The following is a 72,089-nucleotide window of genomic DNA, read 5'->3' as shown; positions in this document are numbered from 1 at the left end:
CTGTCTGCTTTATCTGGCTAATAAGCATAAGTATAAGTACTTATCTGATAGGAATACATACAAGATATTTCTTCAATATCGATTGGCTATTGCTGAGTATAGTAATATAGCAAAGATAAGTTACAATTTTGCTAGCTTTTAGTAAAGTTAATTCTTAAGATAGCTTAATATACAAAAGGAACTAAAGAATTGCGTTTTGAAAGAAATGCTTCCTCTTACTCTTACTCAAGAAGCCGCGGAGTATTGCATAGCAGAGATTGTAACACAGGGAAACGAATTGGAGTAACAGTACTAGCTTGTCCTAACTCAGATAAAAGCAAAGCTTTCGGTAGCTCGCGAGCGATTGGGTACGACTGAGCACTAGCTCGGTCTTGTTGTCGCATGTGCTGCAATTAAGGGTTGTCTTGTTTTTTGGCTTGTGGTTGTTCTGTATATGCTTGTCGTTATTGTTGGCTAGGGATTCAACTAGTATTTTGGTTTTAAACTATCCAGTTTTTGCTGTCGTGCCTTATTCGATTGTAATTGTTGATATTTGTAGGGGCTTTCTTTTTGATTTGGTTTTAAATCTGTCAGGTAGGGGAAAAGACTTTCTTTGTTAACATTTCATCTTTGTTTGGTTGTTTTCAGTTTTTCGTATGATTAGGATTTTCTTTATTATAATAATAAATTAAAGAAGTTCTTTCTATCTTTTTCATTATATATTGATTGTTATCTATAAATCGTAATTATCCTTTTCATTTTTGTAAAAACGAATCCATTCTGATAGGTGCACAGAGGGTTTAATAAAATGAGATTTTATAGATAAAAGTCACAGAAATAATGTAGAGCAGTTTTAAGTTAGAGACAGGGTATCAGATAAGATTGTTATTGGCATTCAGTCACGATATTTTGTATTTAAGCTATCGACATACTTTCTTTATAGTTAGAATATACTTTACTTTCTATTTGGTATCATTAGTGATATTTATTGGGAGCAGTGGTTCGAGGATTTGTTCGAGAAATGAGTCGTCTGCTGCTTTGTGGAGTTTGTTAGATGGAAATACAAGGTGGACTTTTATAGTAGGCGATAAGTTCAATTGAAAGGAATCTCCGATCCGATTAATAATCTTGAATCTATTTTGAATAGGGTAATCCAGTTTTTTGGATAGTCGTTATATCAGAAAGTCCCTTATACTAAGCCATACGTAATCTCCCACATCGAAATCAACTAAACAACAATACGAATTAACCGATCGAGACATCTTTTCTTGTATACACAAAATATTTTCTTTTGCTCAATCGAATACTAGTTTATTGTATTTAGCATACTCTCTAGTATCGATTATATTCAAATCGTTGATAGACACAGTGGAATCGGGTTTCCAATCCCAGGGATTGCAGGGTAAATAGCTATACAAGGTCTTGTACAAGGTTTGATCACCTAGTGATTCATAGAGAAGCGTGAATTGAGCATAATCCATTATTGATAGGAATTCAAACCAATCATTTTAATAATAGCTTATAAAGGATCATAAGTATTATTGGAAATATTGATTATAAATCTCAGTTTGACCATCAGTTTGCAAATAATAAGCAATAGATAACTTGATTTGTATTTCTAAGATATTATTGAATTCTTACTAGAATTTGGATATAAATTGAAAACTACAATCAGAGATTATAATCTCCAGGGTATTATAGTATCTGTATATATAATATAAGTATAAGCAGGCCTAATCTCTCGAATCGATTGATTTATAATAGGGTATCGAAATAGCTTGTTTGGTCAATTAGTTGATAATGATGAATACATTGTTATAACCGTATTTATTCTTATTGAAACTGCAGTAATCCATAGTGACGTGTTGCTATGCTTGTGTAGGGATCGGGAGCGGATGGAGGAGATCGGGAATGCGATCTCTTGGTACGGAGCTGCGTTTGCATTTGTAGCAATTCCATATATATTAATCGATTATATCGTTCATATTCTTCCAATAATATTGATTAGCCAAGAAAGTGTAGGTCTTTTTGACACCAAGGTATACAGTGGAGATTGAATCGTGAACTTCACGAATCAAATAGGTTTACAGATTTTCGATGTTTGGTATATAAAGTCGATCGTTGTAAAGCAAAAGTCCTTTCTCGAGTATGAGATGCTTATATAATTTAGTAGTCTGAATGCGTAGAGCTTCTAAAACTTGGATAGAATCTATTTGCTTCAATAATACGATTTACAATATCGAAAAGCAATGTGATTATATGTATATCGATGTTTGCAATTATATCCAGATCTTGCTACAGAAATTCGCGTATAATCTTTATATCCATCTGATTATTTTTTATAAGCTACTGAAAACGATTCTTTTTTTTAATATTGTTCTGTTGATTCAATTTGTTAGTATAATGTGTAAGCGTATTTGCGAGTGGATTGTTCTTTCCAGTACAATATATAATAATGAAGTTATAATCAGCGAGTAGTTCTGCCCAACACACTTATCAAGCATTTAGCTGTTTGATAAATATAAAATACTCAAGTGTTTTATAATCAATATATATTTTGATCTGGTATGGGGATCCAATAAGTTCGGCTTTCTAGTAGCCTAGGGATTTGATGATCACAAGCATTTCTTTATCATGAACTTTATAGTTCAGCTTGACAGCAACCATTGTTTTCGAAAAGTAGACAATTGATAACCATTCATCGCCATACTTCTGAGATAGTATGCTAATGACTATACTATTGGATACATCGATTTCCAGTATATAGAATAATATATAATCGTAATACTATAGAAGAGAAGTGAAGATAAATCTGTCTTTGAGTATATCAATGCGATTTGACAGATTTCGTCGAAATGAAATTTGATATTTGCTTTTATAAGTTCGTAAAGAGGTTTTACTATTATATTATAATTCTTAATGAATCGGCAATAAAAGTTACAAAAACCTAAAAACAATTGAATACCCTTTACAGTAATAGGGTAAGTTTAAGTAGCAATCACTTCAATCTTTTCTGAATCGATTTGTATACCATCTATAGAGATAATAAAATCTAAATATTTTATACATTTGATATTGAATTCACACTTCTGAGATCTGCCTGGAGGCTAGCAGACTTAAATCGTTTGAGGACACACTTGATGTATTCCTTGTATTTATCTTCGTTTTCAGAATATATAAGAATATTATCGAGATAAGCAATACAGAAATTATCTAAATAGTCAAATAGGATATCGTTTATATATCGTTAATAAAATCACAGAGTTGTTTGTTAATCCAAAAGGTAAAACTTTGTATTGTAGGAATTATATCAAGTGCGGAAGGTAGTATATTCTTCGAAAGCTGAATCCATACGGATACAATGAAACACTTGTCGAATATCTAATTTGATATACACCTTTGTACTAGCGAATCGTGTGAGTATCTCATCAATAAGAGATAAAGGGTATCTATCTTTGTATATTAAAGAATTGAATAGTCGGAAATCTATATAGAACCTTAAGCTTTCATTCGGCTTTTTTACAAAGAGAATCAACACTGCGAATAATGCTTAACTGGATTCTATAAATTCTTTGGTAAGGTTCTTTATAATATATTCTTTAACAATCTCAAAACTATTCAAGCGATATCTTATATAGAGGATTGTATTTGAGAGCTTTTTTATCTTCTCCTTCAAATATAATCTTGTAATTATATAACCAAAAAAAAGATAAAATATCGGATTTGCGCTTGGAGAATGCTCAATAATATTACTAATAAACTTTGGGGATCAGAAATTCCATCTCGATATCTGCAATAACACAATTAAGAGTAGCAATAGTTTCTGATTTAGAATTGTTTAAAACAACAATTACAATTGAGATTCAATAGTTATTATCTTAATTAGATTTGTAAATCGAGATAACATTGTTAATCTCTATATATATAACTATAAAGATCTCATAATCCTTACTTCTCTTATAAATAAATTGAAATTGAATCGGCTTGAATATATAGATATCGAATATATTGAAGATACAAAGCAGAAAGGATTTATAAACAAACTAAATAGAAATTGGATCGAGAATAGGTTTCTTCTTCAGATTAACTGGAACCTAAGCTTCGATCGTATTTGAGATTATTATATTAGTCTTTTAGAGAGAGATAATAAATATCTCAGATATAATTAGTACTATAATTGATTATCCATTATCAAGTCGGTAATATATCTCTTCCAATCGGGTGTTCCGATTATCAGTATCTTTCTGTCTCAAGTAACTGATTCTAGATTGTTGAAGACTATCTTTAATTAAAAGTATATTTTTTAATAAGAAAACAATAGAAGAATACTCGAAAGGCTATTCAAAGCGTTGATTAAAACAATCGACTTTAACTCGGGTCTCTGCCAACCATTTGCAATTTAGGATTACATTATATAAACCCAAATCGATAATAAGAAATAGCAAATAAGACTATTATCAAGTATCAATTGTGAAATTAAAAAATATGAAATAAGTAATAGCTTCATTTTGTACATCATTATAGCTTTTGACTTCAATCGATAGTTCGAGTAGTATAAAACAGGGTTTGAATATAAGGAATAATAATGAAAGAAGTGTCTTGTTGATAAAAACAAAGCTATTCGCTCCAGAATCTATAAGAGATTGAGTATTATATAAATATCCGTTTTTCGAAAGTATACATAATAGATTTATGGAATCACTTTTCATTAGTTTTATCAAATCAAGGAATCTCATATCCCGGATTATACTTAGGAGGGAACTTCTACCTAAACATATTGATTTAAATGTTGGTCTTCAGCAGTGTAAGCAAACTCGATAACTTCTGCTTGCACTTCTTGATTTATATTCTCCTCAGCATTCTCTTCTACATTATAAAACTCTTTATCTTTTCCAATCTTTTAGATCTCGATTATAGTGTTTATATTATTTGTATAGCGTGAAACTGCAATTCACTCCCGATATGGGGGCGGTAATACTACAATTGAAATTGTTTTCTGAAAATAAAGTGTTGTTTGGTTTGAAGGTTTCTATATAGCCAATAGAAATGCGAGGAGAATATTAGATATAAAACTGAATAGATGAATTCGAATTACTTAATAAGCGGAGAGTGCTTTTAGAGGTAATCAACGAATCGATACTACTAAATGGCTTTCTAAGAGATATCTCTTTAGTTGTTCTATAACGATTACATTCTCGAAGTATAACTTCGAGTTTGTCGATCTCAATAAGCTTGGTAACCAGGTTCTTAATAATATAGCATTTGTTAATATAGAGGCTAATAGCTTGTTAAAGGAAATCGGATATTTTTTTTTCCAGATCGCGAAGGAGAATTGTCGGATCGGTGATTTCCGCCTATATAACTAATAATCTAAACCTGTAATACTATACTAGGAAGTTTCCTTGTTGAATGTTATTAAGCATGACCTAGTGTTCATACTCAATTCATGTATAATCGACTTCAACCGGGTTCTTGTAAATAACTACAAGCTAATCGATCAATTACTATCCTATCAAGCAGGGGACTTGAGTGTACAGCGAGAATACATATTCTTGTGCCTTTCCTTCCGTCTAATCTACTACATAAGATTGCCATTGTGCTTTTGAGATAAGCGAATTTTCGTAAAGTTCAAGTCGCTCAATAACCAATAATTGCTAGAAGCTTGCTTTCGATTCCACATTATCTTTGAGTTTAGATAAAAGATTGATAGGCTTCGGAATGTACAGACACTCTACTGCAATGATAAGTGAACAAGAATGAGATGTTCAGTAAATTTATAGATTGTTCAACAAGGCGACTGGATTTGAGAAAGGTTTGCTATCAGTATTTGGAAAGGATTATCGTAAAGACTGACTTTGTGAATAAAGGTTTTTCTTGTTTTTCCTTTTTCCCAATAATAAGAGATGTCCTCTCAATAGAATCGATTGGAATATCAAGAGTCCGGACTTTGCGATTTGCAAAGGAATCTGTATAATATTGCTGTCGGTGTTTTGAAGGTTGAGATGAATAAATGATACTAAGATTATATTGTAACAATTCGTTTTGAATCTTATGATTTTGTTTTGCAAATCCTCAAAATCTTTAAGGGTTGGTATTTGTTCTTCCTGTAATAGAAGAGTATACATCAATATGCTATCCTCGAGAGTTAATGCTTCGATCGAGGAGTTGTTTCCAGGCTGTTTACCCTTTCCACGTTTACCAATATTTATATTAGAACCATAAGAACTATAACCATTGCTCTGTTGAAATTAACTGTCATCGGCTAAAAGCGCTCAGCTAATAAAAGGGAAAAAGCGATAAAGTCTCTTTGAAATAAATAGGTTGGATATGATAGTAATACTTGTAACTCTGTATATTGGGGGTTTGTTATCTTTTATTGAATAGATTTATTTGGAATCAGTTCTCTTCCTATAAGTGATATCGAACATTCTCGATATACCTAAGAAGGTATTATGATTATAAGGTATTATTTGATTGGCCACCAGATGGCTGTGTGATTGTATAGTGAGTTGTAGATAATGTAACACTTTGCCTTAGAAGAACTGCGAGAGCAAGGTACAATTTATCCTTAGAATCTACAACTACAGAATCAGGAGCAAAGCGCTTGTAGAGCGCTCCTATATACTAGCTATGTACACGTGATCGTGCACGTGCGCAAGCGCGCACGTGAGCGATCGCAGCTGCGATTGGGTGCGATCCGTGACAATAATCTAATGATTATTACACTCATCAGATCGTAAATATGAATAATCGGAAAATTATCAAAGAAATGGGGGGGATAACAAGGAAATTTCTAAGATAAAGAAAATCTTATTAAATTAGATGGGTTTCGTAGTTTCCCCTATAAACTATATCCAAAGCATTCTCAACTTTAAGGTTTTCTACAGGTAACCCTCAATTATATAAAGTTTAATTGATTCGTAGAGTATTGCCAATTACTTATATTACATCATTACCATCAATATAAAGCTTACAGGAATCAAAAAAAAGAAATCGAAAATAAAACAAGAGAATCTTGCTATAACTAAAATTCTCGAATTGTTAAAAGAAGATAAGAATAGGTGGCAATTATTTACCAGAGCTTTGTCGCCCTTTTCAACCCCATAGATTGAATTACTGTAATACCGTGCACCTGAGTATTTCGTACAATCTCCACCATCTTCAACCCTGTAGGTTGGATTGCTGTGATACCGCGCACCTGAGTATTTCATACAGTCTCCACCATCTTCAACCCCGTAAGTTGGATTGCTGTGGTACCGCGCACCTGAGTATTTCGTACAATCTCCACCATCTTCAACCCTGTAGATTGAATCGCTATGGTACCGCGTACCTGAATATTTATTATGGTTTTCATTATGATAGCGCTGTGTGCTTTACAATACCATACAGGATACCGGAATCTTACAACAACACCGAAACCAGATTCATTTGCTGAGCGGAGCCGCGCTCCCCCAATTACTCAATCGTATTAAACTAGATACCACCTAAATATCTTTAGAATTGAACCATATTTATAAAGATAATAATCTCCAGATTTAATGAAATAACTATTGTCTGTTATAACTTTAATCAAATAATTCTGAAAAACTAATCCTAACACTACACGAATCCGGGCTTATAATCTATTAGAAGATCATATATAAATTAATGAAAAAGCCTTAATATTATTAAGTTCTATATAACGATACGATATATATATATGACTCGATAGTATCACATACGGGCTAATCCCAATATAGCATAGTGTGATATGTGGTATGAGCACCTTTTCTAACATATATTATATATAAATATATTAATATAATATATTTGTTTTCATATAAATCACAAAAAGAATTTCTTTTATAATAAATATCTTGATATTCAAACCTTTAATATTTTTGATATTATATAATTAATTTCGATTTATAGAAGTTTTCTATTTTTATATTATTTCCAATAATATATAATTGCTTTCGAATAACTAATTCTGCTTTTGATTTTGTAACAAAAGTAATAACTATAGCTCCCTCTTATTGATAAACTCTTTTAAAAGTTAATATAAGCCAAAAGGGGATTCTGATTGATTTGAAATCTGGATTAAAGGTTTTGATTTTCTTTAAAATAAAATTCATTCCTTTCGATTCTAAAAATTCTCTTATTAGGATTTTATAAATAATAACTTTATACTATTCTTAATCCTTTTGAATTCTTTTAAATTTAATAATATTATTCTAAATAGTTTTCTTTTCTAAAAGGAATTGTAATATAAAAGGATTATTTATTATAATAATAATATTATTATTAAAAGATAAAATAGCTATTACGATAACTAGTCTTTTAATTCTACTCTTTTGAAAGACTTTATTTATTTTGTTTCGAATATTTAAGGAAAAAAAGAAAATAGGGTTTGAGATTTTTGGTTTGATTAGAATTAAGCGTTTTTGAATGATTTTAATCTTTTATTTATTAGAATAGGCTTAATAGCTTTCCTTTATTGATTAGATTCTATTCTTCTTCTTTTACTATAATTATAAAAATTGATTTAGTTAGTATTATAATAATTGGAATTAGATTTTTAACTAATGTTTTAGCTTGAAATTCGATTTTTCATATAATTGATTCGAGATAAATAATTTAGAATATAATAATATTAAAGACTATAGTAAGCTTTCCTTTTTCAGTATATTTTCTAAAGATCTTTAGAAAATCTAATAGCTTCGATTGCTTATTATATAATTGAGAAAGAGTTGAGGTTAGTATTATAAGATCTCTTGCTTTTAGGATTGCTTCCTTTAATGTAATTGTTTTATTTTGTATTCTAGATTGTTTATTCTGATTGCTAAGGGGTATTATAAGGCATCGTTTCTTATTCTGATTAAATATATAGATAGTATTAATTGTATCTTGAATAATAAAGGAATCACTAAATAAATTAAACTCTTCAACTTTTTTTCTAAAATTAATTAATTAGTTAATTAATAAAATAAAGCTAGAGATTTCGAATTGAGGGTTTTCAGAAAACAAAAAAGGGCTTAAAGATATTAGGGTATTTAAGATAATAATAGGATAAGTATTTAGTATAATAAAGGCTTCAGAAAAAGTCTTTATTATTGTGACGATTGCATCATTTAGAATACTAAGGTGAAGAGCTAGAAGAGCTCTTCGGAAGGAAGTGGTAATATACAGGATTGTAGATCACGTAAGAACCTAGCCGATCCACTAATATTGTCAGAAATAGACAGCAAGTTACGCATAAGGAGTGATATATTGAAATATGTATATCAGATCTATATATCCGGGAAGTCCGAAAAAGGAGTTTTATAGTAGTGTGTATGTGCTATACACGTGCTATATATGTGATTTCCAACATCCCCCCTATAATAGGAATCTACTATCTAAATCACATAAACTCTCTATATATATATATTTGTGAAGAGCCTCATTAACTCCTACAACAATACCAACATTCCAAAATTGTCTGTAGTGTTTATGTTTTTAGTGAAGTTTGATAGCCTTACGATTTAATATCGTATCGTAGTACAAGAGTACTCTTTATCTAAATCCTGTTTTCCCTACTCATATCAAATCAAATCCAATCCATCTAGCAATTCGAATATCAATTTGCTTTTGTAAAATCCTTTTTGTGTGTATATCAATGGATTGCTTCGGATTCGTTATCTTCGGATCGTAGGGTTACCTTTTTAGTATGGTAAACAACCCAAATCCAATCTCATGTGAACAAACCTCCAGCTTATCTATTACCCTACATAATTTTTTTAAAATAATCAATTTGATCAATTTGATTAATTCATAATAAATTGACCAATTCGATCAATTTGGATAATTTTTGATAAATTCGATAAATCTGGTGAATATAGTGAATCTAATAAATCTAATGAAATTGTTGAAATAGGTGTATTTGGTGATTTTTATCAATTTGGTCAATTTGGTTAATTTAATCAATTTGGTTAATTTGATCAATTTGGTCAATTTGGTCAATTTGATCAATTTAGTTTAAATCAATCAAATCAATTAAGGTGACTGATTTGATCAAATGTAATTATTAACTCTCTTTGATGTATTTGTGTTTAATATTCCAGATTCAATCCTAGATCTTTTTTATAAGTTATAAAGTTAGAGTATATAAGCTGTTTTGTAAGGATATCGGCTATTTGTTTAGTTTCTGGAATCTATATGACATGTAGTTTTTTAGTATCAACTATATCTTTTCGAATGTAGTGTTATCGAATATCGATGTGTTTTGTTTTACTATGGAACTTATTCTCTTATATTCATCAATTTCATTAGCATTATTGTAGTATAAAGTTGGAATAAAGGGCTTTTCCTTAAAGTATTCTCTTAAATCTTTTATTAGCTTTTTTATTCAAGCTAATTCTTTTATATTTTTGTTTGTTATTATAATCTCAGTTTTTATTGTATAAAGAAATATCGATTTCTATTTTATTGAAGATTATACTATAGCTTCTTTATATTTGATGAGAGTTACTTTTTAAACAGATTTCCTGTCAACTATAGATTTTCAAATCGAATTTGTATAAGCTCGATATTTGTATGTAAGTATATTTAATTGATTTGAATAGACTATACTCATTGAATATATACTAGCAAGATATTGAAACAAATATTTTACAAACATTAGATGATTTTCCCCTAGTATATATATAACACAAGCAAACTAGCTAATAGTATATACTATATCAGATTGAGTACAGTTTGAGAGATAGATAGTATTATCAATAATCTAAAGATATAATATCGTATTATCTTGACAAAAAAGTTCATTTTCATTTGTATTTCATACAACTATACCAAGAGGTAAAAGCAAATTTTTCGTATCGGTAAAATCAATCCCAAATCTTTACAAAATCTTTTTTGTATAATTCGATTAATATATTTTAAATAATCAATCTCATCGATATCATTCTATTTAAATATCTAGAAATATATTGATTTCACCTAAGTCTTTACATTTCCATCGATTTTCGATTATTTTTTTTATCGAATTTATATTAATACGATTTTCTATTATTAATAGATTATTTATATATAGTAGAACATACACTCCCTTTTCTATAAAAAGATTGGATCCACTATCAATTCTTCAAATCCAATCTCTTTAAAGAATTTTTGAATTACAATTCACCAAACTCTTAACACTTGTTTTAGACTATAAAGTGATTTTTTTAATTTGAAATATAGTTTGCTTTTGAGTTTGATTTTAGGGAAAATTTCTTCGAAAAATTCTAATACTTCTATAAGAATTTCTGTATCCATTAGCTCACTATTAAGAAAACAATATTAACATCCATATTGTCAATCTTTAGATCTTCTACTATAACTTTTGTTAGTAAAGTATACAATATCGAATACCTTATTATATTAACAAAAGTCTTTTAATAATCTATTCTATATTCTTAAAGATACCCCTTAATTATTAATCTTGCTTTTTTTTTTAGTCAACTTGCCGAAACGATTTAATTTATTTCTCAGAACATATCTGCTATTTAATAGCTTTTGGTCTACGGGTACAACTCCATTCATGATTTTGAAGATACCATTATCCTTAAAACTCTGCAATTCATTTTTAATCGCTTTTATTTATACTTAAACATCTCCTTGTATAGCATCTTCAAGCTCTATTGATTTTTCAAATATTAAATTATAATCACCAACTGGAAAATCTTCAAAATATACAGAAGCAGTGTACAGTGCAATTACATACTGAACAATCTGATTACTAAAGATCTTTTTCAACCATTTCTTGTAATTTTTATTCAGAGTATTTCGAACTAAAGTAGCTGTCGGAACAGGCCTAGCTCTTGGAATCTCTACAACTATTTGTACTCTTTGTTTTGAAAATAAAAATACTTACACATTTTATGCTGGGTATTTAGTTCCTTGTAGTTGTTGTTGCTGTAGTATTTGCAAAGGATAAATCCAAGTTTCTTTTTGTTTATTTTGAATCTGAACTTCCTCTTGCTTATTGGTATATACATTTTCTTATACATCTTTTTGTACTATTAATTATATTCTTTTTTTTGTAACCTTTTGTTTATCATATGAATAAGGTTTTCTTTTCTTTTTGTCCCGGGTGGTTTTGGAATACTCTCTTCTTTAAGTTCTTTAAATAGATATCTATATTCATTGAAGTTAGTATCTGTTATTCTAATAATAATTTTGATACAAAGATTGAGAAGGCAATAAATATTATTTCTATTTATTCCAATTATAATATACTCTCCTTTGAATACTTTAAACTCGAATTTCTTAGTTATTAGGTTTAGTTACTAGGGGTTCCTGGCTTATGTTTTACAATCAAATATCCTAAGCTTCTTAAAATCAGACTGTTTGCTGTACATAACCTCATATAGTATTATCGATATAGAAAGTGTTCCTGCCTTTCCAAAAGATAATGCTTTGGTAGGTAATCTGTTTTTTAAATACATAGCATATTTAACAGTGAATTCCCATATACTAGATTTGATACCTGATTTGTTCAACAACAATCTTGCTGTAACATTAATATCTTGAATCTTCTTTCGACTACTCCATTTATAGAATACTTTTTAGAAAATAAGGGTTCGAATATCAGTTCTCTCTTTCCAATCTCTATTTAAAAGGATATCCCAAATTCATTTTTCCTGTTGTTTGCTCTAATAATAGCAACCTTGTAATTGAACTCTTTTTCAATCTGATTAATGAAATTTATTAGTATAGGTACAATAATCTCTGCAGATTTATCTTTTGTGAATTTAAGCCAAATTCTTTTTATTACATTATTAATAACTACAATAAAATATCTATTTCCATTTTCAGAAGATTCTTGAATCCCTAATAAATCTATATACAAACATTGTAGTTTTGTAGGTATACGGATAACTGTATATTTGTTGAAATGCTCATTCATCCTTCCTGCAAAACAAGACTCGTAAGCTTTTCAACCAATACTTTCTTTCTTTTAATATAATGTAACCTATTTGAAGTTTTCTTTAACTTGTTTATCTGGTTATAGTTGAGATAATTTAAGTATCGATATATAATCTCAGCTTTGTTGTTATTCATATCAATCTTTTTTGTTTCTGAATCTGTATTTGCTATATATACTTATTGAATAAATGATTATCGAATAATATAACTACCATTGATACATCTTGTAGCCATTTTTAGCTGACCATTTTTCCAGTATAACGCTGAATCCCCTTCGAAGATAACTTTTCGACCTGTTTCAGCAAGTATTCCAATTGAAATAAATTGATTATTTCGAAAGTCCTTGATATACCAGACATCTCTTAATATAAAGTTTCCAATAGTAGTTGTTCCATATACAATACTTATAGAATATATATTATTCGTAGTTTTGACTTTTCGTAGAATACCCCATTATACGACATTAAAAAGATTTTTAATAGAATTAGTGAAGTGATGAGAGGCTCCCGAATCAAGAATCTATATATCATTTTGAACTTTGGCATACATTGCAATATTAGAATATAGGGAATCAGTATATTTGTCTACTATAGCTACTTACGCAAAACCATTATTCTCAATATTTTTATTTGAATATCAGGCTTCTCTGACTTTATTATACTCCCAACAAGCATCTTGCCAGTGTCCTTTCTTCTTACAGAATTTGTAAGTGTAAAATCCAGCCTTAATAGCTTTGCTAAAACTTGACAAAGTATTGTTGCCTTTCTCAGATGTATATTTTCTTCCATTCCTATAATATTCTCCACATCCTTTTCCGTTTCTTCCTTGAATTCTTTTATTACCTCTTCCTCTTATATTTCCTTGTACAGTATTAACTATTACTAAATGACTTGTTATACCTCGAGGAATTTTTTCAGTTTGTTGTAAGGCATATAATACATCTCGTATATTCATATTTGATGATATAATAAAGTTTCACTATATCTGCCAGACTTCTATATCTGGCAATACACTCAAAAAATAAAAGTAGATCTCTATTTCGAATAGAAATTGTATTATTACAAATAATTTATATTAATAATCGAGAAATCGATTAAAGAAAAATTGAATTGTTTCTGTTTTAGGATCGAATTGCTTGCAGATAAACTATTATCGGAGATTTTGAGTGTATTGAAGATTTGTATTATTATTGAATATTAAGAGTTTCGCTCAGGTTTTTGTAATATCTTTTACATCGATTATATACATAAGTTGAAAATAGTACATAGGAATAATATAGGAATTGATAATAGAGAATGCAATTCCTGTTTTTCTATCCCATTCAGCAATATCAGCTCGACTGCTTGCTAGTTTTATGCTTCTCTTTGTGTACAGGAATAGTACAAATGCTGTTATCATAGCAGTTCGAATAGTTTTATAGAAGTTTATCCAATTATAACCATTAAAAGTGATTAGTATTCTTTATTTTGTTTGAACTGTATCAACAGTAATCTTGCTTGCCATGATATCAAGAGTAGGGATAGCTGTAGAGGAATGAGAACTTGAAACTCAGGGAATATAGAGATATAAAATGAAGTTTATAATAATGCGGCGCTCATAACCTATCAGAAATAGATAGTAAGTTATGTATAAGGAATGATATATTGAAATATATATATCAGATCTATATATCCGGGAAGTCCGAAAAAGGAGTTTTATAGTGGTGTGCACGTGCCACACACGTGCTACACATGTGATTTCCAACAAATATAACAGGATCGTTATACTACCCCTCTTTTCTGAAAAGCTCGCTCTTGAGTGTACTAATAGTATTTTAAATACGATTCTCCAATCTAATTATATTATAATCTATATTCTTTATTATCATTAATATCTAATTTATAATTCCAATATTAATTCTAATATTATCTATAATATAATTTGTAGTGTCATCAATCGCTTTATGGAAATACATGTTTTACAGTTTCATTGCTTTTGCAAAAGAAACTTTGAAATCAATAGGAGAAGGTTTTAAGAATTATGAAAGATAAAATGAGTGAAAAAGAGGAGATCCGTTTGAAATGTATTTCTTATTGGTAATACCAATAAAGTGACAAAAGTGTTAGTGGAATACAGATTGATCTAACAAATCAATTGAATAAACTGCTTTATTGCAGCATCAATCATACAAGCATATTAATACTTCGAATCAATCAGTTTCTACAATTTGTGTGTTAGGTTCAGAATCTTCGAATCCATTATCGATAAAGTAAGGAGACTTTAAATAATATAATAATAAGATATCAGCTTGTTAGTGGGTAAGGTTCGCAAAAGCAAAGCTAGGGAGAGGTTTTGATTGGAGGTTATACGAATGGTTGTATTGAGGAAGCGGGTGTGAAAGGCAATAGGCATTTGACAAGTAGGCTAGTAATAGGAAGCTTTGCAGAAGTAATCAAGAGCTTAAAAAATTTATATGATCTTAGTATAATGTGACGATTGTATTATTTAGAATACTAAAATAAAGAGCTAGAAGAGCTCTTCGAAAAGAAGTGGTAATATACAGGATTGTGGATTACGTGAGGACCTAGCCGATCCACTAATATGACAGGATCGTCACAATTATAGTTATATCCTTAAGTATTGATGAATTATTGAGATAATTCATATTAAGAGTTTTATTTTTATTTTAATAATTTGAAGTAAAAATTTTATACGAATTTTTGTATATGTTTTGTATTTGAAATACTAATAATAATATTACAATAATTACTAATCAGAATCATTTAGGGGCAATTACAATCAATTTGGTTTAATAACTATAATCTTGTCACGGGGTGATACTAAGCCCTTTCTGTCCTGTCCTGTCCTACTATATATATAAGAGTAAGGTAGAACTTTCAATTCTACCTCCTAGTCTTTTGGACATTTAGCTTAGCAATAAAGCTTCTGAATATTCCCAGAAGTGATTCCGTGATATTAGGTAGAATTACCCTTGATTATAAATAAAGCTGTGTGGGGGGCCCACTTATAGCTTATAAGCCTTTATTGGTTTAGGAGCTAGCATATATAGATCCTGTCTGCCTGTCTGAATGCCTGAGGCATTAGAATTCAGAATCCTGAATCCTGAAATCTCCTAGTAGGTGATGGTATGGAAACTATACCTTAAGGAGGGGAATGGTGTCACGGGGTGACACTAAGCCCTTTCTGTCCTGTTCTGTTCTGCTATATATGTGAGAGTAAGGTAGAACTTTCAGTTCTACCTCCTAGTCTTTTGGGCATTTAGCTCAGCGGTAAAGCTTCTGAATACTCCCAGAGGTGATCCCGTGACAAATCTAAATCAATCGCGAAAGGGTTGTATTTCAAAGAAAAAGTTTCCTTCGAAATTTGTTGTATGTATTTGGATAACATCCAATAGGTGTTGGGATTTTTCCTTATCTCGCGATTTCTTTTTCAAGTACTTTCTTGAATTTCATAGTCAATCCAAAATACCTAAACCCCCCAAATAATATATAAAAAAATAAGTTTCCTTATTACACCATAAGTATCCTCTAATAACCCATATGTTTTCAATATATGTCAAGCTCCAAGTGAAATAAATATGCAATTTGAAATAATCAAGATTTATCATCATATTTATTTATTTATTTATTTATAGTGATTAACGTTTTGTAGAGGACCTCCCGAGGGGTATGAAAGACGTGGCTAGATCTAGAGTTACAAATACAGAAGGCGCTGATGCGCACGCTAGTAAAACCTCATAGGGTAAACCCAGTTCCTTCTATATATCCTAAACAAGCCAGTGTAATGATCGCAAATAGGGCCGTTTGATTGGCCCATATTCCTAGCGCTTCCTTCTGCTCATGGAGAGGAGCGCTCTGATTGTACAATTACTTCTGTCATAGAACCATGTTTTATGGACAGGAGCGGTGTGTACAGGTGTACCGCTTCAAAGAAGCGGGTGTGTGTGTGATGGTGCTCCAGAGGAGCGGAGGATTCGGCTATTGGGCCGCTCGAGAGGAGCAGCCGGAACGATGGTTCCGCTGAGTAGCGGAATGGCGCATAGGCGCAGTGGTGGCGGCTGGAGGGGGGATCAGTTCCCCCTCAGCATTCGATCGATCGCTTTTGCGGCCCATAATAGAAAAGCTCTATTAGGGTTAGCGGTAGATTGTCGGAGCTTAGTGGAGCTGTGTCAAGAGGTCCACACTAAGGTGGCCTATGAGGCGGCATATAGGGTGGATCCATGTGGATCAGATCGCTATAGCCTTAAGTCGTAGAACAGTGGGAGAGTGGCCCGATCACTCTACCACTGAACCAGCCGGGCTCCTTGCGGAGGACAATGGTCTTTTTGTCGAAGCGATTAAATAGTTTACTAAGTTTTGTTATTATTATCAAATTTATAGCAAATCGCCTAATAGATTCAAATTCTCTTTACCCGATAAGGATTTTGAATTCAATTATATTATACTTATTGATATACTTTATATCAACAATAATCCGATTCTATATATTATTGATAAAGCTATATATTTTCAAGTTACTTAATAGTTAAACAATATATCTATAAAATATATATAGAATAAATTTTGTAAATACTAGATCGACACATATATTAGTTCACCAGAGTATATTATTTATAATGCTAATATCAATTTTGTTGAAAGAGAGTTTCAATAATATACTATATTAATATCCATTTAGACAAAAATAGTCCTTATGGAGGCGTATTATTTAATTGGTATTGTTAAGAGATTTCATGCATTATTGCAAAGATCTTACGAAATTATTTACAAAGAGATTTATAAACTTGGTATTCGCAAAACAACTATATTCTAGATGGCTATAAAGGTAATTAATAATATTACTGGATCTAATGGTTTAATACCTATTTTACTCGTTTTTGATATTTTTCCCCGTATGGTTGATATTAGCCTTTTAATATCTATTATTCAACAATATATTATCGTAATCTTTAAAGCTATAATAGAGGTTTGCAGATTACATAGTTCTATACAAGTATAAAAGGCCTTGAATATATACAATAAACCCTCTACAACTGTATTTCATAACTTATTATCAAATAATAAGGTTTTGATCTGGAGAGAGGGTAATAGAATAGTTACTGGTAAGTAGAAAGAACCTTTTTTATTCATTAACATAAAAGGGAAGACATATATTTTTGATCTATCTTATAAACTTACGAGATTTAGATCTATATCGGTAAAGCTATATTATAAACATTTAGAAACTAAATGTATTAAGAAGGTTAAAAAAATTGATCATAATATTGATCCCAAAGTAACTTTGCTAAATTCCGGCAAAGTTATATCGCCTTCTTCAGGAACAGTAATTATATGTATAACAAATCCAAAAGAATCTTTTTTAGATTTATTTAAGAACGATTAGATGCCTACACTAATATCTTTTCTGTAAGTAGTTATATTTTAGATTCGAGTTTATATATAAGATTACTATTCCGAATATTTTGCTGCTGATCCCAAGGATTCCATTATATATAAGAAATCCAGGAAGAAAGAGATTGATGGATTGATAGTTAAGAGTATATTCGAGATTGTATCACTTTCGGATGTTCCTTTTGATATATATATTTTTAAATCGCGATTTGTTGATGAGATCAAGAATAAAGGAATGGATATTGAATTCCGCAAGTCGAGGCTAGTTATTCAAGTATATAATAATGCTAATAAGATATCTATATTGATATAATCCCTAACAATTTAATGATTGTATCAATATATTTTAGTCTTACTAATTGTAAATATTCAAAAAACAGGTACAGAAGTATATATTCAAGATATCATTTAGATATATACTCAATTACTTCAAACTTGTATCGCACTTTTTATACCTATACTCCAAAAGAAATGAATTTATCAACCGATATAATTTTACTTATTGTTAAACTATTATATAATATTTCTAAGGTAGGAAATTATTGGTTCTGGATATACCATACTCATCACTGCAAGAAGCTTAAAATATAGCAATCTATATATAACCCTTGTCTTTTGCATACTAATAATAAGGGAATTAGATTTGGTATTATAGAGCTTTAGATAGATGATACACTTATTATTGGGGATAATATGTTTATACAAGTTGAGAATAAGCAACTCAAATAAACTAGCTTTATGGCTAAAGATCGCAAGGAACTTATTTACAATCATTCATTAAAGTTTAATAATATTACTCTTACACTTAAGGGTAATAATATTCATTTTGATTAGAAAAGGCAATACAGTAATCTATAGCTCGTATCTACAAGATCCATAGATATACATAATATACATAGTAAGATTCAGAAGTATACTTCTACACATAAATAGTATATTACACAACAAGCCTGCGAAACATATATTACAACTATATATCAACCCAAGGTATCTTTCGATCTGTTTATAGTAGTACAGACGACTTAATCTAGCAAGGATAATATTACAGTATTAAACAAGTATATCAAATAGCAAAAAAAAAACTTTACCAAAGAACTCAAATACATACCACTTAACTTAGATTCACTTAAAATTATTATCTTTACTGATATTTCTTTTGTAAACAATAAGAACTATTCATTCTAAATAGGTTATATGATTATCATAATGGATAAACACAATAATACTAATATCATTTATTAATTATTTATTAAATGTAAAAGAGTTATATGCAGTGTTTTAACATCCAAACTATATAAATTAATTTAGGGATTTGTTAGAAGATCATATATGAGTTGGTGGAAAAGCCTTAATATTATTAAGTTCTATATAGAGATACGATATATATGTGTGGACTCGATAGAGTCACATGCGGGCTAATCCCGATACAGTATAGCGTGATATGCGGTATAAGCACCTTTTCTAACACTCCCCTATGCTGATATCGTATATCTGAAGCTATATAACTTATCGAAAGCTATGGGGCGTTATATCGTAAATCGGGGCTATAATTGATCTCAATTAAGCTAAGCGGTATGATTTATATTGTATAGATATATGTACAGCGTTTGATTATTCTCATTCAGTGAATCTCGAGGATCGCTAACAAGTATTTTGAAGCTAGCGAGTTGATTCTAACGAATACTAAAAAGCGCTTTGAGATTATAATTATCAAAACCGCTATAGAATTAATGGATCAGATCTCATATACTCTTTTAGGAACTAATATTTTTAATCAATTTTTTAAAGAAAAATCTCTTTTCTAGAATTACCCAATACCTAGTATAAATGTTTTTCTAAGGGTATAGGGATTGTACTGGTGATATAATACCTATTGATTTATAGAGCCTATACCTCTACAGCTCTTTTCTCTTAGTAGAGAAGCTGGGATATAGTCTCCTATATGATTACTCTGATCATATAGGATCCCTTGATCCTTGCTCTTTTCTATAAGGATATAGGAGATATCGTATACCTCTCTTATATAGTGGAATACCAGGGCACTCCCCTATAGAGTGTATTCTATAATTTTTCCTTTCCCTTTTAAATATATCCAAGAGGGAATACAAGATTGACGGTGATACCCTTGATCATCTTGGTCTTGTTAGTCTTTACTATAAGGAGTGTAGGAGATGGTTCCATTATCTTTTATCTAAATATAATAATATGTATTCTCTTATTACTATAATTATTCACTCCTTCTTTATATATGGTTTCGGATCGCTTTCGATTCTCTTTAGGATCTCCAGCTCTCTATACTTAATACCTTTGGATCTCTATAGATCCTCCGGCTCCCTATATATTCTTCCTCCTCCTTGATTGCTAGTATAGCTATTATTGATATAGAAAATCGAAATCAAAATTGTATAAAAACAGTAATCGAAAAGAAAGACAATCGATTTGTGTTTAATAATATATACTAATCTATTAGAATAGAATATATTATACGAACTATAGGTAAATGAAAAAATATCGAAATCGAAAGGAAATGAGATTGAAAGCTGAGATATTGTAAAATAGCGGAACTGGTAAACAAAACAAATTAAATATTATAAAAACTGGTATTAAATAAAACAATAATCCAATAATTATTATATTCATCAGATTATAGATATGGATAATCAGAAAACTATTGAAGAAATGGGGGGGATGGTAAGAAAATTTCTGAGACAAAGAAAATCTTTATTAAATTAGATGGGTTTTTATAGTTCCCCTATAAACTATATCCAAAGTATTCTCAACTTCAAGGTTTTCTATAGGTAACCCTTAATTGTATAAAGTTTAATTGATTTGTAAAACACTATTGGTTGTTTATATTGTATTGTTGTCATCGATATAGAGTTTACAAGGATCGAGACAAAAAAAAGAATCGAAAGATAGGAAATCGAGGGAATTGTATTGTAATTGGGATTTTCGAGTTATCGAAAGAAAATAAAAGTGAGTAACAGTTATCTACCAGAACTTTGTTGCCCTCTTCAACCCCATAGGTTGGATTATTGTAATACCATGTATCTAAGTATTTCATATAGTCTCCACCATCTTCAATCCTATAGATTAGATTGCTATGATACTATACACCTGAGTATTTCGTACAATCTCCACCATCTTCAACCCCATAGATTGAATCGCTATAATACTGTATACCTGAATATTCATTACGATCTCTATTGTCTTTAATCTTGTAGACTGAATCGTTTTAATATCGCACACTTGAATATTCATTATGATCTTTATTATAATAATACTATATGCTTTATAATACTATACAGAATACCGGAATCTTATAACAATACCAAAACCAGATTTATTTACTGAGCAAAACTGTGTTTCCTTAATTATTCAATCGTATTAGACCAGATGCCATCTAGATATCTTTAGGATTGAATTATATTTATAAAGACAATAGTCTTCGGATTTGATAGAGTAGTTATTATCTATCATAGCTTTAATCAAGTAACTCTAGAAGACTAATCCTAGTGCTATACGAATCCGGGCTCATAACCTGTTAGAAGATCATATATAAGTTGGTGGAAAAGCCTTAATATTATTAAGTTCTATATAGAGATACGATATATATGTGTGGACTCGACAGAGTTACATACGGGCTAATCCCGATACAGCATAGCGTGATATACGGTATAAGCACCTTTTCTAACAGGATTCAATATTGATATAGCAATTACTTTTACAATTAATGTTATTCTTGGTAAAAAGATTTTATTAATTTTATACACTAATTCCAAGTCATTATACAATCTACTTACAAAATTGGGAATGATTAGTGAAAAGAGATTAATGATCAACATTATAACACTACATCAATTCTATAAGCAAAAAAAAATCGTTGAAGTGATCTGAATTGATGGTTCGATTAATCCGGTTGATGCAATAACGAAAAGAAAGCTATGTTAAGTTTTTACTAATCTGATTAATACAAATAAGATTGATATCAAGATAATAAAATAGATGGAACAAAATTAAAGGAAGGGATTGGTTCTGTTAATAAAAGGTTAGGGATTTTAGTTAGTAGATAGAGGATTTTTATGATTTTACAAATTTCTTTTCAGCCATTATATTTGAAGTTATAAAAGAGAGTTCCGAGTGTGTAAACAAGGGAATTCACTTCAAAAGAATAATTTCAATATAATGGCTACTGTATCAAAGGTATTTATTTATTTATTTATTTATAGTGATTAACATCTAATATCTAACCTCCCAAGGGGTATTCTAGATATACTAAAGAGCGGGCCTACAGGCCGCTAGCGTTCCAGCCACTCATAGTAGTGTAATATTAGTTAATCAGAGACTTATTGCCTCTAGTATTCCTTTGTTCAGTATTGCTTATAGCGATTCTGTGGCTATTCTATCTAAGGGTTTGTGGTTCTATTTCAGAGGGTCTTGTTTTATATACCATTCAAATATCGGTGGATGATTAGATTGATCACTATCGATCGGAAGAACGCTCGGAGTGCTTATAGTTATTCAATATGAATCTTAGATTAATTAAAGTAAAGAGCTCATTCTCAGGATATTGAAATAGATTAGAATTTATATAGTTTCGCATAGTTTAAGTATATCCTAATATAGAATCTGGATCTAGCGAAAAGGTCAATAAAGTTATATTATATTTGCAGAACGCAGTTGATATATGTTATCACATCCCATTCGGATCAAAGTCGATTTGGTGCAAGCGGCTAGTCATTGTGCGTCTGATTATTGATTGAATATTGAAAGAAGTATAGTAGGCTTTTTTCAATTTTGTATATATAGATGTTTATATTATTTTTATAATTGAATCTGATATAATAAATTGTAAAGTTACTGTATCTAATCCACATCGCTATAAGTCTATATAGTATCTTATAAGAAAACTTAAGGCTTTCCGATTTTGAGGTATTATATGCCGGTTTCCATATATCATACATTTTAAAGATCAGACCTCTTTTTTCCTTTTACCATCTACTCTCGAAGCATCGATATTTGGCATATAGAACAAAGTAGGAGCTACTGACTATAGGAAGGCAGAATGGGTTAGAATTAAGTAGCCCAGCTGTGCCCTGATCAGTAAGGCGATTGGCTGTCTTGTTATCCTCAATCTCAATATGCCTAGGGGACTACTTGATTACAATATTGTAATATTACATTGCTTGATGATACTTGTAATATACCCATTAAGAGGAGATAGCGGCACTTCCTCACATTCCCCAGATTACTGAAGTGCTATCAATATATAACCATATTCGTTCCTAGTAAGAATAATCAATAATACTCAGAAGGCGTTTTAATCCCCACTATGCGCCAATCGCCTCAGCATTAAAAACATACAACTGTTTGTGTATATAATTATAACCACTATCGATCTATTACTTGTTACGATAGATTGTAAAGCCATATTCTATGCAGTAACTGTGTTTGTTGTATTATTCAGACCCATCTGAAAACACAAAGTAATCTTCTTAAAGAATTAAGTTCCACCATTCCTTGAATACTTTCGCGGCATCCTCTTTATTCATACTATTTGTTGGATCGGTATGATACTCAGGAGAGAAGTAAGGCCGTAAAAGTCTGAGGCGCTCGATAACAAAGATCGCCCGTTCTATTCTTTGCAGTTTTGTATTGGAACCTTTCAGAATACCTGTGCCTCATCCTCTCTTCCTGATACACAGCTTTAATCGGTTTACAAGTAGATATTGTGCATCCATTGTCTGAAGCCAAAACGCGAATCTCAGTCTGGCTTGCTCTAATACAACAATTCCAATTGGGAAACCAGTTTCTACAAAGAATGTGATCGTCGGGGTTGTCTTATAAACAGATAAAGCTTCTCATACCGTATTGTGAATCGTCTTGCTGACTAGGTTGATGTATTTCTTGATCTCGATATCGATCGGAATATAGTCTGCATTTGGGTATTATTTGTATAGCCTATCAAACCATATTTCGAAGCCGAAGAGGGTAATAGGAAATATACAGGTAATAATCGCTTTTTGTAAGCAGACTGTAGATAGTCCGTGGGCTGTATGAGCTATTGATTGGATATAGAATGCAACACGTATAGCTTTCGCGGTGCACGTTTTGACATACTATAGGAACGTTAGGCGCCGATCAAAAAAGACGCCAAGCCAGCGTAAGGTCGGTTGTGCTCCATTGGCAGAAATGAATTATATTATAACTACTTTCTAGAATATATTATAATACAAAATAGGTTCGCTACACCTACAAACGCTTTCCCGGCTTACTTGTAATAAAGCCACTAGTACTAGGCTTCTGTAGAATCTTTTGACTACATTAAACCATCTAATGTATGATTACCTTCGGAAGTTCCGGTTAGGACTAGAACCATTCCTTTACGCCTCCATTCCTGTTTACTCTTTAAGCCTATCTAATATTTCCATTATACCCTTTACTCTATAATATCCGATTATAGACCGACATACGTATCCATCTTCTCGAGCTATATAGACAGTGTCGCTATTGCTATTATTATATACTATACCTCGCGGCTAATAACTATTTCGCATTATTTTGTTAGATCTCTCCTACACAACAAAGCCGACTATATCTTGCAGGCTTGCTATTTCAGATCTCTAGCCAAACAGTCCTTCTATAGTGTTTTCAATTCACTAACCAAAGCTCTGTTTATAAAATCCATTCCCCCAATATATAGTTTGTAGTCGAAAGTAAAATGCTAGGAGTGCGTTATATATATATATTGTAGAATTGGTTTCTGCCTGAAATCCTCTGCTACTATAATACCGATCGAGTGTTATCGAGTGTGACTTACTAAAAGCATCCTTTCTATACCAAAGCTCCTCCACTGCTATACCACTCCCATACACTTAGAGATAAGGTGCTAAAAACATTCTTCCTCCTACTCCATATATGCTCCCGCCAGCCCCAATAGACACTGTTCTAGCCTTTATATACTTCCTACTATTCCCTTCATTATTTATAAATATCCGATCCAATATACCCACAGATTGTATATATTATTAGATTATGAAAACTCTATATACTAGTGTTCTAAAGGTGTTCTATCGATTTTCGTTCATTAAGTTAAGAATATCAGCCCTACTCCCAATATAGGCTTCAGTCAGACTCAGCTATATTATAAAAGCTTTATTATCCACTATTTCAAGGGCTAATTCTGTTTCACAAACGCTCTGCCGCAATATGCTCTGGTTCTGCTTTCTATACAGATTCGTAAAGGCATGGTTCCGTATCAATCCCACTCTTATCTTCCTTTCACTGTTGAATAGTTTTCATCTTCGTTTTACTGATAATTCTCTATTCCGAATATCTTCGCAATCACCTTCTGATGATTAGCTGCGTGTACCTTTGCTTCTAATACAGCCTCCGATTAGTGTACAATCACCACCCAGCTCCAGCTGACTCTACTTAGCTCTCCGATCGCACGATCAAAGGTTCGTAGAATACACCACGTACAGGTGAGAGTCATCGTATCCCTATCAAAGGTATTTAGGTGAATGTGAAGGAGACTAGCTTTTTTAATAGTGTTTATATAAGGCCTATTATTTTCCTTTATTAGCTAGTTCTTTAGACAGAATACAATATAGATATTTAGGGGCCTATTAATGATAGTGGGAACCACGTCTCCCGTATTCCTGATCTCATTATTGAACTAACAAAAATAAGTATCGAATTAGCTATCAAATTTATCAATATTACCAAAATCACTACAAGAGCATAATATCTAGCAAGAACTCTTAAACAAAAAATAATAAAAGAAGGAGTAATAATGAAAGAAAAAAAAGAAGAAAATAATAAAAAAGAAATAGTTAAGGAAATAAAAGAAAAGCTTGACCTTTTTATAATTTCTTGATTATTAGAATTTTCTTATTATATACAATACATATAATAAGCAAATAATATTCTCCAACATTTGTTTTCACTTCTCTAATAAGATCATAACCAATATTGTAAATCAAAAAGTTACCTATTAGGCCCATCGGGCCTAGCCGTCCTATATAGTCTTAGACTGAAGGTAGACGTAAATTCAATCAATCAATCAATCAATTAGCAATCAGAATAAACAATCTAGAATACAAAACAAGGCAATTACATCAAAAGAAGCAATCCTAAAAGCAAGAGATCTTATAATACTAATCTCAACTCTTTCTCAATTATATAATAAACAATCAAAGCTATTAGATCTTCTAAAGATTTTTAAAGAATATATCAAAAAAGGAAAGCTCATTATAATCTCCAATATTATTATATGTTGAAAGGTGTGGTTCACGTGATCATGGAGCAGGGGGAGCTAGCCCCAATTAATACTAGTAAGAGCTCTATCCTATACAGAGCTCTTCCTCTCGGAAGTAGAAGAACATACTTAGTACACTAATCCTTCTAATACTATTACTTTCTATTCTATACTTTTCATTTTATTCCTTATAGAGAGTTATATTTAAAACAAATTATAAACTCAGGTTCGCATCTAGGTTAGAAACTATTGGCAAAAAGGAATACGCAAAGGTATAAAAGAAAAGGCAAAGGCCTATACAACTAAGAAAGAGGCAGAGGCCTACACAACAAAAGAATAAGTTGTAGAGACACAAAAGAAAAACAAAGGCCTAAATCAAATCGAAAAAGTTGTAGCAGAGATTTCTCATCAATACAAAATCGAAATCCCCGAAAAAGACGTATTCACTCTGTATAAAAACTCAAATTACATTAAGGGAGAAAGCAAATAAATATCTTTATATTGTGATATATTAAAATCAAAACCAATAATAACATTTGTAATTATAGAAGACAATTCCGATAGTAAACAATTAAAGATCCTAATATTGGATAGAAAGAACTGGTGCTATTGATTCAAAATAATAAAACTATATCTTGTAAAAAAGAATGAGATTATACTATTATAAACAATATGGCTATATGCAGAGCACTCTATACAGATTCTATCGAATTAATGGATGCAGTATACAAAATAGAGAAAGCCTAAGTTGGTGCAGAGCTTTTCGTTGTTCAGTATATCAGTAATGTAGATAACGAATTTATCGAAGACACTGGCAAGTTCAGCGATAAGTAGATCAAACTAAAAATAAAAGTATAAATACATTATTCCTTAAGAATTGCGAAATAAGTTTATATGATTAACAATATAGAAGCTAAAGGAGAGTGCTATAATCAAAGAAGGCTGGAGCAAGATATACTTTATTCGAAAGGAAATAGTTGAAGCAGAGACAGTATAAAAGGATTTGTTAATTGAGGATGTTATTCTAGGATTCTTTATTTAAGGATTGCCGGAGTGTTTTAATATTATTATTAAAGCAATTGATATTCAAAATCTTGATTTTACAATCAAATTTGAAAAGATTCGAGCTGTGGACGAAACAGTTGCTTTCAGAAATGCTATCTCAATGGATAAGGATAGAAATACAAATATACAATGATTGCACAAAACCGTTAAGATTGTGGACGATACGATAAAGACCATCGCCAAAGTTTTGAGAGAAGATTCTGTAGTTCAAATAAAGAAAAAGAATACTTTTATTATAATAAACCGGATTATATTGCATAAGACTGTTTATATAAGGAAAGTATTCAACTTATATCAAAAACAATCCAATCAAGAAGTTATCATTCTTATCGAGATATCAAGTAAGCTCAAATTGGAAAAGCTGCGAATCTTCTTTTAGCAATTTAATTTTTCGCTCTATATATGATTGTGGTTACATTATAATTGAGATTTCAAACGAGGAAAAGCCTTATTACCATTTAAGTAAATCTATATATATATCCTTCTACAACAATACCAGAAAATGGATTGCAGATACTGGCTGTTCGTTGTATATGACTGACCAATCCCACCTTCTATTTAGCTTAAAGCCACTTTCCAAGTCAAGACAGATAAAGGTTGGAAAAGGAGAATTGGTTGCAAAGAGTATAGAACAATAAAGATAAAGTGGAATGGAAAAGCATATAAATTGAAGACATTATATATTCCAGAATTAGAAGCAAGCTTATTGTCTATAAGATCGTTTTGTAGGGAATTCAGTACTAAGGGAGTCTTCAATGATAAGAAGATATATTTTTATAGAAACGGAAAAGTCCTACTATCTGCAAACAATTTTTATGGAATTTATATAATTGTTAATATTATTATCAGTAACTTTGATACTATACTTCCAGCTGTAAAAGAGGATAAGGAAGTTCCACCAGAAGTTAAGGACATTGTTTATAGTGAAGACAAGATAGACAAAACAGATATCTAACAACGAAACCACCTGAACCAGTATTGGCTATAGCATTGTCGCTTCGGATATATAGGATATAGAGTCTTAAGTAAATATATCTCGTTATAATCCTGAAGAAGGATATCAAGTTACCTACAGATCTAGAGCTTTGTAAGGTATGTGTAATAATAAAGATAAAGAAGTATTACAGTACAATTCTTTTAGAGTACAAAAAGTAATTATTAGCTTTTATATCACTGGATATATCGGGATTATTTCTAGTGTTATTCCGAAAAAAGCAATACTTTGCAAAGATAATCTATAGCTAAATAAAAAAGGTTTAGATAATATGTTTGGAAAAAAAAAGTAATATTATTGAAGAATTCGAGAAGTAAAAAATTGGTATAAAACAAAAGAGTGGATTCTGATTAAAACAATATATACCAACAATACTCCAGAGATCGAGAAGGTATTGTAGGAATGGCAAGACAAGCTGGGTACGCAACGATAATCGATATGCACGTATACCTTAAATCAAAATGGTATAGCTGAATAAACAATTCAAATTATTCAATCGAATATTCGTGTAATGTTTAAAGATTCAGAGATGCTAATTGAATTTTGGGATTATATAGTAAAAGGTAGATGTGTATATTAGAAACAGAATATGTATAGGATTATGGGTAAATGAATTCGAGGTTAGATAAAGATATAAAGAGATATCTGTCAGCTAATAGCGGGATATAACTGTATAAGTAAAGAAAAAGCAAGTGTCGCTATACAAGGCATGGACCGGAATAGTATTATCGATAGTATATATCAAGATATGGGGATCAAAGTGCTATTCTTATATCGATCCAGTATCTCACCTTAATGATGCTTGTTGAGATAAATTAGTGGATAGGGCAAGAATAGATATATTTGTTGGATATAATGATTATACAATAAAGCAATTATGGATATATGCCCTGGATAGATATGTAATAATAAAGACAAGTAATTGTATATTCTTTAAAGAATTATCAGGAGGTAAGATAAACCTGAAACTGTGTTCTATCACTTCAGGGGGAAAATTCGTAGAAGGACAGGGAACACAAAACATCTTACCAGAACGATGACCAGTAGGAAGATCTTGTAAGACTATAATTGAAATTGCAGGCACAGCACTTACAGAACCTACATCTACCAAATCAGTTGAATACAATTTAGAGGATGAAATCCCAAATCTCACTAAAATACCTACACCAAGATTAGAAACTATTCCACAAGTCGTTATTCCGTATATAGTACAACTATTGGATGCTGACCTAATGGATGTGACCATAGAGATCGAAAAGGATATCAGATCAACAATAAAAAAGAGATCAAGAGAATAAGATAATAAAGCTGACTTTCAAAATACTAAGTGTTTACATACATTCCTTATCATTATTATAGACTTGAAACCGGATCAAGAGTTTTTCATAAAACAATAAAGCAAAGACTACATATTCATTTTAGAAATAATCATTACAAATGCAATGATAAGGGATATACCGATTCTGAAAATATATAAAGAGGCAATAAGTAATCCAATCTATGGCGAATAGTGGTAAGCAGCTATTGACTAGAAAATCAAGGAATTGGAAAAGAATAAGATATGGCAACAAATCTATAACAATGGAATAAACAACTTAATCAGTACAAAATAAGTATTTATAACAAAACTGAATATAAATGGATCATTGGAACGATTTAAGGCTAGACTAGTAATAAGAGGTTTTATACAAAAGTATAGAGTGGACTTCTTTGATACATTTGTATTCACGGTATAATTAGCAATAGTTCGTTTATTTCTATCTATTATAACATTATAGGACCTTGAGGTATATTACTTTGATATAAAAAATGTGTTTATTAAGGCAAAACTAAAAGAAAAGATTTTTCTATTTGTATTATAAAAAGTTAATATCAAATAAGGATATATTTTTGAAGTCCTTTGTAGTTTATATAGATTAAAGTAAGCAGCTTGTAATTAAAATGATCTTATAAAGAAATAATTTATCGAATAGAATTTTGTATAAAGCCTAATTGATCTGTACTTATTTATTTATTTTAATAAAAGGATTATAATATTGTTGTATATTAATGATCTTCCTGTTGTAGTATGGAATTTAGATAATATATTGTAGTTCAGTAAACAACTTACTTCTGTCTTTAATACCAAGAATCTAGAGGAGATCGAGAACTTAAAGCTTCTAGATATGAGAATTATTAGAGATAAAAAGAACAGGACTCTATATATCAATCAAAAACAATATCTCGAGAAAGTATTAAGTAGATACAGATTTATAAAGAGAATATCTAGACTTATCTCAATACCAATAAATAGTTACGAAGCACTTCGATTGGCTTGAGAGAATAACAAACAAACAGATTCTATTAAATACAATTGTATAATTGGAGAATTGATATACACAATAGTATACTCAAGATCTGATATAGCTTTTGGCCTAGAAAAGCTTAATCAATATATGAAAAATCCAGTAGAGTTTTATATAAATCAATTGCAAAGAGTAATGTGCTATTTACAAATAACAATCAGTTATAAACTGCATTTCGAATTAGAAGGAGTTCAAAATCTAATAATCTATTCCGATGCAGATTATGCTAGCAATATGATTGACAGAAAAAGCACATCGGGAGTAATCGCACTTTTGAGAAAAGGATCAATATTCTGGATGAGTCGAAAGCAGAACTTTGTATCAATATCAATAACTGAATTAGAGTATATAGCTTAATCAATTATAATAAAACAAGGTTAGTAGTTAGTCCAAATACTTCGAGATATAGGATACAGAAAGTTTGTTGTAGAGAATGGATCTACTGTTGATATAAAGGGAGACAATCAAGGAGTTATAGCTCTAATCAAGAATGTACAACTAATTAACAGATCAAAGCATATTGATATTATATATTACTATATATGGGATTTCAAGTAAAAAGGAAAGGTCGATATCAGCTATATTTCTATAGACAAAATGGTAGCAGATGAATTGACAAAACTATTAACCAAGGATATATTCAAGAAGTTCGTAGAAATGCTGAGAATGACAAATCACTATAATTAACCCAAAAAGGAATATTGAAAGATGTAATTCACGTAATTATAGAGCAAAGGGAGCTAGCCCCAATTAGTACTAGTAAGAGCTCTATTCTATACAGAGCTTTTCCTCTCGGAAGTGGAAGAATATACTTAGTACACTAGTCCTTCTAATGCCATCACTTTCTACCCTATGCTTCCTATCTTATTCCCTGTAGAGAGTCATACTTAAAACATTATATCCTAAATCATTTATTTCGAATCAGCTATATAGAAAATCGAATCCCAAGCTAAAACACTAGCCAAAAATCCAATTTCAATTATTACAATATTAACTAAATCAATTTTTATAATTATAATAAAAGAAAAAGAATAAAACCTAATTAATAAAGGAAAAGCTATTAAGCTTACTTTAATAAACAAAAAGATTAAAATTACTCAAAAATATCTAATTCTAATCAAATCAGAATAAACTCACCACTCAACTGATCACTCGAATACACTACACCTCTAAAAACCGCAAACCCAATATATAACACAAGAGCCCTGCTGCTCGGCTAAACAAATAGCAACCCACTCTCGCTTCTTCTCCTCTACCATAGGGATCAAAGCCCACAACGAGCCTATCCACCCGGGAACCAAGCTCTGCCTCAACAACAACCCGGATCAGACGTTCCCTTCTGGAAACAGAAGCGGATCGCACCCGCAGAGGAGCGAATAGCCCCTGGCATTGAAGTTAAATTGCTAAATTCGGTCGCGACGATCACGCCGCTCAAATAGTTCCTTATCTTAGCACGTCTAAATACCCTTAGGGAGGTCCAAAACAGACGTTAATTAATATAAATAAATAAAAATAAATAAATAATCAAATCAGAAATCCCAAATCCTATTTCCTTTTTTTTTAATTATTCAAAACAAAATAAATAAAGCCTCTTAAAAGAATGAAATTAAAGGGTTAGTTATTATAATAGCTATTTTATTCTTTAATAATAATATTATTATTATAATAAATAATCCTTTTATATTATAATTCCTTTTAAAAAAAAACTATTTGGAATAATATTATTAAATTCGAAAGGATTCAAAAGAATCAAGAATAATATAAAGTTATTATTTATAAAATTCTAATAAAAGAATTCTCAGAATCAAAAGGAATAAATCTTATTTTAAAAAAAATCAAAATCTTTAATTTAGATTTCAAATCAATCGGAATCCTCTTTTAGTTTATACCAGTTTCCAAAAGAATTTATTAATAAGAGGGAGCTATAGTTATTACTTTTATTATAAAATCAGAAACAGAATCAGTTATTCGAAAGTAATTATATATTACTGGAAATAATATAAGAATAAAAAACTTCTATGAATCGAAACCAATTATATAATACCAAAAGTATTAAGAGTTTAAATATCAAAATGCTTATTATAAAAGAAACCCTTCTTATGATTTATATAGAAACAAGTATATTATATCAATATATTTATATATAATATTTATTTATTTATTTATAGTGATTAACGTCTAATGTCTGACCTCCCGAAGGGTATTCTAGACGTACTAAGGAGCGGGCCTACGGACCGCTGACGTTCCCGCCGCTCATAGTAGTGTAAATGTTAGCTAATCAGAAGCTTGTTGCCTCTGGTGTTCCTCCGCTCAGTGTCGCTCGTGGCGATCCTGCGGCTGTTCTGTCTAAGGGTTTGTGATCCTCTTTCAGAGTTATATTATAATATAGAATATCAAAGAAAAGTTCTATTAATACTTAACAGTGAAATACTCGAACTGTAAGGGAATTATATAGCAAATTCAAAAATATATGAAACCTATTAGATTATTCAATAAAAATCGAATAATACTTATTAATAAATTATATCAATATTCAAATTATTTAAATAATCTTAATCAAAATTTACAAGCTATAGAAAATATTCTATAATTTATAATAGAACTCAATATCAATTTTATTATTATTCAAGAACCTTAAATTATTAAAAATGAAAATAATTATTCAAATATAAGATCGATTATACACTCTAATTTCACATAAATACTTTCGAAATTCGATTTCAAATATCAATTATAAATATTATTATATATCTCAAAAACCCTTTAATTCATAATCAACCTTTCTCCCGATTTTCTAAGAAATCCTGATATTCAAATCTTCGATTATTGAAATAGAAATAAAATCTTTTAAATAATTAATAATTATAATAAAACTGATTAAACTAAAGAAAAGAGCTTTATAATTAAAAGATGCTTATACAATTCAATAATTATACAAAAAACCATTCTCCTAAACGACTTCAATTCTCATCACTCATAATAAAATCCTTTTTCGGAGAAAAATAGAAATACTAATCAATTAACCAAATGATTTGAAGACTAGAATTTTATTCTTTTTAACAAGCTTGGTTTCAATACCTTTTATTATATTAATCTCCTTAATCCAAATATTATTGATCTTATATTAACCTCAAAAGGAATTGCCTCTCAAATCCAAATTAACAAACACTTTCAGATACAGAATCTGATTATATAGAATATTATTCGAGCTAAAGGGAAAAGAAACAAGCTCTTTTAATATAATATTGCTAGTTAGATATAATACAAAACTAGCTAATTAAAATAAATTCGAATCGATATTGAAATCAGAATTATTATATTCTTCTATTCTCTCTACTCTAATATCAACAGTCTTATCTAAAAAGGATTCGCTAAACAATTTGAAAAAAAGAAATAATTATTCTAATCTAAATCAAACAGTAAGCGAACTTACAAGGATTATCCAAAAAACTATTGAAAATTCTATATCTAAAGCTTTATCAATTAGAAAAACGAAGTTATAATAAACTTTTGAATTAATAGATTTTCGAAAAGAATTAGAAAAAGTAAAACAATCAATTGAATTGAATTTAAAGAATTCAAATCTTAAAGAAAAATATTGAATTATTAAAAACAAGTATTTTCAGGCTATTAAAATAATTAAAAAGAATTATTAGAATGAATTCCTAGAAAAAGAGAATATATAAATAATATTTAAAGTAATAGTTTATATAAAGGATTATTAAGATTAAAGAATATTGAATATTTCAATAAAAAAGCTTTTTTAAAGAAAATACTTTGTTTTTAAATCAACTTTATTTTTATCTCCTTTTATTATTTCAAAACCATAATAAAAAGAATACAAAGTAATTCAAAAAATGAGAATGGTCTAATTTTTCACAAATCGAATTAAATAATACTTGCTCAATCAAAATTCAAGGAAAAACCTTTAGTTTAAATAGAATTATTTAGGAGATTATTATGAAAGTATATAAAGTAATTCCATAGATCTTTTTTAATCTATTCAGTAATCTAATCAATTTAGAATATCATTCATAATACTGAAAATAAGCTATTAGAGTAATTCTAAAGAAACCTTCAAAACCCAATTATTCAGTCTCAAAAGTATATAAAATCATTACACTTTTAAACTATTTTGAAAAATTAGCGAAAGGATTTTAGCTTAAAGATTAGACTATTTAACAGAAACTATTAATTTATTATACAAAAATCAAATTGAAAATCAATAAAAGAAATTAGTAATTAATATAGCCCTTTTTCTAATTATCAAAATCGAAAGAAATAAGCAAATCTATAAAAGATCTCAATTCTATTTATAGATATAAAGAAAGCCTTCGATTATATTTCAAGAAATCAATTATTAGATATTTATAAGAAATTGAAACTACCAACGAATCTCATTTTCTAAATAGTCTCTTTTCTATAATAAAAATAGCTAAAACTTTTTTCAATAATCAAATCGAATCCTTTAAGCCTATTTCGATCGGAATACTATAAGGCAATCCAATTTCTTTAATCCTTTTCTAATATATATTAGAGAATTATTCCTTTCAAAATCGATTAAATTTCTCTTTTATATTAATGATATTTGTTGGTTCGAGAGAGATACGGAAGACGTGGTTCCCACTATCAGTAGGCCCCTAAATGTCTATTTGTATTCAATCTAAAGAGCTAGCTAATGAGGGGAAATAGTAGGCCTTATATAGGCACTACTGAAAGAGCTAGTCTCCTTCGCATTTGCCTAAACACCTTTGATACAGTAGCCATTGTATTGAAGTCATTCTTTTGAAGTGAATTCCCTTGTTCACACAATATTACTTTAATTACAAACTCATTTTTATGGAAAAAGAATATTAGATTTCTTGAGAAAGCTATAAAGCAAATCTACAAACTCGGCTCGAAAAGTGCAATTCAATTCGATTTAGCAAAGATAGAATTAATATACTTCTCAATATTCAAGCTAATCAAGAACTTCCCAATTATATTATCCAATTCGAATATTATTAAACCTTAATCTTTAATTAGATAATTAGATATATAATTCGATCCAAATTGCCGGGGAGCCTCAAGCTTCCCCGCGGAGTACTACACAGACTTATAGCGATGCGGACCGGATACAGTAACTTTGCAGTCTATCATATTAGATTCAATCACGAAAATAGTATAAACATTTATATATACAGGATTGAGAAAAGCCTATTACATTTCTTTCGATATCCAATCAATAATCAAACACACAACAACTAACCACTTATACCAAACCAATTACAATCCAAATAGAACACGATAATATATATCAACCACATCCTGTAATCACAATATAGCTTTACTAACCTTCTCACCAGATCCAAATTCTATACTAAAATATACCCAAACTACATATAATCACACAAATACCAACCTGCTTCAATACCCCAAGGACAAACTCTTTATCCCAATCAATCTAAAACCCACACCAATCAGTCATAAGCATTCCGAGCACTCTCCTGATCAATAATAGTCGACCCAATCATCCGCCGACACCCAAACGACATACAAAACAAGACTTTCTAGAACAGAACCACAAATCTTTAAACAAAACAGCCACAGAATCACTATAAGCAGTATTGAGCAGAGAAATATTAAAGGCAATAAACCCCTGATTAGCTAACATTACACTACTATAAGCGGCTGGAACACTAGCGGCCCGTAGGCCCGCTCCTTAGTACGTCTAGAATACCCCTTAGGAGGTCAGATATTAGACGTTTATTACTATAAATAAATAAATAAATGAAATAAATAAATAATTAAATAAGATAATAAATAAATAAATACATCAAATAAATAAATAATAAATAACTAAATAAATAAATAAATAAATAAATAAATACATAATAAATAACTAAATAAATAAATAAATAAATAAATAAATAAATAATAACTAAATAATAAAATCCTACCTAAATAAATAAATAATAAATAAAAATAAATAAATAAATAAATAAATAAATAAATAATAAATACATACCTCCCTAAATAAATAAATAAATAAATAAGTCGATCCAACTCTCAATTCATTTAATACATCAATATCCAAATCACACCAGCCAACGCAGTTTTTTATCGAATAACTCAACTAGCAAATATTGAAAAAGGCCTAAGTCCTAAAGCTTTTCGATAGTTATATATAGCTTGTGTGATTAGTATAGTTGATTATAGATTAGTGATTTGGTGGAGAGGATAAGCTCATTTCAAGGATAAAATACAAGCTCTTCAAATCTAGTTCTCTGAAAGATATTAGGAGTTTTCAAAACCGCTCCAATTCTTCTAATGGAAATCGAATTGGGATTAAAACCAGCAAATATCCGATTAGATTCAAATATCAAGTAATATACTTTTCGATTAATAAAACTCTTACCCAAACATCTAATTAATATCGAAAAAGCTACTCTAATATATCAATACACTAATCGAAAAGCAATCAACACTCCTCAAAAAAAGCTATACAAGCTAATTCAATTTAATAGAATTAGAGAATCAATTGATAAAGAATTTGATTCATTCTCTCTCGAAAAGATTATCCATTTTCATTTCTTTTTATGAAAAAGGAAATCCCTTTCAAAATTAATATTAGCCAGACTTTAAAAGAAAATGTAGTAATACTCTACAATATTATTCTTAAACATAGAGATCAAAATACTATTTACATTTATATAAATACCTTTTCCACTAAAAAAGGAATAGATATTGGTATAAGGATAATATTAATACAATCAAATAATCAGATTTTATATCAAGAACAAGTCAATATTGAAAGCAATCAATTAGTCTATAATAAAAAACTATATAAAGTCATCCGAGTCATCGAATATATTAGCTCAATCATTAATAGTGAAAAGAAGTTCAAGGTTTATTTAGATAATCAAGCAGGCCTTTTTGATTGAAAATACCTTCAGATCACTTAGGGCAAGTATATCAAATTCAAGCAATCAAGATAGCCAAAGCTATTATAACTAAAGGATCTGAAATATCCTTGAATTAAATACCAGAATATATATTAGTTAAAAGAAACAAGTTAGTAAGTAAACTAATAAAAAAAACTAGTATAATATAATTCATTTTAAATGAAATTAATTTTGAATTATTAGAAATAATAATCAAAGAATCCTTTTTTGATTAATGGAGTTCAATTTTCAATTAATATAAACTCAAATCCAATCAACCAGTATTAATTTATTCAAAACTATTTCTATAGAAAATCGGATCGAAAATTAAGCTATTAATTGAAACCAATCGAAATACTGCTAATACACTTTTCCAATTGAAATTAGGTTACAGATATATCAAATCATATCTATATCGATTCAATTATTCCAATAATAAATATATATATAATAATATTGAAATACTACAATATCTCCTGAGTAACTATTCTATATACAAAACAAAAAAAAGAGATATTTCAGAATATATTATTATTGAAAATCACTATACAATTTCTATTATATATCAAAATAAATATCGAATTAGTTATCAAATTTATCAATATCACCAAAATCACTACAAGGGCATAGTATCTAGTAAGAACTTTTGAACAAAAAGTAATAAAAAAAAAGTAATAATAAAAAAGAAAAAAGAAAAAGATAATAAAAAAGAAACAATTAAAGAAATAAAAAAGAGGCTTAATCTCCTCACAATTTCTTAATCATCAGAATTTTCTTATTATATATAATATATATAATAAACAGATATTATTTCTTAATATTTGTTTTCATTTCCCTAATAAAATCATAATCAATATTATAAATCAAAAAATTACCTATTAAGTCCATCGGGCCTAGTTGTCCTATATAGTCTTAGACTGAAGGTGGACGTAAATTCAATCAATCAATCAATCAATCAATCAATCAAGATTTATCATCCCTCACAAACTTTGGCTTGGGTAGTATCAATGATACATCAAAATTACCACTCAGAAACCCCCAAAACTCTAGAAACTTCCCCTATAAATTCTTCAATGTTGAAAGTAGTTATTCAATGAAGTTACAACACATTCTCTTATGTCCGACTAACTAGTCATTCCCATCTCATTATGTCCGGACCTAATGTGATTCGGAACGTCATTAGTCGACCGAAATTCCGAGGCCCCTCTTTTCCTAACCGAATCATGTAGATCTTACCTATTCTGTTTACCTTGAAGTCGACGTGTCAATCTCGATATTATAAATCAAAGTGATTTGAACGGGTGGAATAAAGTTCTAGACTTCTTTTTTAAACTTTAAATCGACATCATATCTCTGGTATATAAATCCCATTTCTCGTGCAATTTGTTGTTATATATCTGTCCATTCCTATTTGTACCCCGCATTTCATCACATCAAACCTTGAACCCAACAAAATGGCAGACAATACACCCACATTTCACCACCTCAATGTAAGTTTTAACCATTCAATTATTCAATGATACCTATTCAAATACTAATAATCAAAGGACTCACAATCTCAACGGATCTTTTGGCTCTTAGAAGAACTTTCCATTCCCTACAATCTCCAACTCCATACCCGCAATCCCATCACCGATCCCAAGGCTCCTTTATCCGCACCACCATCTCTTCAAGCCACTGGTCATTATGGAACAGCTCCTTCGCTCATCACCGGTCCCAAAGATGGAAATCGTTATATCCCCGAATCTCTCGCCATAGCCACTTACCTCATCCGTACTTTCGATTCCGCTGATACCTTTGGTCTCCGTAATGGCGATTGGATCCGTGATGAAATGCTCATTTCTATTACCTTGACTGATTTGGGAAGAGCAGTAAATATCATGTTGCTGCTTGATCTCAATTCTGTAGCTAATGGAGCTGGACCTATGGGGAAACAATTCGATGGACCCGCTTTGAGGAAATCATTGGGAGATTTAGAGAAAGAATTGAAAGAAGGTCCTGAGGGAGGATTTTTCATGGGGAAGAATCCCGGCAGAGCAGATATTATTTTAGAGTTTCCAATGTCGTTGATTAAACAGAGAGGATGGGTAGATTTGGAGAAGGAGTTTCCGGCTTTGGATGAATGGTTAAAGAGGTGTTATGAGAGACCTGCTTGGAAGAGGAGTATTGAGAAAGGAAATGGGTATGATTTTACTACATTTCCACAAAAAGCACATTTGCAAGCGCAATTGTAGATAAATTGGCGAATCGTAAAATATGAAAGGACTTCTCAGCATTTTTTCTTGTGTTATATGTCACATGTATATCACGTGGCGAGCTCCCTATATTTATTTTCGGTGTTACATGGTCTAGATTCTACTCACATGTAGATGCACGATTAAACATATTTGGTATTGGAAGTAGAATGTCGATTATTTTCAACATCCACATTCATAATCAATAGATGATCAATTATTCCATGTAGAAATCTTGATGGGTAGATACAATTCTTTTCTACTTCGACATTTCGGGCTGTAGTCTCATGATGAGAAGTCCTTGATTTCAATAATCTTTCTCACATAAACAATTCATTACTTTATGTACTAGATTTGTGGCATAGTTGATCAAACCAATCAAACTATCTTAAAGCCTTCGTTCCTGGTAAACAAACCAATGTATACAATATTTCATGCTGCCAATTGTTCATACTCTACACTAGCATAAACAAAAGGTCCAGCACCCTTCAAATCATTCTCATCAATAGCAATCGAGGTATAGTACTATCCGAAAGTTAGTCAAATTTCCAACAAAATTTCACACACAAGACAAACCTCAAATGTAGCATTTGATCCCAAACTTCCCACCACAACTGTTCCTTCCCAATTAACAGTACCATTCGTTCCATTAAAGGCGACAAAAGTTTCCGCAAGATATTCATAACCTTTCTTCATTGGTGCAATATATTCACTTCCAAGATATCCCTTTCTAACACCCTTCAAAATCGCATAGATGAACATTGCTGAACCGCTAGATTCGATATAATTTCGTGGTTTGCCTGGATATGGTTCATTCATAACTAACCACCAACCACCTGTTGTATCCTGTGCAGCAGCTACTCCTGCTGATGCAGTAATGAACCAATCAAGAAGCTTTGCATGTCCTTCATGTGATTCAGGGAAGTAATCGAGAACATCGACGAGGGCCATTAAATACCATCCCAATGCTCGATCCCATACATTAGGTGATGCTCCTGTTACAGGATCAGCCCATACTTGAGTTTTACTTTCATCATAACCATGAACGATAAGATTGGTGGTATGATTGCGACAATGTTCTTCAATAAGCGAATATTGCAATAGGATATCATCCCAAGCAGTAACATTTGCGGCATCAAAGTAGGATGTCCATTGAGCATAAAAGACATCAGCCATAAAAATACCATCTAACCACATTTGATTTGGGTATGTAGGTGCACGATGCCAGAATCCTCCAGATGCAGTTCGTGGATTGTAGTTGAATTGTTGACGTAATTTGTCGGCGGCAACTTTATATCGTGTTTCGTTAGTTCGAGCCCATGTATCGAGGATGATGGTTCCAATTCGAATATCATCAAGGGAAGCTGGGTAGGATGGATAACCGAGAATTGATCCATTTGCAGGTACAGCAGTATCCATTTGTGATTTTAACCAATTGATGTATGTTGCGTTTCCGGTGGCATTGTATGCCAGTTCAACACCTCGATAGAAGACTGCTTGAGCATATTGGGCAGTTTTGGGCACCCCCCTTTGAATGAATGAATCAGAAACTAAGGTGGAATACTTGATAGCAGCATCTTCGGCCCTTGAACTAATTACACTTGCTACAGATGCGGATGCATATGCGAAAAGAAGAGAGTACCGCATCTTGATGTGATTATGAGGCGTGAAGAATAAAAAATGGAAAAGAGATAGGAACTTACCAGCTTATATAGTATCGGCATATTCACAAATCATCATCAGATATATTCTTATGCAGATTGACATTGTGCTTATTCACATGTAATCAAGGAACAGGAGATCATTGAGGGGTATAGAGATAATCAAGTCTTGGCCTCACATTCTCATTTTGAGATGTCTTGTTTTCAAAAGTTTCTCCATCGGGTCAGGGTTATGCCGAGAAATGAAATTCGTACTCCTCAGGGTTACTTGCACTTTCATTCGAAGATAAGATCTACTATGATCAGACTTGATGACTTGATGACTTGATGAGGAGAATTCTCCAGCGTACGTGGGATGTGGGGACCCCGGACGTATTAACCTAGTGAAACGCGGAGAAATGGCTAGATGAAGAACGTATTAGCCGGAAGGATCAAGCTATCAAAAGCGATAAATACTCTCATTTAGCTTGAATTAATGATTGAACAAAGATATAAAAAGGAGGAACATACACAATCTGCAATAGAACAAAAACATGTTGTTGGGCATATCAGATCTACCTAAAACTCTCCGACCGATACACCCCAAGAACTCTTGACAAGCAATATATGTTTGTACGAAGTATGTGAGTTTTGAAGTCGTCAGACCTAGAACACAAACTCAAGAAAGTCAAATATACGAAATCAGACCCAAGCCACAACTCGAAAGAATCATATATATAACATCAGAGCTTGGCCGAACATCGTTTCATACTAAGAGTGGTGGACGAACTTCAACAGAACATTGCAGCCAAGAAAAAGGTAAGATGAGAGTGGCTGGAGTGGGTAAGTTGATGGGAGAAACATCAGCACTTTTGTCCCAATATGATAAATTCTCTCGGTTCATTTCTAATTGTTTTCGATTGAGATAGTCCATGATAAGTAACTGTTATTCCAAAAGCTTGGAAAAGTGCCTATCAAGTACTCTTTCGTAGAATTGTTTCTGATGGAATAAACGCCAATATTTCCCGTTATGTATACCGTCGGTCAAATCTATCAACCCCATCCCACTGAAAATCCCCAAGAGCCATCGAAAGTTTCATCCTCATCCTTCAATGGTCGTAAACATCCCAAGTCCCACGACTTATCCTTCATCTTCTGTAAACAATGAAATCGTGGGACTTGATTTGGGGCGTAGAATCTTAGTAGCATTTCCATATCTTCTTCGTTCATCGCATGTAGGTCTTCCAAACTATAAGCGTCGCTAACTTTGATCATCCTGCTTGTTATAAGTATGGTGGCAAAATCATTGTCGAGAAATGCTTACCATGCCATCCTCTTTGGTCCTTCTTCTGGTCCTGGTGCAACCTTCCTGAGCATCTGCCTCAACTTTCCAACCTTCTCTATCCCTTCTCCAATTTTGTCTGGTAAATTCGAAGCAATTTGTCTCCTTACAATATTGGCAAATCGTGGACCTTTCCCATTTGTGCTAACCATGATTTGTAAAGGACCATCTCGATGAACACTTCCAAAGTAGAAGTCACATTCAGGGGGCACATCTGCAATGTTCGCTGCTATTTTCCTTTCTTTACATAACTTCCATATCTGTGAAGATGCTTCCGGGTCATCGACGGCAGTCAATACCATGTCAACATTGTCGAGATCGGATGGTTCGAACTTTCTATCCACAAAGTCGACTTGTCCCTCTTGTACTCGATATGCGACTTCGGGGTTGAGACCTTCTCGAGGTGATACAACAGTGACCTTTGCATCTGCATTTAAAACGTTCAAGATTCGACCTGCCGCAACCTTTCAAATGATGAGTACGGAAGAATGATGATGGAAAGGAGTTTTTTTACCTCTCCGCCTCCAACGACTAGTACCCGTTTATTCTTGATTTGCCATGCCAGTATCAATGATCCGCCACCCTCAACTTTTGGAAAATTTTCTTCACCCATCGGTATTGACATTAAAATATTGGATGTTGTGCATAATAACCAATTCTTTATTGGATATAATTCTGTGCTTTATTGTAGATGTGAATGCTTATCGTTGATGACATTTCCGATAAGCAAATGGAATTCGGTACAGTACCGATAAGGCACAGTCAGAGAGCTTCGCTTACTCAAGACATTCGAAACCACCATCACAGAATGAACAAGGCGGAGGGAAAGCCTTGGAAAGCCTTGAAGACAGAGAACCTTTAAATAAATCAATGTCTTGAATTGGTGAGGATCCGAGGTAAAATCCCTCACAATTTTGATATCTTTACGATCATGTCCAGCAGAAAGCTGGGAGGTGGGAGGATTTTGGGTAGTGGGAAGTCATTGGCACCTCCTACCCCTCCGACGCAACAACGAAGTTCCAGTTTCATTCCCCCTTCAGAAAGTACTCTTTCGTTAAGTTCGACTCATTCAATATCTCCTCTTGCGACTTCGCCATTACCAAACGATAGTCAGGATTTAAGGTCGAGAGTTTCGCTGGAAAATGGTCGCTCTTCAAGTGTCACCGCTGTGACCTCGAAGCTCCTCTGTCCAATATGTAGCGAAGAAATGGTAGGCTAGCCCCTTGATATATTTTAATGCGAGAGCAATAATAATGTTTGGCAGATGACCTTATTGCAATTAAACCGGTATGCCACTTGTATTTCGAAAGTTGGAAAGGAAACTCACTCTCAATAGACATCTCGATGATAATCACCAAGAACTTCCAGAGGTAGAACAAGACGAAGTGAAGAATTGGTTCGACAAACAGGTTATCAAGGCAAAAAAGTTCCAACCATTGGCAGTCATAAATCAAAAACTCAAGGGACTAGATGTATTCGAATCAAATGATGTATCAACATCATCGACTCCTATACCAAGTACACTTTCTGGAAATCGCATGTCAACCCCCGAGCCAACAAGACCAGATCCCGACGAAGTAATTACAAGGACACATTGGCAGAAATCAGGATTCAATGATATATGTACGGAACCTGTTTGCGGGAAAAGACTTGGTGCTGTCAATGGAACTGTTAATTGTAGGAAATGCGGTCTTCTGTTCTGTGAGGATCACACGATGTACCAAATCAAACTCTCGAGGTCGGCACAACATGAACCTGTAAGGGGATTATGGTGTAGAGTTTGCGAGACTTGTTTCAAGTCAAGAGAAGGATATAATGATCATAATGGTTATTTGCGAGATCACACAAACGACTTTATGGCAATGAGAAGGAAGCATGTGGATAAAGCATATTTGGAGATCTCGAGGTTAGAGAAACGACTTACTAAATTAACTCAACTACTTGCGAATCCACCCGAAGATCTGGCCAGTAATGGGACATTGTTATCTTTAGCAGGACAGAAGAATCCGCGCAAAATACTTGAACAATCAGTGGTAACTTGGGAAGAGGATGCAAAAGTTCCAAAATGTCCTTTTTGTCAACAAGAATTTGGTTCATGGTCATTTCGACGGCATCACTGTCGATTATGTGGACGAGTCGTCTGCTCAGATCCTAGAACTGGATGTTCCTCTGAAATTGGATTAAATGTTACAGCACGTAAGTTTTTAACTTTTTCGATATTCCCAACATTTCCCTATATTTTCAGTGTCATTCATTGACATATTCCAGTGACTGACATTCAGTCAGAAAAACATTCGGAGAATATAAGTCTCGATATACGGATGTGTCGCGATTGTAAAATCACAGTCTTTTCCAAGAAAGATTTTGCTGCAGAAATCAAGGAGAAGACACCATTACAACGGGCTTATGAAAATCTTCTACAATTCGAAAAGGGCATTCGTCTATTACTACCCAATTTCCAACGATTATTAGTTGCACTTCAAGATCCAGAAAAACCACCATCACATGTTCAACTTGCTGAAGCAGCTAAAGTTCGAAAGAGATTAATAGATAGTTTCGGAAAATATGATCAAGCTGGAAGACGCATACGTGACTTACCAACCACATCACCTACTCAACAAAAGATTCAAAAATCAATCTATCAACAATCTTCTAGTTTCCTTCATCTCCATATGCTTCCTCTTAAATCTCTCCCCAAAGTTCTCAAACATGCTACTCCCTCTTCAAGTCACTCATCTTTAAGACCTCAAAATGGTCGTTCCGCCCTCTCAAATATCAAATTCAACGATACAGCTACAGAAACATCGTCACAAGTTTCGGATATTTCCCAAATATCTCAAATGGAACAGGAGGAAAAGGAATTACGAGAAAAATTAATAGTTTTAGAAGAACAGAAATTTTTCGTTGAAGGAATGGTAAAAGATGCGGGGAAGAGAAGAAAGTTTGATGAGGTGGAGGCATTAAAAGCAAATTTGCAGGATGTGCAGAGAGAGATTGATACGGTTATGGGGTGCATTGGACAATTAGATTTTGAAGGAGTCTATAGGAGAGAGATGGATGCTGGTGGGAGTGGAAGTGGAAGTGGAAGTGGAAGTGGGAATGGTGTTTTGGGTTTAGGGTGAACGAATAGATGGGGTTGAGCTGGATATCGAAAATTGTGCACTTGAACCTTGGAGCAAGAAGGAATTATCGCACTTAATTACATACGATACGCACTTTTACTTACATACCATATCGATCGATGCATTGCTAGGCGTTGGATATATTATATGGGACTGGGTGGCTTGGGTAACTCGAGTGAGTACTATGGGATGGAATCACAAGTCATGGGTGGATGGTGTTTGGAAAGGGGTTTTAGGTTCAACTAGCTAGGTGTTGTTAGGATTGGTTAGGATTCATTATCATATGTATATTAATACATATGTAATCGTATTACTTGAGTATGGAAAGAGTGTGGAGATCCACGGATATTGATCGATTGTTGCTTGCTTGCTTGCTTGCTTGCTTGCTTGCTAGCCTGTCTGTCTGCCTGCCTGCCTGCTTACTTCAAACAAAATGTGAGCTCATTGAAAGTAATAATTTGTGAAATGAAGTATAACTCAGAACCAGCCAAAAAATATCAACAATGGCTTTTCCAAGGTTTCTTCGGCTTATATTGTAATCGCAAATATCAGTGTCAATCATTCAAATCAAGTCTCACATAAAAAGCATACTACGACGAATCGTTGATTTGATTATCGTACAAGGAGTTACATGGGGGAATCTCTTTTCTTCTTTCTTTCATCGGTATCATCAGCCTACACATCAACTAACCTCCCTAAACATTCCATTCCAGCCAGTTCTAATCCTGTCCTAGCCCCCGAATTCATATCACATCACATCACATCAATTCTATAGCAACAACTCCAAAGGATTTTCAACAACCTTCTTGAACTCCTTCATCCATTCAGCACCAACAGCACCATCAACAACCTTATGGTCGAAGCTTCCAGTAACAGTAATTTGATCATCCCATTCAATTCCTCCATCTGCACCTTGGATAGCTGCCTTTTGAGTGGTTCCTACAGCGAGAATGGCGGCTTGAGGTGGGTTGATGACAGCAGTGAATCGATCAATAGCGCTGTTCATTCCCATGTTGCTGATGGTGAAAGTTCCACCTTGATATTCATCCGGCTTGAGTTTACCATCACGAGCACGTTTGCCAAGGTCCTTGACTTGTGCTGAAATGGATTCGAGACCGAGTCCTTCGACATTCTTGACAATTGGGGTCATGAGACCAACTGGAGTGGCAACGGCAACCTGAGAAGAAATTTTAGTAATTTATAGTGAACTTGTAGGAGGAAAAGAACTTACGCTGACATCAACGTTGCTGAATTGACGGATGAAACCATCTCTCCAACTTGAGTTGACAGCTGGAACCTTCTTGCATGCAATAGCACATGCCTTGATCAAGAAGTCATTGATTGAGAGCTTATATTTCCCTTCTCCGGAAGCATTAAGAGCTGTGCGGAGCTTGATGAGCTTGGAGACGGAAACAGTAGAGGCGACAAAGTAGTGGGGGTTTTGGTTCACAGACTCGGTAAGACGGTTGGCGATAGTCTTACGCATAGATGTGATAGGAGTGTCGACGTAGCTGGCAGTAGCAGCAGCTGGTGCGCCACTGCTTGAAGCTCCAGAAGAAGCCTTCTTGACATCAGCCTCAGTAACTTGTCCACCGAGTCCAGTACCCTTGACACCAGTAATCTTAACACCGGTATCAATTGCCAATTTAATAGCCGCAGAGCTAGCATTGATTGCTCTATCCATAGCAGGTTGTAATCTTCCACCACTTGAAGCGGATTCCTCCGGAGCTGGGGTCGATTCGGTTGGGGGAGGGGGAGCAGTTCCAGATTGTGTATCAGATTTCTCAGAAGATTGACTGGCTTCCTCCTTTGGTGGTGGTGGTGCAGAATTCTCTCCTCCTGCATCTGCGAGTGTGAAATCCGCGAAAGCCGATGTATCCTCTCCTTCTCCAACCATAACGGCAATTGGCTATTTTACCGTCAGCACTCGAACCTTTCTATAGCTTGAAGTAGTACAAACATTTCCAACAGCAACATCCTTCTCTCCAGATTGCTTCAAGATGGCAGCCAAAACACCTTCCTCTTGGAACTCAAAGTCCATTTGCGCCTTATCGGTCTCAATCTCTACCAATACATCACCAGGAACAATTGCATCTCCCGGCTTCTTTTGCCACGATCCAATGTTACCTGAAGTCATGGTTGGCGATAAAGCTGGCATAGTGACTACGGTATGGGGAGGGAAAGATTTCGAGGCATAACATCTTGCTAATTGATATGGCAGAGATGGTGATTGAAGGGCACGCTTCCTCAACACTGCGGAAAACATCTTGATGGGAATATCTAGAGGAAAAGAGGAACGAAAGCACTAAAGTTAAAGGAGTGAAGAGAACCCAAATCAGTATCCAGACAAATAAAAGTCTTTGGATATTGTGAATCCGGTATTGTAGGATCAGGGCGGGAAGATGGGTGGTAAATGTTTGGGGTGGAGTGGGAGGAAGTTATTCGCGACAAAAACACAGATTTAAATTGTTCTGTTGAATATCGGAAAACCTCGTAGGTTGAGTTCCGTTGGCAGACCGGAGCTCCTTGGGATTAGTACAAAAGTAGTATAGTGGTAGAGTATGCGTAGATTATTCCACTGTCAAGAGTCCTATTGGTGGTTAAGCGCGGATAGAGAGGGTCGAGGGTTTGATTGGCTTTTAAGCGCTCAATGGACTTCGAATGGGCAGGGATCCACGTCTCCAATGAGATGGCCGGACCAGATATGTGTTAATGTGTTATTAATGTGGCAGCTAAGGGTTCATCGGGAAAGAAATCGGTGATTATGACCCGTTCTCTTTCCCCCCTCGAAATACAACCCTCACATACAGATACAAGGGAATTATTAATTTCATAAATTTTAACCAAAGTGTGAGGACATTACATTTATGGGATCTTTTCTTCTTTCTCTTTAAAGAATAGGATACCGTACTACTACCCACGAATGGAAGTTGGCGCAATCGATCGACCACCATGAGCTCCATCGTCTTTGTGATTTCGGCTCTGGAAGCTATACATAATTCAAAAGAGGCCCAAAAAAGAAAAGGATTAGGGGAAGCGGTCGAGAAAGCTTTGAAGGATATTAAAGAACATGAACCTCAATTACCTGATCCCGAAATCATTTTCGATCCATTACAACAAGCTACACGATCCGGAAGTATCCCATTGACTACGACGGCATTAGATTGCATTGGGAAACTGATTAGCTATTCTTACTTCTCAGTTCCTTCATCGCCAAACGCAGATAGAGAAGCAGATCGTGCGCCATTAATCGAACGAGCGATAGATACAATATGCGATTGTTTTCAGGGAGAAACTACCCCAGTCGAAATCCAACTGCAGATTGTGAAATCGTTATTGGCAGCAGTTTTAAATGATAAAATTGTGGTTCACGGTGCGGGATTATTAAAGGCAGTGCGACAAGTTTACAATGTCTTCCTACTTTCGAAAAGTAGTCCGAATCAACAGGTTGCGCAAGGGACATTGACACAAATGGTTGGCACGGTTTTTGAGAGAGTAAAGACCAGGATACATATGAAGGAGGCCAGATTGAACCTTTCGAAATTGGATAAAAATGTCGAAAATACTAGCTCATTCACGGTCGATGCACAAGAGTCAATAAATGGAGTACCCAGAAGTAGCGAGGGAGAGGAAGCAGTGGATGAAACTGCGACTGCAGAAGAACCATCCAATGGAGATGCGCCAAAACTCACACTCAAGGATCTGGAGCACCGAAAAAGTTTCGACGATTCACAAATGGGAGAAGGGCCAACTATGGTTACACAAGTCAAGCCTGCGAAAGCTTCACCTCGTTCAGCATCAGAACAAACCGCTCCGGACAGTGGTACTGATGATAGTATAGAATCCGAGGATATGGAAGATGAGGTTTATATAAGGGATGCATATTTGGTTTTCAGGTCCTTTTGCAATCTCAGCACCAAAATTCTTCCACCGGATCAATTATTCGATGTAAAAGGCCAAGCCATGCGCTCAAAGTTAATTTCTCTTCACCTCATTCACATGTTACTCAATAATAATATGCTCGTCTTCACTTCTCCATTATGTACGATTACCAACAGCAAGAGCAATGAGCCTACCGGCTTTTTACAAGCCATTAAATTTTACCTATGTCTTAGCATTACTCGAAATGGCGCCAGCTCTGCTGATAAAGTCTTCGAAATTTGTTGTGAAATTTTTTGGTTGATGCTAAAATTTATGAGAGCTCCTTTCAAGGTTTGTATACATTAATGGACAGACCTGATCTTTTAACTAACTATCCAACAGAAAGAGATTGAAGTCTTCTTAAATGAGATTTATCTAGCTCTTCTAGAAAGACGAAACGCGCATGTTACTCAAAAACTTCACTTCATGGGCATCCTTCATCGTTTTTGCGCTGATCCTCGTGCGCTCGTTGAGACATATTTGAATTACGATTGCGATCGAAATGTGGATAATATGTTCCAAACCTTGATTGAAGACCTATCAAAAGCGGCGAGTGCTGCTGTTATGGTAAGCCCTCTTGCACAACAGCAATATGAAGAGAAGAACAGTAAAAGCTCAGGTGGTGATTGGCAATCTCGAGGGACGCTCCCCCCGCCTCTGTCTACAGCACATTTGAGTAGCCATACCGAAAATGGAGAGACCGAAATTCCAAAAGAGTACATTGTGAAGCGACAAGCTATGGATTGTCTCGTGGAGACACTTAGATCACTGGTGAATTGGTCACAGCAAGGAATTGCTGACGTTACTAGTGGCCCAGAAAGCGATATCAGAGGGTCCGCCGATGTTAGGGAATCCTTGGAACCTGGAAACGATAGTTCAACAAGAATCACTGGTGAAAATACACCAATGCCTTCAACGCCTGTCTTGGATGATGACCCGGAACAATTGGAAAGGGAGAAGCAAAGAAAGACCGCAATGACAAATGCCATCAAGCAATTCAACTTCAAACCCAAGAAAGGCATCAAGCTTTTACTCGCCGATAAATTCATAGCGGAAGATACACCAGAATGTATTGCACAATTTTTACTACGAGAGGATAGATTGGATAAGGCGCAAATCGGAGAGTTTTTGGGTGAAGGAGATGAACGAAACATTGCGATTATGCACGCATTTGTAGATGCAATGGACTTCACCAAACGTCGATTCGTGGATGCTCTACGTCAATTTCTACAATCCTTTCGTCTTCCTGGTGAAGCTCAAAAGATTGATCGTTTCATGTTGAAATTCGCAAATCGATATGTCATTGGCAATCCAAATGCATTCGCTAATGCAGATACTGCTTACGTTTTATCTTACTCTGTCATCATGTTGAATACAGATCAACACAGCAGTAAAGTTGCAAAGAGAATGACCAAGGAAGATTTCATCAAGAATAATCGTGGTATTAACGATAATGCAAGTTTACCTGATGAGTACCTTATCGGCATCTACGAAGAAATTCAAAAGGAAGAAATTGTGCTCAATAGTGAACGCGAAGCCGCTGCAGCCACTGGCAATGCTCCTCCGCAATCTACTGGTGGTATTGCGGCAGGTCTTGGACAAGCTCTGGCTACAGTTGGACGCGACTTACAGCGCGAAGCATATTTACAACAATCTGAAGAGATCTCTCATAGATCTGAACAATTATTCAAGAATCTTTTCCGAAATCAACGAAAGAATGCATCGAAATCAGGGGATAAATTTATTCCTGCTACTTCATTCAAGCATGTCGGCCCAATGTTTGAGGTAACTTGGATGTCATTCTTCTCTGGTCTTTCCGGTCAAATGCAAAACTCTCACAATATTGAGATCATCAAATTATGCATCGAAGGGATGAAATTAGCAATTCGTATTGCGTGTCTTTTCGATTTAGAAACTCCACGGGAAGCTTTCGTTTCCGCTCTCAAGAACTCCACTAATCTCAATAATCCTAAGGATATGATGGCAAAGAATGTGGAAGCATTGAAAGTTATTCTTGAAATAGCACAAACAGAAGGAAATCTTTTGAAAGGATCATGGCGAGATATTCTCATGTGCATCAGTCAATTGGATCGCTTACAATTAATATCTGACGGAGTTGATGAAGGGGCTATTCCAGACGTTTCAAAAGCTCGAATTGTTGCTCCATCACGATCAGATACCACTTCGTCAAGAAAATCTACCGCTTCTCAACGACCTAGAACTCGTCCAAGGACAAACACGCAAAGTACTATTTATTCAACAGAAATCGCAATGGAAAGTAGATCCGATGAAGTTATCAAGGGGGTGGATAGGATATTCACAAATACCGCCAATCTTTCTGGTGAAGCCATTGTCCACTTTGTCACGGCTTTGTGTGATGTCAGTTGGGATGAGATTAAGATATCGGGTTCCAATGAATCTCCAAGGACATACAGTCTTCAAAAGCTTGTGGAGATCAGTTACTACAATATGCTTCGTGTGAGATTTGAATGGGCCAATATTTGGGCTGTTCTAGGTGAGCACTTTAATCGAGTTGGGTGTCATAATAATACCGCTGTGGTATTCTTTGCTTTGGATTCTTTGCGTCAACTTTCCATGCGATTTATGGAGATTGAAGAATTACCTGGATTCAAATTCCAGAAAGACTTCTTGAAACCTTTCGAGCATGTAATGTCGAACTCAAATGTTGTATCTGTAAAGGATATGGCTTTGCGTTGTCTAATACAAATGATCCAAGCTCGTGGAGAGAATATTCGCTCTGGGTGGAGAACAATGTTTGGAGTATTCACTGTCGCAGCTCGAGAACCATATGAGAGTATCGTCAATCTTGCCTTTGAAAATGTCAACCAAGTTTACAAAACTCGATTTGGTGTTGTCATCTCCCAAGGCGCATTCGCAGACTTGATTGTTTGCTTGACTGAGTTTTCGAAGAATATGAAATTCCAAAAGAAGGGGTTACAAGCCATGGAAGCATTGAAATCAATCATCCCCAAGATGTTAAAAACACCGGAATGTCCACTGTCTCACAAATCGAACGCGAATTCGGATGGTTCGATAAAAACTCCAGATACCGCCACAAATCCTATAAGTCGTACAACTCAGGAAGAAGCATTTTGGTTTCCTGTTTTGTTCGCTTTTCATGATGTTCTTATGACGGGAGAAGATTTGGAAGTCCGTTCGAATGCTTTAAATTACCTTTTTGATTCACTGATCAAATATGGAGGTGACTTCCCTTCTGATTTCTGGGACATCTTATGGAGACAATTACTCTATCCTATCTTTATGGTTCTCAAATCCAAATCCGAGATGTCCAATGTTGTCAATCATGAGGAATTATCTGTGTGGCTATCCACTACAATGATTCAAGCTCTTCGAAACATGATCACGTTATTCACTCATTATTTCGAATCACTTGAATATATGTTGGATAGATTCCTCGATTTACTTGCTTTGTGCATATGTCAAGAGAATGATACAATTGCTCGAATTGGTAGTAATTGTTTACAGCAATTAATTTTGCAAAATGTCACAAAATTCAAGCCTCAACATTGGTCCAAAATAGTTGGAGCATTCGTAGAGTTATTCGATAGAACGACTGCATTCCAATTATTCACTGCTGCAACATCATCTGCAGCAGGAGGTTCGATGGAGAGCTCCACAGCACCAGTTGAAGATATTGATGATGGTCAATCTCTAAAGATCAATGGTACAAATGGTGGTGCAACCTCGGATGCAGAAAGTATTGCTGAACCAGAAGGTCAGACACCTGTTGTAACTCAAACTCCAGAGTTAGAGGACTACAAACCACAATCAGGTCTACAACAACAACCTGTGGTTGTCACTGCAGCTCGTCGACGCTTTTTCAATAAAATTATTACCAAATGTGTTTTACAACTTTTGATGATCGAAACTGTCAATGAGCTTTTTTCCAACGATACCGTTTATGCTCAAATTCCTAGTCCGGAACTCCTTAGGTTAATGGCTCTCCTCAAGAAATCTTTCTTATTCGCCAAAAGATTTAATGAGAACAAAGAATTACGCATGCGATTATGGCGTGAAGGATTCATGAAACAACCACCCAACTTGTTGAAGCAAGAATCCGGTAGTGCAGCTACATATGTTTCTATTCTTCTTAGAATGTACCATGACGAAGGTGAAGAGCGAAAAAGAAACCGAGCAGATACAGAACAAGCTTTAGTACCTCTTTGTGCCGATATCATCCGTGGTTTTACTCAACTTGAAGAAGAAAGTCAACAAAGAAATATCATTGCTTGGAGACCAGTTGTTGTAGATGTGTTGGAAGGTTACATGAATTTCCCACGAGAAGGATTCGAGAAGTATGTTGAAGTATTCTATCCATTAGCAGTGGATTTACTTTCTAGGGATATGGGAGTGGAAATTAGATTGGCGTTACAAGGACTTCTAAGACGGGTAGGGGAAGTCAAATTGGATCTTCCACCTACAGTAAGATCTAATACGCCTACTAGTCCTACTTCATTATCATTTGGTGGGAGACGAATGAGTCGTAGGGATTGAAAATATTAGATTTACAAGCGTATAAGGATCTCGTGATCCTTTTCTTTTTCTTTCTCTTCTTTTTTCTGGGATCTATTTGAGCGTGTCATATAGGGTAGTGACTAGGATGGGAGTTTATGGGGTTTGATTGAGGTATACTTGATCTGTCAGTTAATGATGACATGATGGAATTTATTTAGAGTTATCGGCTTGTATGAATACAATTTTTTCTCTGATATTGAAATTAATCAATTGATTCGTATTTCGTGTGTATTCTGTTGTGTACTGGTGTGGTAAGTCTTTGTATGCGTGATATATTTTCCAGGGGCCGATTTGGAGTTTCGACTAATGTACTCGGTTCATCATAAAGTCAATTTTGGAATACAATTTCTTTTATTCGCCCTCATTTGTATATTGTTTATTGATTCGAAGTATTCTTAAGTTTATCTTCCTTTATCTTCCTTTTTGGTTTTTTATTTTGTTTTTTATTCGATTCATTAATTGTCGAATACTAGTTTTAATTATCGAATGCTGGTATCTTTAACGACAAATAAATTAGTATTCAATAAGATCTCACTTCAAATACTCATTAGAATTTATTCTTGAACAAGTAGGAATAAAAAAATAGGAATATTCATCTAATTCTCATTTAATTTGGAGATTCAACTCATTAGAATGTATATACATGAATCATAATGTCCGTCTCCCAATCATCTAAAAAACTCCTTTATCCCCCTCGCTTAACAATTCCCCCTCCGCAAACAGCCAATCCTCACCTCCTCCACAAAGGATTCTCTCCTCAATCTTCACAACTCTTCAACTCCAATTCCTCCACCTTTATCACATATTCAAATTCTCATCCCTAAACAATCCCCTCCATCACCTCTTTATCCATCCACAAAGAAAATTTAATCGTATAACTCGCGCTCTCAATCATTCGCACAAACAAGATGTTCGAATTTTGATTCCAGTCGTGCAAAGAAAGCTCAAGCTCAAGGAATAGCGCACGTTCAAGCTCAGGATTCACGTCACTGTTCAAATTAATTTCTCGTATTGTATGATTATCTATCTGTCATATCCTGTTCAATAACTCGCGCTTTAATTATAATCCCCTTGTCACTTTATTTTTAATCATCCCTTTTTTTACGGTCAATTTCAATCAGATATGACTGGCTATGGTCAAGGTCGAGGACAAGGCACCGGTCGGGGGTGGAGGTCGAGGTGGAGGTCAAGGTGGTCACGGTGTAGTTCCACCAGGTCCCGATCCACATCCCCCTGGTCATCCTCTCAATCCCGGACTCGAAAATGTTTTGGGCCGACCCGAACATAATTTCCGCTCGGAGACTCCCATGTTTACTCCCGCTGGAGGTTGGCGCGGTGGGAGACCTCCATGGGAACAAGATAATTTAGCTGCATGGAGAACGGGACGGGATCCCTTGACTGGTGGTTCGAGTAATCAATTCCAACATATGGAAGGGGAATATCGATCTCCATGGCTTAATGTGCCGGATCAGGATCAGCTTGTGGAAGCAACTATTGATCCATGGGATCTTATTGGGGGAATGGATGCGATGGCACCCGTGGTACAACAACCAGTTATTCCGCAGAGGGAAACACATTGGCAAGGACCTCAACCAACGTCTGTTCCATTGAGTCAAGTTTTTGAGAGTGAAGCAAGAGATTGGAGGAGTGGAAATCCACCGACGATGCAAGAGCAAAGAGGACTTCAGAGGATCATGCCGCAGAATCCAAGCTATGGAGGTCAGATGGGAGCTTTCATGGCTTCTGGGCCGTATTTTCCCCAGGCAGGATATCAACAATTCCATCAACCACAACAGCAGTACCCTCAAAACGATATACAGAATGCAACTTATGGACAAGGTATACATGCCCCAAGAATCCCAAAAGGTCCCACATATCAACAACTGTATCTTCCATTACCACCGGGAGGCACGGTATGGGAACAGCAAGGACTCAAACGACCACCTGGCCCACTAACCTGGAAAGATACACGAGCCTATTCCCCCGGACCAGATGGGGATTTTGATCCCTTCATCGTCGAACAACTCGAAACCGGTACTTATTCCCCCTGGTTAACTGAAATCGCCGCCAATATCGAAGCGATAGATGAACGACCCAAACAACCCTGGGAATCCATGACTGCATGGCGAGCTCGAGTTTTAACGTCTCGAAAAGCAATTGGGGTCGAATCTTCAGAATTAAGGAGACGTCCATATTCATTTCCTACGACGGCGAAACTAGCGGGTGATACTCCTGCACAGCTTAAAGCTCGAACGGCTGCTCGTCGAAAAGTTAAAATACAATGGGAAAAAGATAAGGAGATTCATAAGAATAAAATGGATCATACACATAAAAATTTCGATCCAGAATATGCGACGCAATATCGAGCTGAAAAGGCATGTCGACAATTGGAAAACGCTAAGAGCAGAAAGACGGCTTTATTAATTGCCAGACGCATTGCCGAGAGAGATCATCAACCAAGACCTGTAACACCGGAATTACCAGAGGATAGTAGTGATGAGGATCTTCCAGCTATGCCTCCTAGAGATAGAACTGGTGCGCTTGCAGCTCCTGATCCTAAACCCAAACGCTGTTTTACGTTGTCAACACATGAGACAATTGTGTTCTTTGGTAGGAGGATCAGCTCGACCTTGTGATCGCTGTAGAAGTAGTGGAGAAGAATGTAAATTACCTCGGGCTAGTCCTACTGGCAAACCTGCAAGTGGAACTACTGGTGGAACTGCAGGTGGAGCTCCAGGAGAATATACAGCTCAACGATCAGGACTCGCACGAACAGCCAAACGTTGTCTATATTGTACACACATGAGAAAACCATGTACATTAGTAGCAGGATCACCTCGACCTTGTGATCGCTGTAAGCAACGCGGGATAGTGTGCGAGATAACTCGGGATTTGGAAGATCCCAATGCGCCCAAACCGGCATGGAAATTGAAACCACAGAAACCCGGTCCCAAAAAAGTGAGTGATCCGGATGAATTTTCGGATTCAGCGATGGATCTAGATGAAGATGAAGATGAAGATGATGGAGAACCAATTACGGCTCAACAGAAAGCTAGTCTTTCCCGAAAGAAAAGAGCTGCATTTAATCAAAGATCAAGAAGACGTTCCTTTTCCAGCCGTCGACGTCGAAGTGCCAGTCCCGAAGTGGGAAATGCTCCTAGTATTCAATGTGCGCCTTGTAAAGATCAATCTCGTCCTTGTGATGGAGAACGTCCTTGTGGAACGTGTAAACTTAATGGGACAGTAGATATGTGTAATCCGGTCTCTTACTTTTCGAAATACAGAGAACGGGATTATCAAGGAGCAAGAGGTACTTTACAACGTGCTGATGATGAGGAGGAGGATTTAGATCTTTCGGTACCGGAAAGAGGATATAATGATGTTAACACTGAATGGGATAAACTAGCTTCGAATTTCGAAGAAGCAGATCAAGCAATTAAAGATATGGATTTGGGACCTATGATGAATTACAGTTCACAAGTCATCATGGATTCATTCGAAGCTGGACATCAAAATAGTTTTTTCTCACAAAATGCAGAAAATGAGATTCCTCCTATGGAACCATATAAACCCGATCCAGATGGTCCATCATATAATCGTGTCGCTACAGTCACGGAACCAGATGCATCATATAATAGTCTTGCGCCAGGAGGACCAGAATTTTTATCCGAACCATTTGGGGATGTGGCACATTATGCTGCTATGACATTTGATGGAGAAGGAATCGATTTCAGTACACCTAGGATTTCACCTCAATATAGTGTTGAAAGTCCTGATGTAGAAATGCTTGATTTAGATGATGTTCTCAATTCAGTCGAAGAACATCGATCTGGATTCGAAGTGGTTGTTCAAGAAAAACCAGATCCCGATCCAAGACTTCAAATTCGTCCTCTATCCGATTATCGACAAGAATGGAAACAAGATTTGAAAGGAATTCTTAAAAATAAACATTGTGATGAACTTATCGGAGTCGATATTTGTTTCAAATCTCCAGCAAAACATTGCGATTATCTTCAACATGGTATTGAAGGAGGTGATTGGCATACTTGTGTATCTTGTCACAAAGATCAAAATGTTCGAGTGTCAGATTCCCAATCGACACTTATTGAATACACCAAATTGTACTATTGTGACGTGTGTGCGGCTGAACAAAGACCACGAACAAGAGGGGTGAAAATGGGTGCAGCTTTCAAGAAAGAATACTGTACATGTACATCTCAGATGAGAAAATCTTGGTTATGCAATACTCATCGGGATGAAGCTATTAGGGATGTGACGGAAAGGGCTCTAGCTGTGAAGAATTGGTTGTCTAGAAAAGGTTTGTTGAAATGTAACGGGTGTGATATGAGACATCTTGGTTATAGGTCGGGTATGTGGGCTTGTGCTTCTTGTAAAGATGTTGTATATGCTTAAGTATATATGACTGGTTCAAATAGTATACTAAGAGCAAAATATATATATTTTTCATCTTATTGAATGGGGGCCAGCCCCCAAACCCCCGTAGCTCGCTACGCTCGAGATTTTCCTATTTGCGGGTATAACTGTTATTCCAGAAACTCAAATTTCCATTGACGAAAAACATCACTTAATGTACATTCATTTATATTGTTATCCATAGATATTCTAAGGAAAGAGTTAGTCAGTCTCTCTCCCTCCCCACCCTACTCAGAACCAACCGCTATATTGACCTCTGTATTCATCTATCTATCTATCTACATCTCATCATCCCCACCCAATCCCTTATCCGCCATAAACAATCTTGTTAATTCCTCTATCCTCTTTCCCAATTCATCAACTTTGTTTTCTAATCTTCTTTCTCTCTCGCTTGTCCTCTCTTCTTCTGTCCTTTGTATTCTTCGTGCTGTATCATCATCCTCTCCTCCCAATCCACTATCTTCTCCCTCGAATGTCAATTTCTTATAGAATATTCCATTCCCTTTTCCATTCGCACGTCCACAATTACCCACATCAGAAGGACATCCTTCATTTCTCCCCCTAATACCTCCCTCCAACTTTCCACCAACAAGTGGACTCGCCTCTCCATCTCCAATACCCGGTCCATCCATAAAATGCAATGAATGATTTGTACCCGTCCTACTTGTCAAGAATTTCTTCTTCGCTTTTCCTTTATATGCTGGTTCTCCACTCATACTTGTCATTCCACCAGCTCCGCTATGAGGTGTAGATGGTACTGTAGCAATTGGTGTGCGGGGGAAAGATGATGGATCTTGTATATGTTCATTAACACCTTCGAAAATCTTAATTGCAAGTACAATTGGAGCATGTGTTGCTTTTAGTAGCCCTATTCGAATTCTACGTAATGTAGAAGAACTCATGAAGAGTCTAAGTGGTCGGATGAGAATGAGAGGGATGAGATTGAGTGGTGGGTAAAAGTGCGTAAGTCGATTGGAGGTTGAGGATTCAAGTACGTATACAGAATATACAAAGAGATATTCTTCTTTGGCATGTGATATAACTCTTGAAAAGCTGTCAGACAATATTGATATTAAGGAGGTAATCAATAGAATCTGGGTTAGAGTAACGAAAATAACCATGAGCGGAGGACCGAATTGGGGTGAGATTTGGTTCATTATATCAAAACCAAGGTATGAAGATCCGAAAAATACTTTGAGAAGAACCCAAGACATTTCGCCCAAGGTAAATGAATCGCGGGCCAGGAGGGTAAAGGTTGTTAGGAAACCGAGGTAAAGAACCAGGACGACAACCATAAATTTAATGAATTCTGTGGCCATCGCCTTTAGACAAGGAATCAAAGTTCCAAAATATGGATGGAGACTAAGAAGTGAACATATTCTGAAGTAATGTTAGTCCTGTATCAATCTAGAAATCTGGCACACGTGATAGTAATAGCCGAGATTGGGTTTAGCGTAGAATATAAACGAGGCGCTAAACCAAATACCGGCATTTTCCTATCACGTATACTAGAGCCCTCACCTGGCACGTAAGAGGGTCTGACAAAAGCCAGGAAGACACTCGACTTCTAAGATTGGTCCTGTATCTGAATGAAATATCACGGACTCACCTTGGAAATAAAAACAATGCCTCTAGGGACAGAATGTCAAAAGCCATGTCGATAATAATCCCATCATCCTTCGTCAAACCAATGACACCTAGGGAACGTTAGAAATTTTCAGGTATTAAATCAAGGAGTACTAACGAGTGAGTAGGAAAGCAGCTCCTATCAAGATAATCATCAAATCACAAGAATTCCATATATCAACTGCATAGAATATCGAGCCCGCATCTATGAACTCTCCAAGCTCATCATAAGCAAAAGCAGCAAACCATACATAGAGAACAATTTCAAGGGGCGTAATGTAATATCTGAAAATATGTTAGACATTTGAGGGGCAGATAGGACGGAAGGATAGAAGGACAGAAGGATAGAAAGACAGAAGGACAGAAGGACAGAAAGACAGAAAGACAGAAAGACAGAATGACTTACGGATTTCGTTCAACAAGAACTGCATAGTATAGAAATAAGAAAGAAGCAAAGAACAAAACTTCAAAAGCTTTGATATATCTTGGTACTCTCAATCTCGAAAAAGGATCGGACTTCTTCCTATTATAAAATTGAGCTTTCTTTTGAGTATGCTCACTCAAACTTTCCCAAAATGTTATATCTCCTTTCCAAATACCAGTTATAATTTTTTGAACAATTCTCTGGCTTAAAAACTTTTTGCAATCAGCTACTACACCAATTTCAAGAGCATTCAATCCTGTGAAAGAAGATGTTGGATCATCCTCATCATCATCCATATCATCATGAGTAAAGAATGACCCCATATGTGAAATAGACCGTAAGAGTTCAGTCTTTTTATTCTGACTAGGTGGTCTTGTACCAGGAGGAGAATCGCGTTCTCTGAATTGTGGCAATAAAGTCGAATGTTCCGTAGCTTGACTTTCCTCTGGCTCTTCTGCTGTACCATCTGTTGATCGTTGAAGAGTAGGTGAAGGTAATTCGTATAAGCAAAAATCGACAGCATCTCTTTCCGATACACGACTTAGAAATCTCCATGCCACTATTTCACATGCGCTCGCTCGGGTTTCATTGATTCCGCGATCATCATCTACATCGAGGGTAGAAAAATGCCACTTGAGGGTTCTGTATAATCTCAATTATTACTGGATTCGTGATGAATAACGATGTGCTACTGACAAGATTGCATTGATAATGGCGGGATTCGTAACATTCTCGACGAGATGCTCAACAAGTATTCGAATTTTATTGCCCGCAGATGTAGTTCGCAATTGTTCAAAGGTTGAAGGAAGGACAATCTCATCGACAAAGTATCTAGTAGAGCAGTATACGTTAGATGGATATCATAGCATGCCAAATTTCAGAGTAAATACATTGATAAAGTCTTTACCACTTTGACAAAGGGGTCATCGTGAACAATCGTTGGTAACTTCACCAATTTCTGTCCCTCGAAAAGAGACTCAGTTGATTCCATCCTGTGTAGAGATGTATTGAATAACGATACGAAGATTATTTGATGCAATTGAAAGCCATGGAATAAAGTTGTACGAAGATGTTACTGGCGCGTTGAAGTTTTTACACGTTCTAGGCCCTGTACAATGTACGAAGTAGTTCGTTCCATTTAGCTAGAGATACCAAAATAATTGCAGGGGTATTTTTGGTATTTTGGTGACCCTGAGCAGACTGCGCTATGGTATAAAGCGGGCTTTGACGGGGTATGCCGCCACCCAAACGTCACTAAACATAACATGGGTTGATAGCTTCAGGCAGTAGCTTGACTTCGCCATTCACCCCCGCATTCCGTTGGTTTCCTCATACAATTAAATTCATTTGTACTTTTGATCACTCTTCACTTCAAATTTTGAATCACCAGGTGAATACATCATATCACATCATATCGTCAAATATCAAGAGACATCAATACATCGACATTCATCAAAATAATCACAGACAAATAATTCAACCTCATCCGCCAAAATGGCAAATAATCCACTCAGTCCAGATTCCATTCTGCATCATATGGCAGAAGCTTTACCTACTCATCAAAAAGATGATACCGATTCCGATATCAGCAGCTCATACGAAGCCATCGCCCTATTCTCTCACGCATGTATGATCGCAGTTGGATTTCGACTCATCGGATTTGCAGAAGGTCAAGAGAATAGTTGGTCTTCCAGTTTAAGTCCTTATTCAAAGTACAAATGTTAACAAACCTACCAGAAACCGAATGCGCACAACTTGCTCCCAGATTATCTTCGAAATGGAATTCTTCCTTTGGATCCCATTCATTCCTCTACGCTCACTCCCAATCCTCTATGAACTACGTCGTCAAAATCGATCGCCTAGGTGGCAAGGCTGAAATCCGAGGAATAGGACTCGGAGATGAGAAAATTACCCGTCTCGAGATTACAGCCAGAGATTACGTTTCCACGTCTGCGCTCCCTTTACGAATTCCTTTCACAAACGACCAAGAAGATCGTTCAAATCTCAAATCAAGGCTCAAAGAAATTTTTGTCTCTCCTCCCAGAATCGCAGATCTCGCTTCCCTCTTCAAAATAAGTATTATCCAAAGACTCATTCCATCTTTACAGAAAGAAGGATACGAAGATTCTCAACAAGGTGCGAGTGAGGGCGCAGGTGAAGCATCCCGGGTTCATGATGAAAGAGAAGAAACACAAGCTCGACGAAATCCTGTACCAACTCCCACAACCGATCCACATCTTCCAGCACCAGCTCGTCCATATCCATATAATGATCCCCTTGCCGACCCACCACGTCGTCCCATCCCCGCCGGAGATTTTCCTCCTCCTGGTTTCGATGATGAATTGGATCTGAATCGTCTTCGACGCTTTGATCCTCGGGGAACGATTTCCCCTTTCAATATTGGTCACGATGATTTAAATCCTGCAGGTCTAGGACCCAACGATCCTTTCCCCGGTTCTTTTACAGGTGGGGCAGGCGCTCGAGGATTAGGTGGAATGGGAGGTATGCATCCTACATTTGATGATCCTCTATTTGCAGGACAAGGACAGAGATTAGGGGGTGGTAGAGGAGTATTCAACCCGCAAGCTCCGCCAGGTGCAAGATATGATCCTTTGGGACCGGGTGATGGACCTCAAAGAGGTGGAGGTGGAAGACCACCCAATCCATTTATGAGGTATGGGGATGGAGATTTTATGTGATTATGATAAGAGAGAGAGAAAAGACCTAAGTCAAGGTATCGAAGGGAAAGGTAATAGGATGAAGGGAAAGAGACCGACAATGGTTGATGGGATAGAAGGTAAAGGATGGAAAGGAAGGAAGCAGGTAGGTATCATGATTTCACGAAGTACAGAATTACAACGAACCAAACCAAACCAAATCACGCAAGCGATCAAAAATGCAATCACGACAATACCACTACAACACATCACATCACATCACATCACAATATCAAATAATAAAATAATAAAATCACAACTCATGAATAGTCAAAATATGATATATAATAATCCATAATTCTTTGTTCCTTCCCCCCAAAATCCGTGTATGTAATGTAATCCCATAAGTAATGTATGTAATAGGTACCTATTCAACGCTCTGTGCTAAGCTAAACTAAGCTGAGCTGTGTATATAATGCTCTGCTCTTCTTTCTCTTCTCTCTCTTTATCTCTGTCCAATCCCAAATAAAACGCGCTGGTACTTTATTCTTTCTTGTACTTCTTCACCACACGTGCCAACCCATCATCCACCAACGTGAGTAACAATAACAATAATATATCTCCCAACTCCAAACCACGGACGTACGTGTAAGTATTAGGTATTAGGTATCTACTTTCCGTGTGTATCTCGTCTCATCTCATCTCATCTGGTCTCATCATCTCCATCCATCCCATCTCATCCCATCCATCCTATTCCATCTCATAAATTCTACACTCTCAAATCCCATCATGCAAACAACCCCCCTTTTCCCTCGCCACCCCCTCACTCCAAACCCTCACTGCTCAAATATCACCTCAATGATGACCTGTTAATTTCCCCTTCAAACCCCCCAAAAGACTCTTTCTCTTATCCTTCTTATCACTCGCACCCGGCGTACTCGAAGTTTCAGAACCACCAGCCACGGAACCCGCTACAGGAGACATAGGTAAGGCTGGTACCTCATCATGAATACTTTCCTGTTGAGTTGTCGCTTTTGATAATTCTCCCGCTGCTACTACGGGTTCGGCGCCAGCTCCATCATGGTTAAGATTTGGATCTAATTGATTTGCCGTTGTTGTGGTGTGAGGAGATTCTGTTGTTCCATTTACGAGGACCTCGTCTGCTGGGGGACTGGTAATGGATAAATTGTTTGATCCATCTTGAGCTGTGTGAAAGGTTTCTAATTCAGGTCTTGAATTAGAGACTACTTCACCATTTTCAATCGCGAGATCATCTATTGGAATTCCTTGATTCAAAGGAGAATTGGTCCCGGCGGTAGTATTTATGACTGCGGGGGTTGCGCCGGGTACTTCGATTGTTTCTGATTGAACGGGTAATGGAGTTTCGGTGGTTGCATCTGTAGCGATTGTTCCCATATTATCACTATCCTTGATAGTCTTCTTAATAGTGCAAACTTCTTCTCTTCTCTCCTTCTTTTCATTACTTCCAACTGCGATCGCTTGAATCGATTCTTGATCTTTGGTATTGACCCAATACATGGGCCCTCCTGGAAATGAGCCAGCTCCATTCCAAGTGGTAACTGCTTCTAATGCCGGATCCAACGTAGGCATATCTCCAAATTCGAATTCTAATTCACCGCCATATTTCTTGGGAATATTTCTAGGCTCGATAAAGGCTTCTAAAGTTGACTTGACATCGTTGTGACTGATAATGAAGATTTTGGATGTGGTAATTGGATCAAACCATTTTTTAATCCAACCCCAAACTGTTGGAAAGAAACTTGGTGCACCAATAATCTGACAATACACGTTAGTGAGTTTCCAATATTCCAACCCATATACAACTTACAAAATGCGGTCAAGAGTTTTCTGGATAATGAGCTGTAGCCAAAGTACTTGCATCTTGCATATGCCCTCTCAAATTCCAAAATTGTTTCAATCCAACTCCAGAAATATCAACAATATTATTACTTTGTGTGATGGGTGTTCGAGGATGATCTCGATCGGTAAGAACTGTACATAATGGCATAACAAATCGTGTAAGGTTTTCGTATAAGGCGAATAAGCGCAATAACTTTCCAGAGGTTTTGCCATCTTGTTTGGTTTTCGTATGTGTATCGACGGCGGATTTCTCATATGCAGACATTCGTTTACCAGTCAAATATGATACTTCGAATACGTATACAGGGATACCACGTCGATCGCGTCGTCCTGTCCATTGTGGGTACTATATCGAGATAATTAGGAGGGGTGTCAATGAATGTAGAGAATGGGGGACTTTACAAGTCTGCGAGTCTCTTCGTAATGTTCCAAATCGATAGTCTCATACAATTGATCTAATTCATTCTCCTTTCGCCATTCTTCTGTCTCTGAAAATTGTTTAAGGGCATCCAGCACAATAAACCGGCGCGCTCGGAGAAATCGCCTAAGATAATCATCAGTAGGCGCTTAAGAAAGAATCTTGAACGGATACATACAGAAGAGTAGCATCTTCGTGCGATGCAGGTTCATCACTTCCATTTCCAGGCTTGTACAAACCCTTCTCTGCGCAAACAACCTTGAAGTTATTCAAAGCCGCCTCTTCCTCTGTTGTAAGATGACCGAGATGCCCTTGAGGAAATCCATACTCGACCACTGCTGACTGAACTCTATGAGCCGGTCCTGAAGACATAATTGATGAGATATTCAAGAAAGTTTCCCCAAAAATTCGAAGAAGAGTAGAGGAATCAAAGTTAGAAATAGTAAGCAGTAAAGACTTGAGCAAAAGAAAAAGTATTATATTTTGTTTACGAGTAACAGCTCAATGTATAGGATTCGGCTTTTTGAGCGGGTCCGTCGGACGTCTCGTCATACCAATATGTGATATGGGTAATCGATAATTGATGTTCACTTGTTGGTAAGAAAACAAACTTTTTTTGCCTATGACTAATCCAATTCAATGTCTAAACTCCGAGTTAGAGTGAAGAGATTGTCTTGGATATAATAAAGCCGTTCCGATATATAATCTGATGCGAATAAAAAGGTCGAAAACAGAGAAAATTTGAATATTTCATGGATTTTCCATACTATCTTCCGTTATTCGTCCGTTCACCAAGGCTGATGTTGTCATCTTTTAACGATAAAGGCGGAAAATTGTGGAAGAATCCGAGCATCCGACGGAGATTGGATGTGTTTGAGCATAATCTTTCGTCTTGAATGTGAAGGTGTCTGTGTACAGAGTAGGTGAAGGGAATTTTGGGAGATGGAAAAAAAGTGTGTCTAGAGGATAGAGGATAGAGCATGAAGAATGGAGGATAGAGGCTTGAGAGAGGATAGAGGATAGAGAATAGAGAATAGAGTACATATTGACCCAATCCCAACCAGACTATCATCAAGATCTCTCAAAGAACCATTTGAATTCCGTTGACTAGATTAGATATCTGGATTCAGTCATCATAGTCATTACAGACAATGAATATTGAAGTTAATATCATAATATCATAATACTCACAGGAATGTCTTGCCATTCTGATTTATCAGCATTCTCATCCACGATAAGAAAGATATATAAGTGATAATTGAAGAGGAGATGAAAGAGCTTCATGAAAGAAGATTTAACTCTATGATATTTCTGGGTCCCTTTCCTATATTTATAATCCTTCTAACCTACCCAAATAACTGATAGCTGACATATGATATGACATCGGAATCTTTTCAACATGCCATTGATCTATTCGTATCCCCTCCAAAGTATCGCATCACCGGTAGCACCGGTAGTACCATACTCGTCGTACTCGTAATCCACGCGGGTAACCCCGCCAAATAAATTCAACCCTGGCGTAACCTCCAAAGTTCAAAACACCCCTCTAAAGCTCCATTCCACTCAATCACTAAAGCCTCACTCACAGTCAACCCCACTTCAATACATAACCCCATTGATTGTTACAAAGATCTCTCTTCTTCTTCTCCCCCTCTCCTCTTCTCACTACATATATTTCTATCATCCATGTTCTCCCGCTTCTCTCAATTAGCAAGACATCTTTCTCGTCCCTTACCAAATTACGCTCACAATTCTGCCGCTGGATATACATTTTCAAATAAAGTCATGACATCATCAGTATCTGCCGACGAACGTAACTCGAGAACCATTCACACGGCAGCATGTTTGATTATTGGAGATGAAGTACTCGGGGGAAAGGTTAGTGATGATTGGGAGTGTATCCTATTGGGGATTTCCAGGGCATAATGGCTAATATATATGTGCTCCTATACAGACGGTCGATGTACGTTTGAAATATAAATATGGAAGAAAATTTAGATATTGATAGGATTGGCAGACAAATTCGGCTTATTTTGCAAAGTTTTGTTTCAAGCATGGAATAGTAGGATACCTATCCAAAGAATGCATACTGAAGGAGGAGATTTTGACTCTTGAATAGAATCTAAAGCGTATCGAGGTTATTGCAGATGATGAAGATGAAATCATTGAAGCTGTTAGACGTATGTCAAACAACTATGATTTTATAGTCACATCTGGAGGAATTGGTCCAACGTGCGTTTTGAACCCATATCGAAATATACATATACCCCAACTAACAAAATGTAGACACGATGATATTACTTATCAATCCATTGGAAGAGCATTTGGACTCGAACTGAAGCTTCATCAAGAAACTTATGAAAAGATGAAGAGATTATCCAAACCTCATCCATCTCAACCAAACTTCAATTGGGATGAAGACTCTCCCGCGAAGAAAGCTAAACTTCGCATGGTGGAATTGCCATTAGATAAATCTCGGGATTTGACAAAGCAAGTTCTATTCCCATGTGAAGATCTTTGGGTTCCAGTTGCTTGCATCAATGGCAATATTCACATCTTACCTGGTATCCCAAGACTTTTCGAAAGATTGTTGGAGGGATTGAAACCATTTTTACTTCCTCGGTTGACAGATCCTGAAGGCAAGGGTATCTGTCGAGTTATGATTTCGACTCCCATGTCAGAGAGTGCTGTAGCACCATATCTGACAGAATTGGCTGCCAAAGTAGAACCAAAGGGTATCAAGGTTGGAAGTTATCCTAGATGGGGAAAATCACACAATACCGTTACTTTAGTTGGAAGGTGAATATCACATGAGTGTCAATGACCATCCTTTTGCTCCATCGCTGACAATTTAACAGGGATCAAGAATACTTGGAAAGCTTAATAGCTGAAGTAGAGAAGAATGTCAATGGACATCGTGTTTTGATAGAAGGAGAAGATGATGTTGAAGGCGAACACAAGGAGTGCGATATTTCTTAAGTTTTTTTCCGCTCTCCCAAACATTTTCCTAACAATTTCTAGAACATCTCAATAAGGATTTTCCTAGTTGGATATTAAATTTCGAGATTTCCCCTCATTTCATCTCATCTCTCGGGATTCCCGTCAGTCAAGGAACCATAGAGTAAAAGTACCGATACAAGCGCTGTCAGATTAAGAACCATCAAAATGATTGCGTTGACCGTTGACCGATAACCGTTTAAATTTTAAATTTGGATGTGATTTGCCCTAGGCTCAGGGGGAAGGGTCAAATTCCATCAAATCAAATCCCAATGTACATAGTTTAAATTTCTAGCCGTGCACACGTCGACATTCAGGGGAAATTATCGGCTCCCTATCAGAGTTTTTAAGATCATGACCCGTTCTCATCTGTGTATCGATGTTGGATTTAAATTATTATGAATCATGTTGCGAATTGTCATTTTAGAGATTAGTTTAGGAGTGAGGGTTTGGTTATGGTTATGGATTTGGATTTGGATTTGATTTGGGTAAGTGGGTGAGGTAAGGTGTAGGTGAGGTGTAGGTGAGATGATTTTTGGAATGGGATTTATGTATTTTATAATATGTATTTTATGGTATCTATGAGTTGAAAATAAAATGAATATTCCAGCATACAGAATACAGAATACAGAGTACGTATCAATCATATCCATCCTAGAATTACGATGTACATTACTTACACGACACTACTCGAGTACTCTATGTGATTGTACTCCGTAATGTGATGTGATGTGATGGATGTGATGTGATGTGATGGAATCGGAAATTAATTTATTAATTGCTTCTAGAAGATGGATGGATGGTGGTGACTCGTGAGGAAGGGATAATTGGAGAGAGGGTGGTGAAATGAAAATTGGAGATTTTGGGATTGGGATAGGGATATTGGAACTTGGGATATTTGAGTGAGGGGTTGGGAATTGTTTGATGGGTGGGTGGGTGTTTGAATAGATGGGTGGGTGTTTGGGGAGAGGTGAAATGAAATGAAATGTGATGAAATGAGATGAGATAGGAAGAGAGAAGTGAGAAAATGAGTTGAACCTTTTCGGGTTATGTTTCGGAATGTTAGGAGGTTGTGGTTATGGAGATGGGGATGGGGATGGGGATGGGGGATGGGGATGGGGATGATGATGATGATGATGATGATGATGATGATGATGATGATGATGATGGTTATTATATATGATGATGATGCTGATTATAGAGGTGAGGTGGGAGGGAGAAGGGGCTCTAGAATCTAGAGAGAGAGAGAAAGAGAGGAGAGGAGAGAGAGAGAGAGATAGAAATTGACATCAAGATTTCTATTTATGAGTGTATACCGTATACTTGTATCGTAGTAAGTAAAGTAAAGTAAAATTATTAAATCTTTAATTATTTAATAGATTAATTCGAATTGAGTAGAGATAGATACGAGATATATAGATAAATAGATAGATGGATAGATGTATATTGTATATTAGGTAGTACTGTAGGAGGGCAGTAGGTATTAACGATAAACTACGAGGGCGTGTCTTTGATGAATGCCGGGCTGAAATTTAAGCGAATGTCCTTGTCAAAACCATGCTTTATGCTATATATTTATAAATATATAATAATTCAAATATTTATTATAAAACTTCGAAATTTGAAAAATATAAAGAGACTTTATTAATACTAATTTGATATTAGAATTATTAATTTTTTAAATTAAATTGATAATAAAATTCTATATAGAAATTTGATTCTTAAAATAAGCATATTTCTTATTAAAATTTTGAGCATTAAAAATTCAATATAAATTTTGACTTAATAAAAACTTTGATAAAAAACTAAAACCATATTATTAAATTTTAAATAAAATTTGTTATTTATAAAATTTCAAATATATAATAATATTGATTGATTTAATATTGAATTCTAAAATGGGTGAGTTTTGGTGTGAAAAAGTGCTTGCGCACGGACCCGGCAATCATCAAAGACACGCCCTCGTACAATACAAGGTATAATATTAATATGAACGAAACGGAACGGAACGATGCATCCGATAGTTATTTACGAAGGAGGAGATGTTGAATTGGAAGTGGAATTGGAATTGGAAGTGGAATTGGAATTGGAATTGAAATTGGAATTGGAATTAGAGTATGAATATGAATATGAATATGTCTTATATTTCCACTTCTTTACGGGATTATTTTTTATTTTTTATTTTCTAATTTTGCTTCTAGAATGATGAGTGATGAGTGAGGAATGGGGAGGGGATGGGGTTGGATTTGAATTACGTAGCTGGCTGGCTGGAGGAATTATACCGTCTGGTTAGGAGAGCGCTTAACCCCTGAAATGAATGATTGACGATTGATTGATTGATTGATTGATTGATGGACTTACTGATTGACCGACGGACGGACTGACTGACTGGTGATAATTACCTAGGTGGGTAAGTAGTATTAATATAATATGATGATTAGTGAGTTATAGTTATAGTAATGGTGATATGATGTGAGCTACAGAGTAGGATAGAGAGCCCTGAGTAAGAGTATAGAATATGAATTATCGTGCCGTCATTCGGAATACAATAGGATTCTGAATGTCATATATGAAAAGAAATTCTAAAGGGATGGAGATGATGTAGCTGGGTATGTGAGTAGGTAGTTAGTTGTACGATACACTATTGTATGATATTGCATCACCATATATATATATATAGCGATGAAAAAGTCAATTGCGAAATACCGATACTCGTTTGCGGCGTTTTGGCTTATGAATGTGGATGTGGATGGGATGGGATGGTTATGTGAAGGCGTGGCGAGGTACTGTCGTTTAAGGTTACCTACCTACCTACCTACCTCGTGGGATTTTCAGCCACGGATCGGATACTACCTAGTAGGTACACGAGGTACAGTAGGTAGGTACCGATTGCGCTTGGGGTACGAGCTGACTTGATTTGACTCTTGAGCTGACTTGTTCTGACCGGGTC

General features: G+C 34.8%; 11 protein-coding genes across 11 annotated transcripts; 6 read left to right on the top strand and 5 right to left on the bottom strand.

The window, feature by feature from the left end:
• Positions 1 to 39,340: 39,340 nt before the first annotated feature.
• Positions 39,341 to 40,120, top strand: EAF02_010018 (uncharacterized protein; the record flags this gene model as incomplete). The annotated part of the gene is made up of 2 exons (XM_038906066.1): positions 39,341 to 39,376; positions 39,434 to 40,120. 2 exons carry the CDS (start codon positions 39,341 to 39,343, stop codon positions 40,118 to 40,120), a joined length of 723 nt encoding a protein of 240 aa, XP_038754178.1.
• Positions 40,121 to 40,552: 432 nt separating this feature from the next.
• EAF02_010017 (uncharacterized protein) lies at positions 40,553 to 41,767 on the bottom strand (the record flags this gene model as incomplete). The annotated part of the gene is made up of 2 exons (XM_038906065.1): positions 40,553 to 40,645; positions 40,697 to 41,767. The coding sequence occupies 2 exons, from the start codon at positions 41,765 to 41,767 to the stop codon at positions 40,553 to 40,555; spliced, it is 1,164 nt and encodes a 387-aa protein (XP_038754177.1).
• A 294-nt stretch (positions 41,768 to 42,061) lies between these two features.
• EAF02_010016 (uncharacterized protein) lies at positions 42,062 to 43,794 on the bottom strand. The gene is made up of 4 exons (XM_038906064.1): positions 43,617 to 43,794; positions 43,085 to 43,566; positions 42,292 to 43,036; positions 42,062 to 42,183 (listed from the first exon to the last, which is right to left on the bottom strand). Exons 1-3 carry the CDS (start codon positions 43,725 to 43,727, stop codon positions 42,814 to 42,816), a joined length of 816 nt encoding a protein of 271 aa, XP_038754176.1. The 5' UTR covers positions 43,728 to 43,794; the 3' UTR covers positions 42,062 to 42,183; positions 42,292 to 42,813.
• Positions 43,795 to 44,033: 239 nt separating this feature from the next.
• Positions 44,034 to 46,224, top strand: EAF02_010015 (uncharacterized protein; the record flags this gene model as incomplete). The annotated part of the gene is made up of 4 exons (XM_038906063.1): positions 44,034 to 44,312; positions 44,367 to 44,389; positions 44,439 to 45,298; positions 45,371 to 46,224. 4 exons carry the CDS (start codon positions 44,034 to 44,036, stop codon positions 46,222 to 46,224), a joined length of 2,016 nt encoding a protein of 671 aa, XP_038754175.1.
• Positions 46,225 to 46,812: 588 nt separating this feature from the next.
• Positions 46,813 to 48,741, bottom strand: EAF02_010014 (uncharacterized protein). Its single transcript, XM_038906062.1, has 3 exons — positions 48,185 to 48,741; positions 47,456 to 48,133; positions 46,813 to 47,401 (listed from the first exon to the last, which is right to left on the bottom strand). The coding sequence occupies exons 1-3, from the start codon at positions 48,488 to 48,490 to the stop codon at positions 46,994 to 46,996; spliced, it is 1,392 nt and encodes a 463-aa protein (XP_038754174.1). The 5' UTR covers positions 48,491 to 48,741; the 3' UTR covers positions 46,813 to 46,993.
• Positions 48,742 to 49,020: 279 nt separating this feature from the next.
• On the top strand, positions 49,021 to 54,944 carry EAF02_010013 (uncharacterized protein). Its single transcript, XM_038906061.1, has 2 exons — positions 49,021 to 50,436; positions 50,488 to 54,944. Exons 1-2 carry the CDS (start codon positions 49,177 to 49,179, stop codon positions 54,679 to 54,681), a joined length of 5,454 nt encoding a protein of 1,817 aa, XP_038754173.1. The 5' UTR covers positions 49,021 to 49,176; the 3' UTR covers positions 54,682 to 54,944.
• Positions 54,945 to 55,835: 891 nt separating this feature from the next.
• Positions 55,836 to 59,115, top strand: EAF02_010012 (uncharacterized protein; the record flags this gene model as incomplete). The annotated part of the gene is made up of 2 exons (XM_038906060.1): positions 55,836 to 57,273; positions 57,326 to 59,115. The coding sequence occupies 2 exons, from the start codon at positions 55,836 to 55,838 to the stop codon at positions 59,113 to 59,115; spliced, it is 3,228 nt and encodes a 1,075-aa protein (XP_038754172.1).
• Positions 59,116 to 59,414: 299 nt separating this feature from the next.
• EAF02_010011 (uncharacterized protein) lies at positions 59,415 to 62,177 on the bottom strand (the record flags this gene model as incomplete). The annotated part of the gene is made up of 6 exons (XM_038906059.1): positions 59,415 to 60,516; positions 60,746 to 60,833; positions 60,881 to 61,047; positions 61,169 to 61,828; positions 61,883 to 62,017; positions 62,077 to 62,177. 6 exons carry the CDS (start codon positions 62,175 to 62,177, stop codon positions 59,415 to 59,417), a joined length of 2,253 nt encoding a protein of 750 aa, XP_038754171.1.
• Positions 62,178 to 62,680: 503 nt separating this feature from the next.
• EAF02_010010 (uncharacterized protein) lies at positions 62,681 to 63,885 on the top strand (the record flags this gene model as incomplete). The annotated part of the gene is made up of 2 exons (XM_038906058.1): positions 62,681 to 62,867; positions 62,924 to 63,885. 2 exons carry the CDS (start codon positions 62,681 to 62,683, stop codon positions 63,883 to 63,885), a joined length of 1,149 nt encoding a protein of 382 aa, XP_038754170.1.
• An 813-nt stretch (positions 63,886 to 64,698) lies between these two features.
• Positions 64,699 to 66,514, bottom strand: EAF02_010009 (uncharacterized protein; the record flags this gene model as incomplete). Its single annotated transcript, XM_038906057.1, has 4 exons — positions 64,699 to 65,687; positions 65,740 to 66,070; positions 66,127 to 66,268; positions 66,321 to 66,514. 4 exons carry the CDS (start codon positions 66,512 to 66,514, stop codon positions 64,699 to 64,701), a joined length of 1,656 nt encoding a protein of 551 aa, XP_038754169.1.
• A 1,113-nt stretch (positions 66,515 to 67,627) lies between these two features.
• On the top strand, positions 67,628 to 69,762 carry EAF02_010008 (uncharacterized protein). The gene is made up of 5 exons (XM_038906056.1): positions 67,628 to 68,020; positions 68,151 to 68,204; positions 68,262 to 68,374; positions 68,429 to 68,941; positions 69,001 to 69,762. Exons 1-5 carry the CDS (start codon positions 67,829 to 67,831, stop codon positions 69,119 to 69,121), a joined length of 993 nt encoding a protein of 330 aa, XP_038754168.1. The 5' UTR covers positions 67,628 to 67,828; the 3' UTR covers positions 69,122 to 69,762.
• The last annotated feature ends 2,327 nt before the right edge of the window (positions 69,763 to 72,089 follow it).

Source organism: Botrytis sinoallii, assembly GCF_014898435.1.
Source record: "Botrytis sinoallii strain Bc 23 chromosome Unknown BSIN_023, whole genome shotgun sequence".
Taxonomy (NCBI): Eukaryota; Fungi; Ascomycota; class Leotiomycetes; order Helotiales; family Sclerotiniaceae; genus Botrytis; species Botrytis sinoallii.
The sequence above is the reverse complement of the archived record's forward strand: the minus strand, read 5'-3'. Positions and strand labels throughout refer to the sequence as shown.

What these genes read in the sequence shown, in the direction of transcription:
- EAF02_010014 (XM_038906062.1), bottom strand. Translation starts at nt 48,490, where the DNA reads ATGTTTTCCGCAGTGTTGAGGAAGCGTGCCCTTCAATCACCATCTCTG. An exon ending in AGGATGTTGCTGTTGGAAAT is followed by an intron (nt 48,134 to 48,184) that starts GTTTGTACTACT and finishes ACGGTAAAATAG; the next exon opens with CCAATTGCCGTTATGGTTGG. An exon ending in TCAGCAACGTTGATGTCAGC is followed by an intron (nt 47,402 to 47,455) that starts GTAAGTTCTTTT and finishes ATTTCTTCTCAG; the next exon opens with GTTGCCGTTGCCACTCCAGT.
- EAF02_010016 (XM_038906064.1), bottom strand. Translation starts at nt 43,727, where the DNA reads ATGTCAATACCGATGGGTGAAGAAAATTTTCCAAAAGTTGAGGGTGGC. An exon ending in TAGTCGTTGGAGGCGGAGAG is followed by an intron (nt 43,567 to 43,616) that starts GTAAAAAAACTC and finishes ATCATTTGAAAG; the next exon opens with GTTGCGGCAGGTCGAATCTT. An exon ending in GGACCAAAGAGGATGGCATG is followed by an intron (nt 43,037 to 43,084) that starts GTAAGCATTTCT and finishes TATAACAAGCAG; the next exon opens with GATGATCAAAGTTAGCGACG.
- EAF02_010013 (XM_038906061.1), top strand. Translation starts at nt 49,177, where the DNA reads ATGAGCTCCATCGTCTTTGTGATTTCGGCTCTGGAAGCTATACATAAT. An exon ending in TTATGAGAGCTCCTTTCAAG is followed by an intron (nt 50,437 to 50,487) that starts GTTTGTATACAT and finishes ACTATCCAACAG; the next exon opens with AAAGAGATTGAAGTCTTCTT.
- EAF02_010008 (XM_038906056.1), top strand. Translation starts at nt 67,829, where the DNA reads ATGTTCTCCCGCTTCTCTCAATTAGCAAGACATCTTTCTCGTCCCTTA. An exon ending in ATGAAGTACTCGGGGGAAAG is followed by an intron (nt 68,021 to 68,150) that starts GTTAGTGATGAT and finishes AGATATTGATAG; the next exon opens with GATTGGCAGACAAATTCGGC. An exon ending in TTTGTTTCAAGCATGGAATA is followed by an intron (nt 68,205 to 68,261) that starts GTAGGATACCTA and finishes ACTCTTGAATAG; the next exon opens with AATCTAAAGCGTATCGAGGT.